The sequence below is a fragment of the Chelonia mydas genome, chromosome 2 (genome assembly GCF_015237465.2).
Source record: "Chelonia mydas isolate rCheMyd1 chromosome 2, rCheMyd1.pri.v2, whole genome shotgun sequence".
In the NCBI taxonomy this organism is placed as follows: domain Eukaryota; kingdom Metazoa; phylum Chordata; order Testudines; family Cheloniidae; genus Chelonia; species Chelonia mydas.
The window spans coordinates 159,783,290-159,855,378 of NC_057850.1; positions in this window are offsets into that span (position 1 = coordinate 159,783,290).

The following is a 72,089-nucleotide window of genomic DNA, read 5'->3' on the forward strand; positions in this document are numbered from 1 at the left end:
CATCAGTTTGGATTCTGGGGTGAAGGGAATAAAAATCCTTTACAAGGAGCAACTTGGATCTTCATGCTTTCTAGACTCTGAGGAGCAAAGGTTTCTAAACATCAGCAAGAGATGCAAATGCTGCTTGGCATGGCCAGACACAAAGGACATATAGAGCTGCTTATATTACCTTTTTAAATCCAAGACTGTCATGTGGGTTTTGTTTACCTGTTTTAACCTTATAAATAACTCATTTCTTTTTCTTAGTTAATATATCTTTTTTTTTTTTTTTTTTACAGAATTGGCTACAGGAGACACAATGGACCTGGGGTAAGTGACTGGTCCTTTGGGACTGGGAGTAACCTGAATATTGTTGTGATGTTCAGTATAAGTGACCATCTATCACATAGTCCAACTTGCCTGGGTAGTAAGATAGACTGAAGTGCCCAAGGGGACTGTCTGCAACTCCATGAAAAGATTGTTATAGGTCTTTATGAGTTCACACTTGTTACTGGGTTAGTGAAATCTAATGATAGAAGATAAGAACCAGGTCAAAACCCGCAAATTGTGACTATCTGCCTTGAGGTGGCACTGAAGGGCATGAGCCTACTCCAGACAGCTTGATAGGGGACTATGTGATCAGCCAGCTTTCTAATGACAAACAGCTAATGCTCTGTGAGGCACCCATGGTCCATGTGCTACAGTTTGGGAACTGCTGCTATTAAAATATAATTCTTTTATATTTTAGAGAGAAGCACCTTTTCAGGATAATCAACAGAAACTCAAACTTCAGCTGAACTCACACTATACACAATCTAAGGCCCCAGTTCAGGCAAGCATGTGCTTGGGACTTAAGAACATAATTTTAAATGTGTGGTTAAGCACCCTTCCAGGATATGGTGCTTTTCTGACTCAGGGCCTAATGAAGTAGAGATATCACATAAGACAGACCTTATAAATAATTGTCAGCATGCAACTGTAAATTTTAAAAATTGCTATCACTTTAATTTGTTCAGAGTTAGAAATAATTGTGTTGATGGTTCTTGAAGTGTATTTCAAGGCACATAAGCAATTATATTACACATGGTAATATTTCATTGCTGAATCTATCAGCTAGCAGCTGGATCTCTTACAAACATAAGAGTGTGAATATGAAAGTTACTAGAACTAACCATCTGCTGAAAAAGATTATTTCAAATAAAATAAACAGATTTTAAAATGTAATTTGTCACCATATTAAACTGTTGACACGAGTGAGGGTATAAACTTTACCAAAAAGTTATATAACTTGCATGATTATGTCTGAAAAAGTTTGGACTTGTGATTGGTTTTAACTTAAAACCCTCACTTTTTCAGCCTGATATACCACTCTAGTCTCATTTAACCCTTTAGATAGATACTGTTGCCAATTTTTGAGCTGAATGGCTAGTCAAAGTTCAGGGCCACAGAGATATTCTAGTTGGAAGTCAACAATGATGGAGTCTGGTGTTTTCTTTGCAATCTTGTTTATTTACAAGGAATATACAAAGTCGTGCTTCTCCTAACACAGGAGGAACCAACAACAAAAAGGACACAGCCCCAAGCTTCTTTAGTCAACAGACCCCAAAACTCTGTCTAGCTTTTCCAAAGTCATATAGTGTTCACAGGCTGCTGCTTAGCTCACTTGATTTTTACCTGTATCTCTCTTCTTAGTTTGTGTGTTTGCCCTTCTCTTGTCCCTCTGCCCCCAAAACACATTTACCCAAAGTAATACTCAGCAAAAGCTCTTCCTTCCATACAATCCCAAACTCCTGGGCATCCTCTATTACAGTGTTTCTCAAACTTTTGTACTGGTGACCCCTTTCACACAGCAAACCTATGAGTGTGACCCCCCCTTATAAATTAAAAACACTTTTTTTTGTATTTAACACTGTTATAAATTCTGGAGGCAAAGCGAGGTTTGGGAGTGGAGGCTGACAGCTCACGACCCCCCATGTAATAACCTTGTGACCGCCTGAGGGGTCAAGACCCCCAGTTTGAGAACCCCTGCTCTATTAGATCTTGTTTTAGGTGGGGCCCCTTAAGTGTCTCACAACCATCTTAACTGAAGAGTGTGTTCACACATCAATTTCAATGAGGTTTTTATTCAACCCAGAACAAGGTTTAATCCAGCTCATAATAATACATTTCCATGGGTAGTTCCCATTGGCCTCAATGGGAGGTGGGGGGATCCATTCATATCTGAAGGCAGACTTTGCCACTGTAGTTGTTCCCCAAGTTTATACTGAAGAACAAAAAAATATGGTGTTTTCTCCTTAAAAACCACGGTTGTCTCCGGAGGTGGAATGCAGAACCCATAAGGTTCCTTAGAGGTAAGGAATCCCAAGTCTCGTTTTGGATTCAATCAGTCATTCTGAATGGTCCAATGGGCTTGGTAATATAAAAATAAATTATACTTATGTAAAAATAGCCCTTGTTCTTTAGAATTCTATGTAATTTAAGATTGTGAGATGAGATTTGATGTTTGCCTAAATGTGGCATGTTGACTCAGGAAGCTTTTATAGTGATAGCACTACCTCAGGCGCTCAGCATAGGGCTGAGTGTGGTAGAAATGCCTAGAAAGAGAAATATCTAGCTCAATGGAAAGACTTCGGATAACAGTATCTGCTTAAGAAAAAAATCATACATTTTTGATTGGCCGTTACGTAGTATTTAAGACATTGGCTAGCACTTTTGTTGGTAAAACTTATGTGATTCCACGGTGTGAAAAAAAAATCCACACCTGACAGACATAAGTTACACCAGTAGACGTGCGAGTGTGGAGAGTGCTATGTTGGTGGGAGAGCTCTCTCCTGTCGGCATAGAACAGCTCTATGGTATAGCTGTGCTGCTGGAAGGTCTCTAGCGTAGACATTTTAAAATGGCATGAACAAGTAACATCACAACCACTTCCATAAGTGGTTCCAAATGCCAAAAAGTAGACTACAATTAGTCATAGCAAACTGAAATCTATTTGCCAAACAAAAGTATATTATTGATACTCAGCCTGGGAGAAATTTTAACATTCCACCGAGAGCACTGGAGTAAGGAGAAACCCTGGCTTTTCCTTAGTCATGGTTGCATAAATATGCCAGGAGGTGTAGACAAAGAATCTGGATTCATGATATTAAAAATATCGTTCATATCTATAGCTGTCATTTTTGAGACTTATGCCTAGGACCCTACCAAATTCATGGCCATGAAAATCACATCATGGACCATGAAATCTGTGCATGCTTTTACCCTATACTATACAGATTTCACAGGGAAGATCAGCGTTTCTCAGATTCGGGGTCCTGACCCAAAAGGGAGTTGCAGCAGGATCGCAAGGTTATTTTAGGGTGGTCGTGGTATTGCCACCCTTACTTCTGCACTGTCTTCAGGGTTGGGCAGCTGGAGAACAGCGTCTGTTCGCCATGCACCCAGCTTTGAAGGCAGCACCCCGCCAGCGGCAGAGCAGAAGTAAGGGTGGCAATACCATATCATGACACCCTTACTGCTGCTGCTGCCTTCAGAGCGGGGCAGCCAGAGAGTGGCAGTTGTTGACTGAGGGCCTAGCTCTGCAGGAAACAGAGGAAAAGTAAGGGTGGCAATACCATACCATGCCATCCTTATTTCTGTGCTGCTGCTGGTGGCGGCTCTGCCTTCAGAGCTGGGCTCCCGGCCAGCAGCTGCCGCTCTCCAGCTGCCCAGCTCTAAAGGCAATACTGCCACCAGCCACAGTGCAGAAGGAAGGATAGCAGTACCGCAGCCCCCCAACACACACACACACACACACACACACAATGACCTTGCAAACCCCCACAACTCCCTTTTGGGTGAGGACTTCTTCAATTACATCACCGTGACATTTCAGTTTAAATAGGTTGAAATCATGAAATTTATTATTTTTAAATTGACCAAAATGGACCATGAATTTGGTAGTGCCCTACTTATGCCCAATGGCTAAAGACATTTTCATAATTGTCTTATTCATTTGATTAAAAGTCCCTTCCATATATATAATCACGTAGACATTGCACATAATTTTTGCAAAGTCTTGAATTAAAAATCTCCCCTAAGTTCTACTCCTGGCTTTTACAGTTGAAGTTAAATTGTAGCTTTATACATACTGTGATAGACCCAGGCCAGTTGGGTACAGCAGAGTATCAGAAGGCAGATATACTGGCCACTGGATTAACAGTTTTCGGTTCCCTGACTGACCAGAGCAGGGGCTGCTCCAGGCTAATGAGAACACCTGACTCCAATTAACCTGCAAAGAGTCAGGGTGAGGCCATTAAGCTAATGTGACTACCTGACTCTAATTAAGGCCCCTCCGATACTATAAAAGGGCTGTCAAGGTTCCTTCCCCACTCTGAACTCTAGGGTACAGATGTGGGGACCTGCATGAAAGACCCCCTACGCTTATACTTACCAGCTTAGGTTAAAATTTCCCCAAGGTACAAACTTTTACCTTTTGTCCTTGGACCTTATGCTGCCACCACCAAAGTGTTACACAAAGAACAGGGAAAGAGCCCACTTGGAAACGTCTTTCCTCCCAAAATCCCCCCAAGCACTACACCCCCTTTCCTGGGGAAGGCTTGATAAAAATCCTCACCGATTTGCATAGGTGAACACAGACCCAAACCCTTGGATCTTAAGAACAATGAAAAATCAATCAGGTTCTTAGAATAATTTTAATTAAAAAAAAAAAAGTAAAAGAATCACCTCTGTAAAATCAGGATGGTAAATACCTTACAGGGTAATCAGATTCAAAACATAGAGAATCCCTCAAGGCAAAACCTTAAGTTACAAAAACAGGAATATACATTCCATTCAGCACAACTTATTTTATCAGCCATTTAAACAAAACAGAATCTAATGCATATCTAACTAGATTGCTTACTAACTGGTCCCGGCAAAAGCATCACACAGCTAGACAGACCCTTTGTTTCCCCCGCCCCTCCAGATTTTAAAGTATCTTGTCTCCTCATTGGTCATTTTGGTCAGGTGCCAGCGAGGTTATCTTAGCTTCTTAACCCTTTATAGGTAAAAGGACTTTGTCTCTGGCCAGGAGGGATTTTATAGCACTGTATGCAGAAAGGTGATTATCCTTCCCTTTATATTTATGACAAGGGCTCGCTCCAGTCAGGCAGAGAGGAGCCAGGGAGCCAGAGGAGAGGAAGTGCAGCTGAAGGGCTGGTTAATGAAGACACCCTCAAGTCATTAGTAAGGGAGCCCTAAGGTAAGGGAGAAGCAGGAGAGCTGTGGGAAAGTGGCCCAGGGAAATGTAGCAACTCTGGCAGTAAAAGGTTGGCTGCCAACAGCTGTTACCATTAGGGTCCCTGGGCCGGAACCCGGAGGAGAGGGCGGGCCCAGGTTCCCCCCAACCCACCACTACAGAAACACCTGCTGGGAGGGGAAAACAGGCCCCTGTCAGGACTGGAGGCTAAACTGTTTTGGCATGAGGCCATGGGAGCAACAGAGACTTTGGGAATTCTCTCACCAACCTCCATTGCTGGCTTATGATGAAAAGGGCTCAGTAGACTGTATCCCTGGCCCTAGAGAGAGAAGGGCTATGTGGAGGGTTGCAGTGAGCCTCGGAAGCTAGCATAAACCACCTGGAAGTGTGGGACCCACAGGGACAAGGTCGGAGCTCTGCCACAATTGGTGTCATTGGTGGGATACGTGATTGTTCACAGCGTGGCAGAACAAAGAGGTTTAAAAAAAAAGTGCACTAGGGTTTTTGGTGTTGGGTTTTTGTTTGTACCACAATGGAGGAGGTGGTGGGAGCGCTGATGCAAGCCATGGCAGCCCAGCAGGAGGCACCCCGGGCTCAGGCAATGGCACAACGGGAGTGCATGAGGCTACAGCAGGAAACCAACCAATTATTAATGAGACAGGTGACCCAAGATCGCGCCCTCCTGCATGAGGTAATGGACCAGCTGAAGATCCTCACCACCCAGGCCCGGGGGTCCAATGGGACCCGAACCCTGAGGGCAACTGGTTGTCTGCCAAAGATGACAGCAGAGGATGACGTAGAGGCATATCTCCTCTCATTGGAAAGGTCTGCTCAGCATGAGGCATGGCCCCAGGAGCAGTGGGCCAGCATTCTCACCCCTTTTTTGTGCGGAGAGGCCCAGAAGGCATACTTTGATCTGCCCACCGAGGACGCCACTGACTATTCCTGGCTGAGGGCAGAGATCCTAGCACGATCAGGGGTGATGGCAGTGGTACGGGCCCAGAGGTTCCAGGAGTGGAAATACAGGGAGAATAAACTTCCAAGGTCCCAACTATTCAACCTCATACACCTCACTCGGAAGTGGCTATGGCTCGAGTCATGCAGCCGAGAGGAGATTTTGGAGACTTTGGTAATGGACCATTACATGAGGGGACCTCCGCCAGATCTCCACAAATGGGTATGCCAGAATGATCCATCCACCTACGATGAAATGATCACATTGGTGAAAAGATGGATGACAGCCAGGGAATTGACCCAACTTCCCAAGGAAGGCCCCTCATGAAGCAAACACTCGACCCTGACCCTGGAGGGTTGGGCGGCCAAATCCCCAGGGAGTCCTAGGTGGAAGAAGAGGGGGACCGAAAACCAGCAGGCAACCCAGAAGGAAGCAAAGGCCTGAGTGCGGGGGACTCTGGGACTAAACCCCCTAACCCACGTGATAGGGGAGTGACTAGAAGTTATTATAAGTGTTACAGGTGCGGGGAGTTGGGGCACATAGCGGCCCAGTGCCCCAATGTCTTAGAGCCCATGCAGTGTAATCTGGGGGACAGGGCAGACCCATGCAGCCTACTCAATATTGTAGGGGTTGCAGTCACCCCACATAAATATACAATATACATGGCACTCATCGACTCGGGGTGTGCTATCACCTTAATTTCTGGTAAATCAGTGAAGCGTAGCCAGTTAATGCAGGCTAAGCATACGGGGGTAACCTGTGTCCATGGGACTGTTAGGTACTACCCCATCATACCAGTGAAAATTGAAATTCAGGGAAATGTCACCGGGGTGAAAGCAGGGGTAGTCCCAAACCTCCCGCACCCTGTGCTCATAGGTAGAGATTTCCCTGGGTTTGGGAACTAGCTCCCACCAGAGGAATTGGAGGGAGAGGAGCTCCCCAAACGTCAGGAGGCTTCCGCTGCAGAATGTCACCACCCTTTTTTGCGGAAATGTCCCAGGAGCTATTCCCTGTCCCAGGGAAAGGCAGGAAGGCCAAGAGAGAAAGAAGGGCATCCAAGGCCTTGGGTACCCGAATCCTGATACAAGGACAGAGGGCCGCCTGTGTAGGCAGACGTACACGGGCAACCGAAGGGGACGGCCCCGAGATGGAGGAGGGGTCAGAGACTGCTTCCAACCCCAACCTCATGAAGCCAGCTGAGAGGGCAGAGACAGATTCATCAGAGTTCGGACTGATAAGCCCCAGGAGAGAGACTTTTGGATGGGACCAGGTGGAAGACCCAAGGTACGAGAATACGAGGAAGGAGGTGGCTGAGATAGATGGGGTATCTATAGTAGGAAAGGCCCGGGAGCCAGGGCCTTATTTTGTGATCAAGAGGAATCTCCTATAACGGGTTGTGCAAATGCAGGAGCAAGAGGTACACCAACTCCTAGTACCCCGGAAACACCAGAAGGCAATATAAAGCCTCGCTCACAGTAACCTTTTTGGAGGGCACCTGGGAGTGGAAAAAACCCAGGTGCGAATCTTACGCAGGTTCTTCTGGCCAGGGGTACATGAAGACATCTGGCGGTACTGTCCTTCTTGCCCCGATTGCCAACTGCACAGGCCTCATCCACATCTAAGAGCTCCTCTGGTACCCCTGCCAATCATCGAAGTTCCGTTTGAGTGGATCACCATGGATCTTGTGAGGTCACTAGAGAAAACATCCCGAGGACACCAGTTTGTGCTTGTCATCCTAGACTATGCAACCAGGTACCCAGAAGCTGTCCCCTTATGAAACATAGTTTCCAAGAGCATTGCCAAAGAATTAGTGGCAATCTTTGCCCGGGTAAGGCTACCAAAAGAAATCCTCACAGACCAGGGAACATCATTCATGTCCAAGTTGATGAAGGACCCGTGTTCCCTGCTCTGTCTAGACCCTGCAGACCTCGGTTTATCATCCACAAACCGATGGTTTGGGGGAAAGATTTAACTGGACCCTCAAGGCCATGATAAGAAAGGTGGTAAGCAAGGATGGGAAAGATTGGGACAACCTACTCCCTTACCTCATGTTCACCATCCGTGAGGTCCCCCAAGCTTCCACCGGATTCTCCCCCTTTGAGCTGTTGTATGGATGCAACCCCCGAGGCATCCTGGACATAGCCAAGGAAATTAGGGAGGAGGAACCCAGTGAGGGGAAGAATGTAATAGATCATGTGCTATGGATGAGGGACCGGATAGCCTGGGTCACTTCCATAGTGAGGGAGCACCTAGAGAAGGCCCAAGAGGCCCAGAGAACCTACTACAACCATCAAGCCAAGGTCCATCAGTTTCAACCCAGTGACCGAGTAATGGTACTGGTACCCACGGCGGAAAGTAAGCTGTTGGCCCAGTGGCAAGGGCCCTATGAAATAGTTGAACCCATAGGGGAAGTAAATTACAAGGTGCGACAACCGGGACGTCGAAAACTAGAGCAGATATACCACATCAACCTTCTGAAACCCTGGCATGCGTGAGAGACATGCACAGTGGTTCGAGAAGAGCTGCACCAAGGGAACAAAAATCCTGAACAGATGAGGGTGTCTCCTGATCTAACGACAGCCCAGAAGAAAGAGGTAACTGAGATGATCGCCCAATATCAAGACATATTCTTGACAAAGCCAGGTCACACAACCGCGACATATCACCACATCATCACAAACCCTGGGGCCAGAGTAACTATGAGGCCCTACCAGGTGCCAGCAGCCAAAGGGAGGAAATAAAAGCAGAAGTCAGGAAAATGCTGGAGATGGGGATCATCGAAGAATCGCACAGCAATGGTCCAGCCCAATAGTGTTGATGCCAAAACCTGATGGCACCACGAGGTTCTGCAACGACTTCCGTCGACTAAACGAGATATCCCAGTTTGATGCCTACCCTATACCCTGCATAGATGAACTAATGGACCGTCTGGGGAATGCCCAAAACTTGACAACCCTAGACTTGACAAAGGGGTACTGGCAGAGCCCCCTAGCCGAAGATGCAAAGAAAAAGACGACATTTTCTATAGCAGAGGGTCTCTCCCAATATACGGTCCTCCCTTTTGGACTACATGGGGCCCCAAGTTACCTTTCAGTGCCTCATGGACAAGTTATTACGCCACCATGCCAGTTATGCTGCGGCCTACTTGGATGACGTGGTGATTCATACCCCAGACTGGGAGACCCACTTGGAAAAAGTAGGAGTGGTCCTTGATACCTTCAGGCGAGCTGGCCTTACAGCGAACCCTGTTAAGTGTGCTGTAGGGTTCACAGAGGCCAAATATCTTGGCTACGTGGTAGGGAAAGGTCTGATAAAACCCCAACTGAGTAAGTTAGAGGCCATCCAAAATTGGCCATGGCTGAGTCGTAAGAAGCCGGTCCAAGCATTCCTAGGGGTGGTGGGGTATTATCAGTGTTTCATCCCCCATTTTGCCACAAGGGCAAGTCCCATAATGGACTTAGTGAAGGTCCTGATCCAGTCAGATGGTCCCATGCAGCAGAGAGGGCATTTGCTGACCTACGGACTGCGCTCTGCAGTAACTCCATATTGATAGCCCTGGATCTCACCAAGAAATTCATCCTACAGACAGATGCATCCAAGGTGGGTTTGGGGCCGCCCTGTTGCAGATGGCTGGGGAAGAAGAAGGCCCAATTCTCTACCTCAGTAGGAAACTTCTTCCGAGGGAACAAAAATACGCAGTGGTAGAGAGAGAGAGTGCCTCACCGTAAAATGGGCCATGGAAACGTTGCGTTATTACCTGCTGGGGCACAGATTTATCCTTGTGACCGACCATGCCCCTCTTCAATGGATGCAACAGAACAAGGAAAAGAACACAAGGGTAACCAGGTGGTTCTTATCCCTCCAACCTTTCCAGATCTGGATACAGCACAGAGCAGGGAGTTGCCATGGCAATGCCGATGGCTTATCATGCATACACTGTCTGGCATCCCAAACTGCCCAAACCCTTGGTGTTGAACAGGGGGGAGGGATCTGTGATAGACCCAGGCCAGTTGGGTCAGCAGAGTTTCAGAAGGCAGATATACTGGCCACCGGATTAACAGTTTTCGGTTCCGTGGCTGACCAGAGCAGGGGCTGCTCCTGGCTAATGAGAACACCTGATTCCAATTAACCTGCAAAGAGTCAGGTGAGGCCATTAAGCTAATGTGACCACCTGACTCTAATTAAGGCCCCTCTGATAATATAAAAGGGCTCACTCCAGTCAGGCAGGGAGGAGCCAGGGAGCCAGAGGAGAGGAAGTGCAGCTGAAGGGCTGGTTAATGAAGGCACCCTCAAGTCATTGGTAAGGGAGCCCTAAGGTAAGGGTGAAGAATGGAGAAGCAGGAGAGCTGTGGGAAAGTGGCCCAGGGAAATGTAGCAACTCTGGCAGTAAAAGGTTGGCTGCCAACAGCTGCTACCATTAGGGTCCCTGGACCGGAACCCGGAGGAGAGGGCGGGCCCGGGTTCCCTCCAACCCACCACTACAGAAACACCTGCTGGGAGGGGAAAACAGGCCCCTGTCAGGACTGGAGGCTAAACTGTTTTGGCATGAGGCCATGGGAGCAACAGAGACTGTGGGAATTCTCTCACCAACCTCCATTGCTGGCTTATGATGAAAAGGGCTCAGTAGACTGTATCCCTGGCCCTAGAGAGAGAAGGGCTACGTGGAGGGTTGCAGTGAGCCTCTGAAGCTAGCATAAACTGCCTGGAAGCGCGGGACCCACAGGGACAAGGTCGGAGCTCTGCCATAATACTTAGAAAAGAAGCCTGACATTTATGCTAAATAGAGCTCCTCCATCTTTCCCTAGGTCAATTTGTAGAGAGAGTTCATGAAAATGAATCATGGTTAAACAACATTTTAAAAGTCTGACTGAACACAAAAGTTCATCTTCCAAGGTCACTGCATTTGTATAGTACATGATAGAACACTTTCCTCCCTCTTACCAAGTAAATCACATTTAAATGATTTATAGAATACTAGGCTTTAAATCCATAGCAAAGTGGCTTTTATGTATTATATCAAAAATTCCTCTGGTTTGTTAAACTGTTTTGATTGTCTTTTAACCAAATTTCAAAATGATGGCAAGCAAGATCAGAGCTTTCTTTATGATACATTCATAGTGAGCATAAGACTCATTCTACCAGTAGGAGATTCCTGTGAGGGGATTCGGGGAATGGGCCTTATTAAAGTACAGGGCCGAATTTTCAAGTGTCCACTAATTTTGGTTCCTTGATATTTGGATTCCAATCTTGATATACCTGGATCTAATCAAGGAAATCCCCCTTGTTTTTTCCTAACCTCCCCACCTCCCCCCCTCCTCAGACGTTCTTGTTAAACCCTGGATTTGGGCTGGAAATGGCCCAACTTGATTATCATACACATTGTAAGGAGAGTGATCACTTTAGATAAGCTATTACCAGCAGGAGAGTGGGGTGGGGGGAGAGAAAACCTTTTGTAGTGGTAAACACCCATTTTTTCATGCTTTGTGTGTATAAAAAGATCTTCTATACTTTCCACAGTATGCATCCGATGAAGTGAGCTGTAGCTCACGAAAGCTTATGCTCAGATAAATTGGTTAGTCTCTAAGGTGCCATAAGTACTCCTTTTCTTTTTGCGAATACAGACTAACATGGCTGTTACTCTGAAACCAAAGTGAGTAGCCATTCAAAATGTTAACTACTGTGCCTACCTAGAGTATAAGAGATGAAAGATAATTGTGAAAAACATTGTCATTGTCCAACTTTGACTAAAGCTTTCTCAGAATTATTCCTTGCTATCTGGATATCAGCTAACATTTCTCTGCAGATTCAGAGTGCATTTCAAGATTAAGCAGCTTTGGGGTATACCTCATGGGTGAATCATAGAAACAGAAAAAATGTTGGGCTAGAAGGGACCCTCTGAGGTCTCCTAGTCCATTCCCCTTTGCTAAGTCAGGAGCAAGTATGCCTAGACCACCCCGACAGGTGTTTGTCCAACCTGTCCTTAACCTCCAGTGATGGGGATTCTACAACCTCCCTTGGTAACCTATGCCAGTAGGAACTCTTATAGTTCGAAAGTTTTTCCTAATATCTAACTTTACTACCAATTAAGATAATTGCTTCTTGCCCTATCTCCAGTGGACATGGAAAACCATGATCACCATCTCCTTTATAAAACAGCCATTAACATATTTGAAGACTTATCAGGTCCCCCCTCGGTCTTTGTTTGTCAAGACTAAATATGCCCATTTTTTTTAGCATTTCCTCATAGGTCAGGTTTTCTAAACCTTTTATCATTTGTTACTCTCCTTTGCACTCTCTCTAATTTGTCCACATCTTTCCTAAAGTGTGGCACCCAAAACTAGACAGTACTCCAAATGAGGCCTCACGCATGCAAAGCCGAGTCGGACAGTTACCTGCTCTATCTTGCATACAACACTCCTGTTAATACCCAGAATGATATTCGGCTTTTTTACAACTGCATCACATTGTTGGCTCATAATCAATTTGCAGTCCACTATAACCCTGAGATTCTTTCCTGCAATATTCCTGCCTGGTCAGTTATACCCCATTTTGTATTTGGGAATTTGATATATATTTTTTTCTTTCTTAAGCTTAGTCTTTTGCACTTGTCTTTATTAAAATTCTTTTTGTTGATTTCAGACCGATTCTCCAATATCAAGGTCATTTTGAATTCTAATCCTGTCCTCCAAAGTGTTCGCAACCCCTCCCAGATGGGCACATGTGTGGATGACATCAAACAAAGTTTAACATTTGAGAGGGGTGCAGGAATAGATGGCTTCCCTGTGTTTCCACCAACTGATCCCAGGAGTAGGTTGTGACTAGTTCAGCCCCCAGGAAGATTTACTGTACTGTAGCATCAGGGCTACTCGAACATGCTTCACTTGGAAATGTTACTATTATTTTAGAAAGTACATTAGATGCTACAATGCAATATTACTTCTATGAAAGGCAAGTGATTTAATTTTCAGAGTGTCAGAGACATTCACAAAGTTGTTCTGGCATACATGGCTATCTCCACCCCATATTCTGCAATCCACATAAAATATCTTCAGAGCACAGTCTACCTATCAGTCCACTATTCAGTGGCCCCAGCAGGATGTAAAGCCTTTCATTATTGCACAGCCACGATCACTGTCTGAAGCCAAACATTTGGCTACTTAGCCAAACCTTAATGGAAAGATATTCAAACCTCTTGAGTTGCAAAGCTGAATGAGTTATTTGGTGCTTTCCTCTTCTGGTTGAATTCTTTGTAGAATTTTAGCATTTTGATGGCCAAGGGTGGTTGCAACTCAAAATGCAGAAGTACCAGAAAAAGAAAACTGATTGGGGGTGGAGGGTGAAAAAGTAAAATAGACAGTTTTAAAGAGGAAAATACAGCTGGAGATGACCTACAAATGTTTGTACCAGCAGAGATACTCAACCTTCAAAAGGATTATTTAAAAAATCCTGATCTGAATAATTAAAGAAAAATAAATAGTTGCACAAAAAGCACACACTAAAAAATAAGCCAGGACAGGGCGAAGGAAAAAAAAAAAGACTCGGTAAGGGCTTGCCTGCTTAAAGTCTCTACTGTAAAGTGCTAGCACTTCTATTAATCAGAAACCAAGAGAGAGCGATGATAAGGGTATTCAGGCCTGTCTGACATTTTATGACAATGTATTTCCTTTTTTGAACGACAAATCTTACTCCTTTTCTTAGGGCTTGCTATCCAATAAATATACAGATGTTGATAGAGGCAAAGCAAGTTTAATGAACCTATCATGTCTTATAATTAAATTGTGTAACAAATGCACTTGGAATTCTGCCCAGGGTGATCCCTGGTATATCTTGCAATGGGAGAGCAGAAAAATGAAAATATGAAATGCCCTTTCTTGCTGACAGCTCTATTCTAGCATAGCCAAATATGGCCTGGAGCTCCCCCTTCTGGCTGCACCAACTTTCTGCCAATTTTTCTGCTGTTCCCACTCCTGACCACAGTCCGCCCACCAGCTGAAGAGTCCCCCAGCCCCTAAAAAGGCTCTCTGAATGGCTAGGGCCAGTGAGGCTTGTGATTTGAAGGCAGCTGACTCCCTGTTTTCTATGGGAAGATCTGCATAGAGAGTTCTGTACTGCTATAATTGCAAGAACAAACTGTGTCCAATATAAGGATCACACTGATGGGATAAAAATTTTATATTGATTAATCAGGTAAGTTGGTTATCTAGGTATGTATGCTGCACTTACATTGGAGTATCTATCATTCTTCAGCAAGAAAAGTGTAAAGTATATTAGGCAATCAATATTTCATTTAGTGACAAAATCTGGTCTGATCTCAGGGAAAAAAAGATTATAAGATACAGACACTATTAAGAAATTAGGATACAAATGTAAGATAACTATGTAAGATCTTTTTTCAGCCAGCTGTGACCATTGTGATGATATATCCTGGCTTTGGGTGTAACACAGCCCATAGAACTTCTGAAAGCACTTTTGTTGATCATTTGAAGGCTCAAGGAACCTTACCCTCATCATGGACAGCCAATTTGTGACCCCCTTACATTTTTTTTTATTTTGGGCTGAGGTAACCTTAGAGAGATGTAGGGAAACATGGATTCTTTGATTTGTATATATCTGTGGTTCCTAAACTTGTTCCGCCGCTTGTGCAGGGAAAGCCCCTGGCGGGCCGGGCCGGTTTGTTTACTTGCTGCGTCTGCCGGTTCGGCCGATCGTGGCTCCCAGTGGCCACAATTTGCTGCTCCAGGCCAATGGGAGCTGCTGGAAGCGGCGGCCAGCATGTCCCTCGGCCCGCACCGCTTCCCACAGCCCTCATAGGCCTGCTGCGGTGAACCACGGCCACTGGGAGCCGCGATTGGTTGAACCTGCGGACACGGCAGATAAACAAACCGGCCCGGCCCGCCAGGGGCTTGCCGGGCACAAGCGGTGGAACAAGTTTGGGAACCACTGGTATATATGTTTTCCCCTTGCTCCATACTTTCAGGCTAGAGGTGATACAAAAAAAATGAAGCTAAGTTTATTAACATGACAGAGACAGAACCTTTATCCTGAAACCTTTCCTATCCAGAGGAGAATCCAAATGCTCAAAAGGATTTTAAAAAGACAAATAAAATTAAACATTTCCCCCCCTCTGGACATCTCAGGAAAGCCTAATATTCAAATACTGGAGGCTTTACTTAAGTTTCCAAAAATCTCAATTTCCCTATGCAGAAAAGAGTTCTTTTTGACAATCAGACAACTTAGTTATTTTGTATTAAGCTGTTCTGCATGAAGATAGGTAACTTTTTTTGCACAACCTCTAGCACTAGCAATACTAATTAAGTTTTAAATTCTAGTTAAGAAATTTTAACAGAAAATACATCTAATTTAGCATTTGAAGGTACCAAACTTACATTGTAGGCCAGTGATACTCAGACCTCAGTGGTTAGGAGTGAAATTAGCGATCAACATTACCCAAGAGAGCCACAGTCGTGTGAATTCATAGTTTCATTTACTATAGTATTAGAGATTCATATTTAAACAATATGACAGGTGAAATATTTCATTTTATATGTATTATTCTTACAGCAAAATGACTGACCAGGTATTATTTTTACCAACTACAATTGTTTAACAACGGAGTAAATGTATCCTGATTGGTTAATAATTAAATCACAGTGTTTTAATATCATATGTTGCAAAAGCCACAGGAGACACATTAAAGAGCCACTTGTGGCTCATGAGCTCAGTCCAAGTATCACTATTCTAGACCCTGAACTGCAGATGAAATAGTTTGGAAGTTTGTTTTGTAAGAGTCATTTACTTACACTACATTATGACACTAGCCATATGATCAGGCAGAGGAGTACGGTTGATTCAAAACCTGCTAATGTATTGTAACTAAAACTGGGTGAAGTTTTCTGGCTGAAACATTTTTTGGTAAAAATGCTTGTTTGGTGGCACAAATCGTTCATGAATTCATGTTGGTTTCAGCAAATTATTTTGGTTTAAAAACAAACAAAAAAAAATTTTGTTGACATTTTCTAAGTGAAACTTTTTGATTTGAAACAACTTTTCCTTTCCAAATGACTTAGTTTTCTTCTAAAAAAATCAAAACTGTACAAACAGGGTCACAATCAAAATGACCCATGAAACAAAACCAAAATGTTTCCTTTTAACAAAGTGTTTCATTCAACCAGAATTTTTTCTTCAAATTCAATTCACAGAAAACTCTGGCAGATTTTGTTTTCGGTTTGAGGTTTTTTTGTTTTTGTTTTTTGGAATTGTCAGTGAAACAACATCACTTATTCACCCTCATCTACATATTATCAGGCTGTGTACCTACGTGTTCCTGTCATTGTTGCCCTCAGATCCTTTCCACCAGTTCTGTCTGTTTCTTTGGTACACTCACTTGTTGTGGCTTGTCTTATATTCAACAGCAAGGACTCTGGGAAAGAGTCTTTCACTATGTGTTTGTACAGTGCAGAGCTCAAGCAGCCCCTGATATAGATTGATTTCAAAGTAACAGCCGTGTTAGTCTGTATTCGCAAAAAGAAAAGGAGTACTTGTGGCACCTTAGAGACTAACCAATTTATTTGAGCATAAGCTTTCGTGAGCTACAGCTCACTTCATCGGATGCATTCTGTGGAAACTGCAGAAGACATTATATACACAGAGACCATGAAACAATACCTCCTCCCACCCCACTCTCCTGCTGGTAATAGCTTATCTAAAGTGATCACTCTCCTTACAATGTGTATGATATAGATTGAGGTGGTCTTTGACTCTACTGTAACATTATTTACTAATAAGGGTACAGACTAATTATATTTGGATGCAGCAATCTGACTGGGAACATGGAGGATTACAAAAATGTCAAACTATCTTGTAAAGAATTTGATAAACAGTTTCTACAGACATCCATCACTAAAAAAATTAGATTCCTTTAAAAGAGATAACATTAAGTTGGACTAATTATGTTCAATATTTACGTTACTGCTTTCATGACCACATCCCCAATGATCACAAATTTTTTTGGTCCCACTTAGACATAGTTGGTTTTTTTTAATACTTATTAATTTTATACTGGAAGTGCAGCTGCATGCCTATGTAGATTATTTTTGCAAGCAGCATGGCGGGCTAGATTTCAAAAAGACAGACCTAACTAAAAGATTTTAAAAATCTCCCATAAAAGGCATATCTTTAGGATATGTTTAAGATAAAACTCAAAAGATTGAGTGACCAAAAAACCCAACAAAAGAAATGATGTTCAGAGCCCGATCCTGGTGTAAATTAGCATAGCTTTACTGACTTCAGGGGAGCTGTGCTGATTTACAGCAGCTCAGGATCTGGCCTGCAGTTTCTATACCAAGCAAGTATCTGGACTGTACAAGCCAGACATATTTGTTTTCTGAATTGACTGTTAAGCTGTTCGTCAACAGCAGATAATTGTTTTTACATAACTACTCGGATGGCTACAAATGCTGAACCTCAATAAGAAATCTAAAACATTGACAGTATCTGACTTTACGCGAGAGCTGGTATTTCAAATACAAAAAGCAGGGGTAACGTCCGCCTTTGTGATGATACTAGATATATAATGTAATAAACAGCACAAGACAGAGTGAGCAGCTGACTTAATCATCTTTAGAATGATCTCTACCCATTCCTACGGAAATGGCCACATTGCTTCCCCTGCAATCCATCCCATTGAGAAATGTGAAAACAAAGGTTAAAAGAAGAAGTTTAACTTTTGAAATCTTCCTGAAAACATTTTAATTCGTGAAACCCACATGAAAGAAAGAATGTTTCTCTTCCAAATTAAATTGTCCTGAGCTCATGATTACACACAGAGAATGTCAAGAGAAATGACAGTTAAGTTAGAAATAGAAGATGGACCAGGAACACCTAATGAAAATATAGCAGACATCAGAGGCCTCAAACATGTGAAAACTCAGAGTTCAAGCAGACGTACTAAAGGTGGAAGGTGAAATTCTGACTAAGCAACTAACAAAACTCTGTAAGAAAATATTGGAGAAAGAACAAGTTCCACAAGACTAGAAAGATGGTATTGTGCCATTGCCTAGAAAGGGTGATATTACTCAATGCATGAACTGGAGAGATATTGTACTGCTGTCAATCCTGGGTAAAGTATTGGCTACCATTACACTGAATAGGAGGAAGAAGGAAGTGTATGAAATATTATGAGAACCTGAGACTTGGTTTCATCCAGGTAGACAATGTTGTCAACAGATATTCATTCTTCAGCAGATCATTGAAAAGAGTTACTTCTTGGCAAAAACCTATCTTAATCAACTTTGACTTTACGAAAATGCTATGAAATAGTGGACAAGATGATCAACATAAAGGAGTTTATATGATGGCAGTAGATGCACAATAAGATCAGATCAGGGTGAGTAATTTGATATTATGACTAGTGTTAGCCAAGGGTGTGTCTCATCACCAATCTTCTCTGCATTAGAAAAAGACTGGATGATGAAACAGACAATAAAAAAGCATCATTGATGGTGTAATGTTCGTGAAGATGAGTTACCCAACCCTGAGTTTGTCAACAATATTGTTTTACTAAGTGTGACATGGAATGGAATGATGCCCTGAAATCAGAGGTTTAACAGGAAGCAGCAAAAATTGGACTGAAAGTAGAAGCAGAGAAAGCCAAGTTTACGAAGTTAGAAAACTCACTACAGATGCAAATGTGTATGTGGATGGAGAAGAAAACAAACAGATAGAGGAGTACTGGTATCTGGGGAGTATGAGGACATTTGAAGGTGGCTGCAATCAAGATATTCATGTGAGATAAGGAAAAGCAAACACCATATTTGGAAGGCTGAACAACATCTGGTAAAAAGATCTCCCCACCAACCATAATCTGTTATATCATCTGATTGTACTGAGAATGTTATTGTATGGAGTAGAGACTTGGCGGATGACGGTAGCTAACAACACTTCCCCCCACCCCGTCCCGGGAGTCTGTCCATCACAGATGGCTGAAGATGGTCTTACACATTTCATAGAAAGACAAAACAAATGCAACGGTAAGGGAGCTGTCAAAGCAGGACCTGTTAGTAAATATCAAAATATACTTAGGTGGGAGGGGAGGGCATTTACACCATATGAAAGATCGGAGACCTACAAAGCAAGCATAGAATTGGGTACCTGATGGGTGAAAGAAAAAGGTAGGAAGGCCAAGGAAAAAGTGGCAGAAGACAGCGACAGATGACGCTGAATACACTGACATGGCCTGAAAAGAAGTACGAGTCAATGACCATAATCAATTGAAGAACTGGACTGACCAATTTGTCACTGGCACAGGAGCAACTAAGGTCTTGAAAGAGTAGGAGAAAAATGCCCTGACTGATAAGGTCAATACCAAATTTGCTCCTTTAACTGAAGTGTAGAGAACTCAAGTCTTGCGCTGACGTCCCACCACTTTGCTCTGAAATTTGAATTATTGCAGACATTTCTCTCTACTCTGCCATGCCACATACACTTACTTAGATATTTAATTTCTGTTTAGAGCACTTGGGGCAAAATGCTTGGTGTAGATACTTCCTTAGACAATTAGACAATATCCAGCCAATCCCATGATAGAGGGGTTCCTCTACCTTATGTTCAAAAGCAAATAACCTGAAACTTTGGGGAGTAAGCCTGTGACACATTGTACTTATAAACCCCCTTTTTCTCTTCAGTCTCAGGCCAGATAATAGACTTGTGAATTACAAGAAATCAATGATTTCCAAATTTGGGGTAAATTTCCATGCAGGGAAAGGGGGTGCATGTTATCTTCCATTTAAATTACTTATGGCTCAGTTTTGTTACCCATACTTAGTGTGATGAGTGGTACTAGAGAAAGGTGGTCAGTTTTCAGGAGGAACCTAGTCTGGTATGATAGCAGGAATTCACCAATGCAGACTGGCGCCTGGCACCTGACAAACTCAAAATCCTAAACACATAGCACTGGCTGCTCAGTTTGTTTAATAAACGTCTCTTTCCTACCATTCTGCCTGACTGCTGCATTACATTTTGCAAATGCAACTCAGTTCTCACATGGATTACACCCTTAGTCCATGATTAGAGACATTGATTTCAGTAGGGTTATTTGTAGGGTAAGCGTAAGTGTGAGCAAGGGTGGCAGAATCTGGCCCTATTTGATTTTGTATGAGATGTGTGTTACAATGTTCATGAAGAGGAAGGACCCAAACTATTAAGGACTCACTTCTAACACCCTTACTAGTGCTGAGTATGCCCACACCCATTTTGCCTGGGTGTAAGTGACTACAAAAGGTGCAAGGAAGTGGAGAATCAGGCCCATAGTCTTTGCTAGCTGTCAAAATCTAAGCACAGTTTAGCTACTGCCCAGCATCCCTCACTCTCCCATTCATGTCAGCTGAAATGTCACTCACAAGCAGGACTGCAGAAAATGACCAAGGTTTCCCCTTTAGTTCCTCCTTCCCCAGCAACTAGAGGCTACTTTTGCCACTTCTGAACAGGCATCCAAGACTTTTCTCCTTCTCATCTTTTCCCGGCTGGTGTTCTCACTCCCACGGTGGCTCACACTGCCACATAATGGTAGGACGGAAGATGTGCTAGCACTGTTCCTTCCTGGCCCTGAGCAGCAGCAGAGTCAACCTTCTGTAAGTGGCCATGTTGTAAGAAAGATGGAGCCAAAAGGGATACAGTGACATTTAGGGATAGCAAGGACTAAGGGGAAGGCACGTTCATGACAGGAACAGGTTTGGTGGAAAGGCCAGGGAATGGACAAAATGAGAGAAAGAGATTGAGACAGAGAAAGAAAGGGTGATAAAGAAAACTCAGCAGAGTCAAATAGGGGCTGGTGGCCTTCTGGCAGGTGCGCTAGACTGGGAAGTAGGATTTCTGAATTCCAGTCCTGCCACTGATTTCCCGACTGTGTAACCTTGGGAAAGTCATATCACTTCTCTCTCTCCCTTGGTTACCCAAGTGGAAATGGGGATAATACTGAACCACCTCCCAGATAAATTAAAGTATCTTAAGATTCCTAGGATGGAAATATTGCCATGAATACATTACTCTTAGGTTGGGGAAGACCTGCTGGATCAGAAGGTTTGTTCACATCACATGAATATAGTGGCAAAAATGTCACTCAAAAAGTTATGCAGAACTTGGCAGCATGAGGTTAGACTTTGAGGTCCTGCCTTAGTCATCCCCCAAGTAATTTTGTTATGACAAAAATGGTAATGAAATGTACCTTATGAAGTATTGATATGAGTAGTATGAAAAGCTCCATAGAATGGGCAAATGTTTTATACATTTAAACCTAAGGATCTGCCCACATCAAACACATTCAGTCATTAAAAGGGGACTGTATGGGTTAGACATTGGACTGGTCTACACTACACAGTTAGGCTGACATAATTAGGTTGACAAGCTTTTCATTTGAATTGCAGAAACTTAGAATAGCAACCCTAAAAATTGATCCTTTCTGTCTAAACCATGAATTCATAGATAGTAACTTCAGCCATAGGGTGGTTTTGATCGACACCTAAATCAGGTACCAGTCCTGGTGATTTTGAATGATAGCACCAAACATCTGTCTGTAACAAAGATTTAATGGCCTGGTGGTGTCACACGCATACAGTGACGGAGTGGTTGGCACAGTGTTCGAGAGAAAGCCCAGCTGAGAGCCAGTGGCTAAAGTAAATCAAAACAGGAGGGGAAGCTTTCAACACCCCAGTCAAGGCAGAGTTCCTGCTTGCTGTAGGCAGAGGAGAGGCAGCTGCCCACTCTTCTAGAGCAGGTTCTTGCAAGGTTAATGACCCAGCTCTTTTCCCTGGTGACTGCTCTCTTGAGAGCCACCCTCTAAGCTTTCATTTCAAAAAAATGAATTTATTCTGTATCTCTTTAGATTTGCAAAGCTAGACATCATATTGCAAATCAAAGGTAAACCCGTCACTGATATCTGGTTAAGTTTGCAGGCATGCTGAAAGAATAGCTCAGAGGTGTGAGATGTCCCATTAATTTCAACAGGTGGTAATTCTAAAGCCCAACAATGGTAACTTAAAATGTCATTTTTTTAAAGTTATGCTGAGAAAAGCATGCTGGAAAGATTAGGAATATCCATTTAATTAAGACTGGTCATGTCTACTGTGACTGGCCTCTCATATTGGCTTCAGCAGGGAGTGGAACTTGGTTGTGAGGGAAGTTTGAGTGTATTGAAACTTTGTTTATCCAGACTGATGCCTGGATAGATCTATGAGTAAAAAGCTGCTCTTTGCTTTTGCTAGCTAGGGTCTCTGTTCAGCTGAGCTCCAGCTCCGGTTTATTTACATTCTTGTTACTGAAAAGCCTGTGCCTGTAACTCCTTTATCTCCCAACAAGAAAAGAACCCACTCCTGGATTTCAAACTGCCTTAGATGCTCCATGCCAGACTCTTATTAATAAATGGCATTATCCACAGCTATAAATCAGGAAGAACCTGATGGAGTTTGACAGTCTTATTAAATTATTAACAATCACAAACAGAAGCTGACTAACATTTTTAGTCCCACACCATGAAACAACCTCTTGGCACGTTACAGGAAGTAAGGAAAAAAGATTTTTTAAAAATAAATAGATAATGTGTTCGAGTTGGACATGCAAAAAGTAGCCATGGAATATGAAAGGACACAATGCCTGTTTCACAGCTATTTTTCTCATGAAAATAACTGAGCATGAACAGCTGCAAGAAAAGCATTTTAAAGATAAATGGATTAGCATGCAAATGTTATGATTTTATTCCATGTTTGAGCCTAAAAGTTTATCTGTAAAAATAGTGTCTTTCATAGACTGCATCTGTAAAGATTTTTACAGTTGTTTTAATAGACCTTTTAATTAGACTGCATAGATTTAAAATGTTCGTTTTGATTATGTGTTGAGGACTGTTTCTGCCTATGTAGAAATAGCAGAATTGGCCTTTGCTTTCCTATCTCCTTTAGAGCATTCAAATAAGGATAATTTCATTAGCTCCTGTCTAAATGATGTTTCAGACTGAAGCCCTAGAGCCAAAGTACTGGATCTTAATTGGCTACACCATGCACTCTATTCATGTAGACAAATTAAATTAGTTACAATATTTTGAAAATGCGTCACCAACAATTTTCAATCAGAAAACAAGGAACATTCCTCCACAGTTCCATAGGTACAAACAGAAATATGGGCCTTGGTTTTAGATTTGGTAGGTGATATTTTGCATAATTCAGCTATTAAAACTGGAGCAGAGAGGAAAAACAAAAAGAAAACCTGACACAGATCTTAATTATTCCTGGATGAGTTTGCTGTCAGAAATACCAGTTTCATTCCATCCTGATTGTCAGATTTTTGCATCATCATCAGCATAATCCGTTATATATTCTACAGCCTTGCTAATTAGCCCATTCACTAGACAAATGTCTTGCAGTTATGATCATCTCCACCTGCACACTTGACCATCTCAGCCAAATCAGATGTAAGGGTGAGGATCCTGATATTATTTTACAGAAATCGAACTAACATTCACATTCCCTATCTGTTTTGCCATGGTAAGGTCTGAACAATTGGTGGAATGGTCACAAAATTTGTGTGGCAAATTGTGTAGAATATAGCAGTCATCCTTGTTATAATAAAGGTATTAACTTGGATGTCTAAGAAATGTGTTCAAATGCTTTGTAAAACTGTGTGTCATGCATGGAAATTTGTTTATTTAGGGTTGTTTCTGCAACTATGTGATAGGGGATACATGGTACTAAGGGACAAGGTATTAAGCCAGGCAAGGGAGAGATTAACTTCCTTAAAATAGAACCACCAGGAAGAAGGCTTCCCATAGCCTTAGAGAAGCTGGAAATGAAGGATTCTCATCCAGGTGCATACATAAACAGAAAGGGAAAGTAGCTTAGGAGCTCTCAGAAGGAAGGCTAATTATAAAAACAGTAGTTATGGGAATCCTGGGAAACTGACTGCTTTGTCACATTAGGAAAATGTACTTCTCCCTATACTCCTAATCCAGGGAGATGATGAAGCTAGTAGACTTCCAGATCAAGTCTTGGCCAAGAGGCATGGAGAACCTGGAACACTAATTCATTTTTATCTTAACTAGAAGACTGTGCTTCCCATCAGTTTGTTTTCATTTCCCCTGGAAAATACAAACCTACCTGAGTCAGGCAGTGGGCTTGGCCCTTTGGGCCAAGCCAAGGCAAACTTTGGTCCTAACTGTCTAACCTGGCTAGATCAGAGAGGCTTCCACTCTGAAAGATGTGCATTAAAAGGACATATTTCCTTCACTTTCTTTTGTCCTTTATTTCGGGGTGCCTGATATTGCAACCTCAGACAAACAGTAACAAGTATACTCTTCTATATACATAGATCAAAAATTAGAGTCGTCCCCTTTATCCCTACCTGCTCACTACACAAGAGGGAAGATTTAGGACAGCAAAGTAGTTCATATTTTACCGAAAGACACAAAGCTAACTTAATGCTTATTGCTTTTACTTCAAACACTAACTGTGTTGGGCAATTCCCACTGCCATCTCCCAGCAGCCTGTAACTTAGTTTTATAAACACTGCAATGTATTCTTAATAGCAGTAAGTGGAAGCTTTTGCATTCTGCCATTGTTGTGGAGAGCTGGGATCAAGCTACCTCAGCCTGTAAAACATATGCATTCCATTTGTTCCAGCAATAACTGGCCCCTCGTAAGCAGTCTCAGGAGAGAATCCAGCCAAGGACTGAACAGGATTACACAGTTACCCTGTCATCCTTGAAGCTGGTCTCTTTAAGATGTGGTTGAAGCACATCTGTAGGGCAGCAATGGGACACTGGCACTGGTAATGCCTGAACTGTACATTTTCTGTGAATATGTTGCTTAGTCTGCAGACAACTAATCCAGCTGGAATAGCTCCCAGTGACTTTCATGGGTGCTTAACTGAGCCCTGGGTGGTTAGATATTACTAATAAAACGTTTTCTTTTAATGGGCCTTGATTAATGTTGTTAACTAGCATGTATTAGAAGGTCAGTTTATATATTCAACTCTGACTTCAATCCCTTCTTAATATTTCTCTGCACCATAGGCTAAAGTGAGACCAGTTGTAAATTGGTGAAACTCCATTGACTTCCATAGAGTCACAACCAGTTATACCAGGCCTGCATTACCTTCCTGGGCTCTTATTACATATAGAAAATAAATGGTACCTAAGCACAGAAAAGAAGAGGAAATTCAATGGCCAGAACCCCTCTTCCATCTCAAAAGTGCTATCCTGTGGAGTATCAATGGTCAAGTGTGGAGGATATGTCTCTTGAGCAGTACAGTATATTCAATACTGTTGCCCCTTTTTACCTGAGCAGCTAGGCAAAGTTCAGGGCTCTGGGGATGTTCCAGTTAAGAGGAGAAATTAGTGATAGTCATATATTTGATTCAATATTGTGTATTTACAAAGAATAGACAAAGTCTTATGTCTCTGAACACAAAAGGACTCAAATAGCAGGAAACACCATTTTTTGCTCTCATCACCCAGAACACTCTTTTCAGCCTATACTCCTGATCCAGAAACCTCTCCCCTGGTTTCTTCCAGGGTCAGACACCGTTCTCTCCTTGAGTCTGTCTGTGTGTGTCTCTCTCTCTTCCCTGTCTTTTGTTGTGTCTTCCTGCACAAATAATCCCTACGAAAACAATGCTCAAGAATAGGTTCTGGGTAGGTTCAAATATTCCCCTTGTCTTAGGTGGGGGTTTATCCTTACAGTCATGTTACCTGAAGGGTGAGTTCACACATTTCAGTTTCCTGAGGTTTTAACTCCACCCATAACAAAATTTCACCCAACTCATAAGACATTTGACCCAAGAATTGGCTCAAGCTCAACATTAGGATTTATGGGCTTTGAAAGGAACTTTAAGTGGACCTATAACTTGTAGAAGGACACAAGAGCTACAATTAGACTAAATATGGTCAGACAGAAGCTTTACTGTAGAGTGGGGGCTACTCAAGATTGTTCCTTTCCACCATTAAAAATGGTTGTGTTATTTCTATTTATGGTGCCATCCAAAGCCTGTCAGTTCAATGGTTCATGAAAATAAACAACAAATATATATATATAGGAGAAGTTCAGTTGAGGTCATTGCTTGGAAGAGGTGCCACTTCCCAACTCAAACCTGCTGCTCTCCAAAGTGAATGGGCCAGGCTTTCAGGCTGAATAGGCTTTCAGGCTGAATGGGCCGTGGATTGCACCTCTTACCAGCCAGAGGCACTTGATGCTATTGCTTCCTCTGTTCTCTGCAACTATCCCTCTGCCTCCTACCTTGACGGCTCCTTCTTGGTGCACTCCCAGTGTTCCATTACAGAAGGGAGAAGGAAGCTGCTGAATCACCACAACATATGTCGCTAACTGTAGTAGAAGAAACATACGCCATAAACATATATCTTGGCAGCTAAGTAACAGAAGAACCTTCATGAACCCTGCAAATGGGCTCCTTCTGGGCAGGAATCTCTGCTTCAGCCTGCCTCAGTTTCCCCCTCAATGAGGTAACAATGCGTTCACTTTACCAGCTCACCAAAAACACTAAAATTGGTGTGTCTCTTTGTAATGAGCCTTTTCCAAGATCATTTGAACAATAGATTGAAGACACTTACCTCAGAGCCCAGGTTTGGATTACTCAGAATTTAAAGTGTCCCAAAACAAAAGTCTCTGGGTCTAGTCAGACAACTCTTTGGGAGCTGGGCCAGGATAAATATCTCTCGCCACTTGTGCAACTTCTTTAGCAGCTAGTTTCAGCAGCTTCTTCCTAGCCTACCCTGGCTGTCTTACTGGCTCTCAGTTTCCTCTCACAGCAGCAGCTCCTGCTGCTACAAGGCCCTCAGCCTCTCTACTATCTGGCAATATTTGCAGTCCTTCCCTCATCTTACAGCCTCCCACTGTTTTGATAAGGAATCAGTCCCTCTTTAGTCAGCTAATTAAGTCCTATATCCCCTCCCAAGTGTGGCAAACAGGCCTAATTAGACAGGCTAGCCACCCCTATGCAAGTCCAGTTGTTATAAAATTATACCTTTAAGGACTCCCATGGAAAGCTATTTCTTCAAATGAGGTTGCACAGGTGAATGGAACATACTGAGCAAATTAGTTGGTGATGATGCACACGTTGGAGGAACAGAACCTAGCTCTCTTTCTGCTTTCTAGGTCTAAAGAGTGAAGAGCAGTAAAAATTGTTTTTGTCACTTAAGGGGGAGATTTTCAAAGGCACAAAGGTTAGTTAGACACCTCATTCTCATTTCAAAGGGAGTGAGGTGCCTAACTGACCTTTGTGCCTTTGAAATTCTCCTCCTAAGTCAGTGCTGGCCAACCTGAGCCTGAGAAGGAGCCCGAATTTACCAATGTACATTGCCAAAGAGCCACGGTAATACATCAGCAGCCCCTCATCAGCTCCCCCCAACCCCCAGTGCCTCTTGCCCACCGGCAGCCCCGCCAATCAGCGCCTCCCCCTCCCTCCCTGCACCTCCCCATCAGCTGTTTCGTGGCATGCAGGAGGCTTGGAGGCAGAGGAGCCAGGGGTTGAGCAGTGAGCACCCCCAGCACACGGGAAAGTTAGTGCCTGTAGCTGCAGCCCCAGAGTCGGTGCCTATACAAGGAGTTGCATATTAACGTCTGAAGAGCCGCATGTGACTCTGGAGCCACAGGTTGACCACCCCATCCTAAGTGATAAGATATGACTTTGAATACACATAAGGTACAGAGAAAGAAGGTGCCATTTTTTTTGCTCACCTTAGAGAAGAAACACACATTAGCCTTTAGCAGCAACTAATTATGTTGTACTCTATGTTCTTCTCTTCATCATCATAGTAGTTGTTATTATATTATTATAACTTCAAACTGGCAGGTATTTAAATTTCAAAGCAATGAACAAATTTACAAGTGAAAGGTGGATATGCTTTTAATACCTATCTCTCAATCTTGCATTTCAAGACAAGATAGTATCAGTTTTAAACTGAGTTCAAAGTTAAGGTGTGTTGCTTATGGAACAGCCTTGCAGATATGAATGATTGAGCATCAACTTTTTCAGTCTCAAATTAAGCAGAATTAGATAGAGAGATACCCTTTCTATGTGTCGATTGACTCTGTACAGTAGTAAAGAAGTAACAAACAAAAGAGCCAAGTATCTGACATCAATACAGTTGTATGTAGTGTTGTTGTAGCCATGTTGGTCCCCTGATATTAGAGAGACAAGGTGGGTGAGGTAATATTTTTTACCAGACAAACTTCTGTGGGTAAGAGAGACAAGTTTTCGAGCTTACACAGAGACCTGAAGAAGAGCTCTGTGTGACCTTGAAAGCTTGTCTTTCACCCCCAGAAGTTAGTCCAGTAAAAAATATTATTACCTTACCCACCATGTCTCATTAATACAGTTGATAAGGAGGAGGATGAATGATGACTGTAACCTTTGGAATAACAACATACAGAACAGTAGTGAAGAATGCCACGCTGATTACACTGTGATATTTCCCAAACCTGCATAGCAAATATAACCCCCAACAAGCAGAATGGAAAGACCAAAAAAGAGCCAAACTGTCTGAATTGAAGCCAAATTTAAAAGCATTAATTCTGGCAAAAGTGCTTTTGCCTTTTCCCAGTTGTCTCCATAAACAATGTCTTCAGAGTGTTCCCTGTCATCAAGTTTGTGTCTTCAGAGTGTTCCCTGTCAGCGAATTCTACATTCAACATCAGTGCTTAGGGGTTATTTTCAGTCGGGTCCTGACACGTTCACTGCAATCTTTTAAAAGTCAAGAAAAAAAATGAGAAATTTGGACATTGCACGTATGATGAGACATCTATCAGTGTTAAGATTCTGCTGCTCAAATGCTAGTGTGACAGTCACTTGAGAGAAAAATAAAAGAGAAACAGAGATCTGTGATACATGCTGCTGAATGTCAGCATATCATGTATAGAAAGTGAAAGAACTAGACGTTAAGAATTCTTCAGCTTTGGATCATCATCATTCAACATCATTTCCTTCTATGTCATTTTGCATAAGCTACTGCAGTATCACTCATGCTACCATTACTACATGAATCTCAGAATAAACCAAAGGGGATGTGAAAAGACAATTTAGTTTACATGATATTTTCCAGTTGAAGCCTTCCAAAAATCATCCAACCACATTATCTATGAACTGGAAATCACTGGAAATAATTGTTCTTTGTCTGCAGCTATACTCCCTATTAGGGCATACTTCTTTTCAAAGGATGTATTCTGAAGAGTCCCGTTCCTTCCCAAACAGAAAATTAATCGCTCTCATCCTATGCCCCATATTTATATTTTAGTAATCACAGGCATGTTCTCAGAGGATGAATACCTGGGCATTTTACCACACATAAGCGGAATAACAGCCAAACAACTTCATCTTTCTCTCATAGATTGGTTTTGTTTGAGCCAGCAAGAAAGGAATACTTATTTCTGGTGAATCTTCTGGAGATAGAATCAGCATAGGAAACAGAGAACAAGACGCAGCAGCACATGTTAAATGAATATATTCCAATTTGCACATGTCCCTCAACCACCACCTCTAGAACATTGAAACCCAGCTGGAAGGTCTAGTTAATGCTTGTCATAACTCACAGGCACTCACATGTGGGTTTTTTTTCCACTTCATGTGATAGCAATATAATAAAAGTAATCATGGGATTTCTGAGCTTCATCAAAGCTATTGCTTCCTCAGTTGCTTTAGTTCAGGGATGGGCAAACTCCGGCCCGCGTGCCATTTTAAGCTGGCCCATGAGATGCACCATGCGGCTCGGCCCTGCTCCGGCCGGGGTGCTGGGTCAGGGCTGCATCACGCGGCTTGGCCCCACTCTGGCGCTCCAGCCGGGGCGCTGGGTTGGGGGCGCTGCACCATGCAGCTTGGGCCCGCTCCAGCACTCCGGGCAGGCACTGGGTCGGGGGCCATGCCAGGCGGCTCGGGCCCGCTCTGGCTGGGGCAATGGGTTGGGGGCAGCACCACACGGCTCGGCCCCGCTCCAGCCGGGGCACTGTGTCAGGGACCAGACCATGCGGCTCAGCCCTGCTCCGGCACTCCAGACAGGGCGCTGGGTCAGGGGTGCACCATGCTTGAGGTAAGCGCTGCTCAGAGCCTGCACCCCTGAGCCTCTCCCCATGCCCCAACCCCTGCCCCAGCCCTGATCCCCCTCCTGCCCCCCAAACCTCTCGGTCCCAGACTGGAGCACCCTCCTACACCCCAAATTCCTCAGCCCCAGCCACACCCCTGAGTTTCCCCCCGCCAGCCCCGAACCCCCTCCTGCACCCCAACCCCAATTTTGTGAGCATTAATGGCCCGCCATACAATTTCTATTCCCCGATGTGGCCATCGGGCCAAAAAGTTTGCCCACCCCTGACTTATAATCTGAATAGCAATCACACTAGACTATAATGTGCTGGTACCCAGTACAGTACCTTCAGGTCATTTTGCCCTATTGTATAAATATCAGTTATGTGGCAGTGGGGGAGCAGGGTGTTATTGCTGCATATTCTAACTGCTGCCACTGCTTCTGTTATGGTGCTTTGTACCTTCAATTTTCCTGGTTCCCTTTTATTTATTTATTTATTTATTTATTTATTTATTGAACCACACAATACCCTGAGGTCATTATCTGCCACTGCAGCTCTTTTTATATCCAAGAAAAGTACAAAGAATGTTGATTGCACCTTTCTCTTCCTCCCATAGAGACAATGGTCTCAAAAGTACCTGCTAATAAGGTCCCCAGAATTTCACAGTCATTACCAGCTCAACTTATAAAGAACAAAATAGGACCTTCTTGGAAATCGCAACAGCTAGAACAGAAAATAAACATGTTAAATATTAAATCATATTAAATTATATCAAGCCTAAGGAAAGTTCATTTTAGGTACCCCTATACTTTAGTTACAGAATATTGACATATACTTGTTTCCCAAAATGTTAGTAACCCATTCACACTCTAGGATGTATCTCTGACAAGAAACAAGGCTGACTCCATCAAAAACATTTGTCATCTGCACATTATCTGCACAATTTAGACATATTCTGCTTTTTCTTGATTCACAGAGACAACATTATTGTACGAGTAGATTCAAGATACTTTGTTGTGTGACAGTTTAACAAACCTCCTATATAAGAGAGAAGCACAAAATTGCAGTTTTCTTCCTCGTCCAAAAGCACATATTAATTTCTGATTAGAATGGCTCTTCCTTAAGCTAAGACTCTGATACCACTACTCAAGCTGAGTAGTACTTTAGTATGCAAATTGTTCGGTTCACCACAATGGGATAAGTTGTATAATAATTTTCTACTCATTGTGAGTAAACGTAGTAGATTCTAACCCTTAATAAATAATTGCAGCATTTATAATCATTCTGCCCATTTAAAATATGTCTTCGTCTTTGATCTATAAAACTTTCCACAAACTTATTCTTATCCCTCAAGGTGATATCTTTCTTTCTCTTGCATTTCTTGCCACCTGGATGAAAAGGATTCTGGGCATATTTCTCAATTAATTTCTATTTTCATTGCTAAGCCGACCCATGCAACACTTCCCTAAACAAAGAACTTCGTTAACATGTCAATTACAAGTTCATAGGGATCCAGCTTTTCATTTGTACAATGAGCAGGATACAATAGCTTACTTGTAAAATGAAGATCATAGTGCTAAATTTAAAATAGGTAGAGAATACAAAATTAAAATTATAACTATAGATAACTACGGATTAATGATGGTCCAGAATGGTTTTTTTGTTCCTGTTTAGCACATATGTTTAGCAGATATGTTTAGCAGTTCCTCCTTCTTCTTCTTTATAATTTGTATTCCTTGCACATTATGATTGCCAAAGCTTTCTTCCATTTTTCCAAGTAGTATACAACACTGAAGAAGACAGAAACTTAAAAAAACAAATATATAAATATTTTAGTCAGTGATAAAAATTGTTTATTATATTCCTATTTGCATTCTGTATCTTCATGTGAATCACTTTTAGCTTTCATGTAGAGCTGGTAAAAAAAAAAAGAGGAAAACAATTTAGAAAAATTAAAGAAGCAACATTTTTCTCCATTTTGCAGTATGAAAAAATAATCACTTTTTTGGTTTTTCATTAATTTTTTCAAATATTTTAACTGATTTTTTTTTAATCAAACTTTCACCAATTTTTTATTGAAATCATTTTTGAAATTATTGGTTTGGGGTTTGGCTTTTTTTTTTTTTTTTTTTTACAAAAAAGACTGTCTCACTGAAACTTTGTTATAACATTTTCAATAATGTTTCCAACAAAAGCTTTGAAATATGTATGCAACTCCCGGGCCAGCAGACAATGGCTCTTGGGCTGCAGTTTGCCCACCCCCGCTGTAAGTGTACTTTTACTGTCACTATATGCTTTTAATGACTGTAAGAGTATATATTTCATAAAGTTGTTTCCCTGATTATATTTTAAAATTAAATTCTGCTACCGCTTTGCCTCTTGAGTAGCACTTCATTCTTTAAATACTCTCATTGCTCTACTGGGACTACCAATGTGAGTAAGTGTGGTAGAATTCAGTCTTACTACTTTTCCTATAGTTCAAATGTCATGGTGATAACTACAAGGAGGATGACCCGTACTAACTCTCCCACTTATAAAAGTCAGAAGGACACACTGTACGCTGTTAGCGGCTGCTCAGAACTTTAACTGTGCTCTTCACTCCTACCCATAATGTGCAATAAGTCTATAATGAAGTATGATCTATTCAAGGTCCTTATTGGATATCAGAAATCCCAAAGCCTCATTAATTGAAGTGAACAGAGTAGCTGGTTGCTTGGGATCTTATAGTTTCAGTGTTTAACAGATTTAATTAAAATGAATCCTCCCCCCTCCCTCTCTCTGGGGAATTAGGTCATTAAAAAGTTTTACAAGTGAGGTGCAGGCATTAACATTTGGCAAGGAGAAGGAGATTGTGGGGTGGGTAAGGCAGCTCATATTCTCTGTGCAGCTCTTTGTTGTAGGTGCATTCCTGAGTGTGTGGGTGATTCTTACCTAGCTTGTCCATCCATCTTAACCTTCTGGCAGATCTCCTGGCCTTTCTCTTTGAAACTGTTCTGCAAACTTTTGTTTATTCTAAAACTTCTTCTCAGGTTTTCATCTGATTTATTCCAGGTAGCTGAGCAGCTGCCTCCTGTTAGCTGTTGTTTGAAACACTGGAAACATACACGTCTGACCTGTCATACTTTCCTCTTCCATTTCACGGAGCCATATGTTAAACACCTACGCACAAAACCAGTATGTCTTCACTGAAGCCTAATAAGCCTGAAAATGAAGTTCAGATAGAAGAGCTCTAATATGATATAAAGTTCAACAGTGTCAAAGGTTTTGCTTCCTTTTGATTGCACTGGTATGAACATGCCGGGAAGTCTATAATTTTCTTCAGGATTTGATAGGGTAGGGAAAGTGCAGTGTGGTTACCTGCCTTTTTCTGGGGCCATGCTGAAATGCTAAGTAGGGCTTGAATGATTTGGACAAAAATCAGTGCCTGCTCAAACACTCTGTAATGTGAGTGATCTCAGTGAACCTCAACATTATGATGCCCTTTTACACATTTAGCAATACCTTTCTCTGCAAGCAGTGCCTTTGAAATCAGTGGGACTACTCACTACTTCACATGAGAAAAAGTGGCAGAATTGGGCCTTATGTGTTTAGTCTAGCAGAGCAAATATGCATCCTCTTGTAGAACTTTTATTCAATATTGCTTTTCTCTTTACACGCTGGGGGAAAAGCACCTCATACCAGGCAGTTTTGTGATTGGTTTTTAATTCTAGGACCTAACTGCTGATGGTCTTTGTGACTGGCGGTTGAGTTAGATCAGGAGTGGTCAACCTGAGCCTGAGAAGGAGCCAGAATTTACCAATGTACATTGCCAAAGAGCCACAGTAATACGTCAGCAGCCCCCCATCAGCTCCCCAGCCCCAGTGCCTCCTGCCTGCCGGCAGCCCCCACCAATCAGCACCTACTCCCCCATACCCCCGCCCACCACAATCAGGTGTTTCATGTGTGCAGGAGGCTATCGGGGGGAGGAGGGAAGAGGAGGGCATGCAAGGCTCAGGGGAAGGGACAGGGCCTTGGGGGAAGGGGTGGAGTGGGGGCAGGGCTTGGGGCAGAGCAGGGGGGTTGAGCAGGGAGCACCCCCCAGCACATTGGAAAGTTAGCATTTATAGCTCCAGCCCCGGAATCAGTGCCTAGGTAAGGAGCTGTGTATTAACCTCTGAAGAGCCGCATGCTGCTCTGGAGCCACAGCTTGGCCACCCCTGAGTTAGATTATAGGGCAAGTGGGAAAGTACAAAGAGCAGCTACACAGGCCGTCATTGTGGAGTCACATATGCACTGATAGGAGCAGGGGTGGCAGGTTTGTATAATTTTTGGTGGTGCCCAGAACAGGTCCAAGTCCCCCCCCCCCCCACATCTGCCTTGTAAACCGATATATATTTTTTAAAATAATGTAAAAATGTGAGGGCTCTGGAGTGGGGCTGGTGATGAGGGGTTTGGGGTGTGGGAGAGGCTCAGGCAGAGGGTTGGGGGGTAGGGGTGAGGGCTGTGGGGTTCAAGATGCAGGAGGGGGCTCAGGGCTGGGACAGAGGGTTGGGGTGTGGGGCTCTGGCTGGGGGTGCAGGATCTGGGGTGGGGCATGGCTGGAGATGAGGAGTTTGGGGTGCAGGCAGGCTGCCCCAGGGCTGGAGCGAGAGAGGAGGACTCTGCCCCAGCCCTCTCCCCGCTGGCAGCAGCAAGCTCCAGGGGGAGGGGCCCCCCTCTCCCTCCCAGCAGCACACTCACCTTGCACCACTGTCACTGCACGTGCTCCTAGGGCCCCTCTCAGATCCAGGAAGCCCCCTCGCCTCCCCTATGGTTGGTGCCAGAGGGGGCTGCCATCATATGTGCACCTCCTCCCCTGCTGCTGCTGCTGCTTCTCACTGTAGCCTCACTGGGGGTGGGGCTGCCCCTTGCTCAGCATGGGGCAGAAGTGATGACTGCAGACGGGGGGGTGCCCTCTGTGTTGATGGAGGGTGCTGCTGGAAAAGGGAAGGGTCTGAGGCAGAAGGGCAGGGTCAGGGTCAGCCTGCCCTGGCACTAGTGGGGGTGGGCACTAGGACCCTGCGGCGGCAGTTGATGCCGGGAGCCAGCGGAGCGGAGCGCCGCGTGGAGCTGCAGGGGGGCAGCCGCGGGCTTGAGGCAGGAACGCTCCGGGGGAGATGCATGGGGGCAGCAAGTGGGCGCTCGGGGACACTCGGGGGAGGCACATGGGGGCAGCGGGTGGGGCCAGGGGAGAGACCCGGCCCCAAACATTGGTGGAGCGGGGCCCCCAGGCCCTGAATACTGCTGGAGCCCGGACACCATAGGCCCATAAAACTCACCGCCCCTGGATGGGAGCTGGTGGGAGAGGTGGGCCCAGACAGAAGACAGAGGTGCTACAACGTGATGGTTGTTAGTCGAGATGGAATGAGATGAACCAATTGATATAAAACAAGAAAATCGTGAACTTTCACTCAAAACATGATCTATGCCATTTTGGAGGTTCACAATAGCTTGATTAAGGAGTGTGTTTGCTTGTTTTGTTCTTTTTTTTTCCGCACTCCCTGGTAATGCTAGTCAGGATTGGACGCAGAAGTGCTGCCAGAGTGTGAAACGCTATTCACACAGCATTTTCAACCTGGCCAGAACAAAAATGAACTGTAAGTCATGTGAGATTTCCTACCCTTTTCTAGATCAAAGAAATCTGGAGAACCTTCTCAGAATATTTTGAGCATTGCCAATCACCAAGCTGAAAGAGCTGGAGTTTTGGAGCTAATTTTATAAAATTGCATAATTGACGCTATTAACAACATAAGAAATATTGTGTGCTTTGCAAGCTACAGCATACATGCTGGTTGTAATAGGTATAACCACCACTTATTTCACCCTAAGTGATAGGAGCTAAAGTAAGAAGAAAGCACTGTATATCAGAATGAAAGTTGTCCCATGTGTATTTCCATCTCTATCATGAAGTGTTGCAATACACTTTGAACAGGATAGGATATTAGCTTTTAGAAAGGCTAGTGTTAGAAACTCCACAGGAGAGCTAACTAAAGATTTGCGGCATGACATAAAGACAACAAGAAAGTATTGTCAGAACTGTCTTTTCCCACAGATTTCAGAGTAGCAGCCCTGTTAGTCTGTATTCGCAAAAAGAAAAGGAGCACTTGTGGCACCTTAGAGACTAAGGTGTATTTAGCCGTATGGAGTGAAAATCTATCAACTTCATGAACACCCCCCCACTGTTCCTCAGACATTCTTGTTAACTGTTGGAAATGGCCCACCTTGATTATCACTACAGAAGGTTTTCTTCCCCCCGCTCTCCTGCTGGTAATAGCTCATCTTAAGTGATCACTCTCGTTACAGTGTGTATGGTAACACCCATTTTTTCATGTTCTGTGTGTATATAAATCTCCTCACTGTATTTTCCACTGAACGCATCCGATGAAGTGAGCTGTAGCTCACAAAAGCTTATGCTCAAATAAATTGGTTAGTCTCTAAGGTGCCACAAGTCCTCCTTTTCTTTTTCCCATTACAAACAAAGCTTTTCCAAAGTGTCAGTCATGTTGCTTTTATTGCATATTACATGTGTTCCTTCTAAATAACACAATTTGGAGAACTGAGTTCTGGAGAGAATTCAGCTCAGGTATTGGACCATGCAAATCAGAGCTGTAGCTTGTGGAAATGTAGTAAGAGTGCACAGGTAAGAATAAAAATGAGTTGGTTTAAATCAACGTTTCTCAGATGTCCCTGAGGTTTCCATCTTCTTCCAAGGGAGGGACAAACAATGCCAGTCCTCATGAAAGGAGAACCTTTTTCTTCTCTTTCTGCTATAATTGTTAAGACTCATTTAGGACTCAGCAGCAGCCTGTTGTGTATAGATCAGAGAAGCAGCATGGTCTAGTGGATTAGGTACAAGGAAGTCCTTTAAACTAGTCCTGGCTCTGCCATTGACTCACTGTGTGGCCTTACGCAAATCCGTTTCAAAAGTAGATGCCTAAAGACACGCATCTACATTTTTATTTAGATATCTGAACAAGTGGCCTGATTTTTAGAAGTGCTGAGCAGAAGCAGCTCCCATTAATACGCTAACTGTATTTTGATGTCTAAATATGTATTAGGCACCCAACTGTAGGGACCCAGGCTTAAAAATGTTGTGTCTGATTCTCATTTACACTAAAGGCCCCTTTGCACAACTCTGCCAATATAAAATTGTCTTAAAGTAGGTGGGTACAAGCTACATTTATGTCTATTTTAAGTTCACTTTGTACTGCCAGAGCAATGCGAAGGGGCCTTAATGTAAATGAGAATGAGGTCCACAATTGTAACCTCAAGGCCAGTGGTTCTTAACCTTTCCAGGCTACTATATCCCTTTCAGGAGTTGATTTGTCTTGAGTACCCCTAAGTTTCACCTCACTTAAAAACTAGTTGCTCACAAAATCAGACATAAAAATACAAAAGTGTCACAGCACACTATTATTGAAAAATTGCTTACTTTCTCCTTTTTACCTATAGTTATAAAATCAATCAACTGGAATATAAGTATTGTACTTACATTTCAGTGTATAGGATATAGAGCATTATAAACAAGTCACGGTCTGTATGAAATTTTAGTTTGTTTTGACTTTGCTAGTGCTTTTTTATGTAGCCTGTTGTGAAACTAGGCAAATATCTAGATGAGTTGATGTACCCCCTGTAAGACCTCTGCTTACCTCCAGGGGTATATGTACCTGTGGTTGAGAACCACTGCCCTCGTCTAAATCCTCCTGTGGTATAAAAGGGCATAATTACACTGACAACACTGCACTAATTTATACTAGCAGAGGATCTACCCCACATTGTCTCAGTTTCCCTGTCTGTCAAATAGGAGTAATAGTATTTATATACCAGCGTCACTATTATACATTGTTCAGTATCATCTTCATGCTTTGAATACATCAAGTGCTAAATAGAAATATTCTGATATTGAATAATATTTTCTGAGGTCTAAGTGGAAATAACCTCAAAATAAAGTTACTTAATCGATTGCCTTGACTGCATGTTTATCAAATTTCTACATTGTTTGAATTTTTTTTAAGAAATAGGTAGTGAGGATGATTTGCCCATGTCCTTCTTTACCTGGAAGATGAGTATTTTCCTATACGTTGGATGAGGCAGTCAACAACAAAGCCTGAGAACCTTCCTCTACTACCCATTGTCATTGCTAAATAAGTACTGTAGTGGGACACACACTATGAAGTCTGCTTTGAACAAAACACCTTGTTATTTTCAATAACAGCCAACAGAAAGTTGTTGCAAAGACCAAAAGAAGTCTGACTGGAGAAATAAAAATTTAGGGACCAATCCTACTTACATTAGCCATGTGAGTCATCTTACTGACAGCAATGGTTAGCAGGATATGGCTCCCAGTTATTTGCTCTCATGGCAAGAAACAAAATAGTCTAACATTACCTATTTAAGCCCCAAGTCAGGAACGCATCCTTAATAAGGAAAACATGTAAGCACATGTGTAAGTGCTTTCCTAACTAGGGGGATGGATTTTACCACATGAGCAAGTGCTTTCCTGAATCAGGGCCTTTCTACAACTACAAAAAAACAACATTGTAAAAAGATTCTCCATTAAGAGTCCTAACCACATTGCATATCCTGTGTGTAACATCAATTTTCTATTGACACTGATAGCATCTGAATTCAAATTGTGTATGTTAGAATTCAACATGCAAATCCTGTAGTTTCAATTTAATCCCATTTTGATACTACCAGTCACATTGCATTACAGGGTCAGAGACCATCAGAAATGCTTCTGAGACGGCGATTCCATTCGAGGGAGTTGAATGAAACAACAAATGCATCCAGACTCTAGGTAATTTTAGCCAGTTTGAGTAAACAGAACTTGTTTATGCAATGGAAAAAGTCAAGGACATAGACATAATGAGCAGTACTAATGGCTACCATCTGCTAATTTACCCAGGATATACAGACAATGATATTGAATTCTTCCTTTTCAGTTTTCTCCGTATGCAGTGGAAATATCGGACAGTATAATGTGGTGGAGCTATGGTGTAACATTGGAGATTAATCTGATGAGTTGCTACAATAACACAAATATATTCAGGTGATAAATGTCCTGAAAAGTGAAGTGCCTCCTTGCAAAAATATCCATTTTGTTTTAAACACCAAATGCACTTCTGATGCTGGGCCAGAAAGGGTTAAGCAACTAGCAGGGTAAATGACCCAGATTCAGCCTTTAGAAACATATTAGAAAAGTATGTAAATGGTAATTAGGGCCATTCCATGTTAGATAGGGTGAACTTTGAAATGCAAACCTGTATTGTTAGAAAATTAGAGGTGATACTAATTGTATGTGTTTACTTATATCTTGTTAGATTTTAGCCATGTAAGCAGACAGTTCCCATCTATTACTATAGCTATTGATGCAGAGATCAAAAGGGAATATTAACATTTAGATGAATCTTGGGTGAAATAATGTCATTGTCTATATATCTCTTTAAAGTTTGTGATAAACTGTTTAATGGATTAAATTACTTTATGTTAATCCACGCAGTTAATTATGGGTGATACTAACAAAATAGAAGGTTATTTCAAAAGCCTATTATTCACCCAGGATTGTATGGTCAAGAGGCTGATAGAAAACTGTATAAAAATGCTTGGGACCTGCTCTTTTTTATCTCAGATCTGCTTGATGCTTTATTTGGGGAAGCTTGAGTCATAAGGATGAGATCTCCAGTCCCATCTGGAGATCTCCAGTCCACCCTGGATGTGGACATTGGACTATAACTTATCGACTAATTCTGAAGGAACTCTTTGCAACTACAAAGCTCACCATTTCTACTATGAAACTGATCTCAGAACTGTACTCATGTCTATATGTATAGTGATCTTTTAACTAATACTCTCGGTCTTTTTTAAAAAATAAATTTTAATTTAGTTGATAAGAATTGGCTGTAAGTACGTATTTGGGTAAGATCTGAAATATTCATTAACCTGGGAGATAATGCGTCTGATCCTTTTGGATTGGTAGAACTTTCTAATGAAGATTTTCAGTAATCCTCATTTTATTTGACTTTGGTGTCAGAGTGGAAGCCTAGTCCTGAGTTGCTTTAAGGGAACTGTGTTTTGGCTTCTGGGTAACCAGTAAGGTACTATGGAAGCTGTTTATTTTGGCAAGCTGGATGGATCTAAGTATTAGAATAACCACCAGCTTTGGGGATTGTCTGCCCCACTCTTTGTGATTTGCCCTGATTTAAGTAATGTCAGTGTGGCGCCTCTGGGACCCCGGTCACAGCTCTGTAAATAATTGTTCTCTTTTACTCTGTTTCTTAATGAAATATCTTTAGTACATATTCATTTTATTCCATTTCAGGTTTGTTGATCTTTTCTAATTTGATCCCAGGAAGAAGGTTGGTGCAATATTTCAATTCACAGTACAGCCCAAAGAATGGTGTGATGTGTTATAAAACAAAGATTATTTGATCCAAGTATGTAAAATCCTAGACAATGTGAGATACCATTGACTTTGCTACCCACTGTGCTCTGTACAGTACAAGTGGTAAGGAAGCTAGTTGCATAAGTTCATTGGGAATTTTCCATTGAAAAATATGGACACATGCAGGGGTGAAAGTAAGTCGAGTGACTTACCAGTATGCTGGGGCCATCTCTGGCCCCTGGAAGGGGCGGGGCCTAGGGCAGAAGGGGCAGGGCTGAGGGGGTCAGAGCCAGCCCTCCCTACCCTGTAAGGTAAGTGCACCCCCACTCCTTCTCCTCCCTCCCTCCCCCCCTGGGGTAGTAGCAGCAGCCAGAGGCTCAGGGGGCTATTTAAAGGGCCCGGGGCTCCCCTGCTTCTGCTGCCCCGGTCCTTTAATTAGCCACCAGAGCCTTGGGGAAGCGGCGGGGCTCCAGCGACTATTTAAAGGACCGGGGCGGCAGAGGCAGCTGGAGCCCCGGCCCTTTAAATAGCCTCAGAGCCCCTGCTACTCCAGGGCTCTGGGGGGCCATTTAAAGGGCCTGCGGCTCCCCTGCTTCAACCACCCCGGTCCTTTAAATAGCGGCCGGAGCCCTGGAGTAGCGGCGGCGGGGCTCCGGCAGCTATTTAAAGGGCCGGGGCGATCGAAGCAGGGGAGCCCCGGGCCCTTTAAATAGCCACCGGAGCCCCGCAGCCACTACCCTGGGGCTCTGGAGGCAATTTAAAGGGCCTGGGGCTCCAGCCACTGCTGGGAGCCCCAGGACCTTTGAATTTCCCCCTGGGGAAGCCGGGCTGCCCCTGTACAGTGCATCGGATCTTGCCGGTATGCCATACTGGGGCGTACCAGCTTACTTTCACCTCTGGACACACGGTTCCTGTAAACCGAGGTTTATTTTGACACACTGAAGATCTCAGTCACCGTTAGGAGATGATGTGAACTTAAAACTACTCTGCTAATAAAAACATTTTATAGGTTCACAAAGCTAGAAGGGATCATTGTGATCATATAGTCTGACTTGCTGCATAACACAGGCCATAAAACTTGCTTGAATTAATTCCTGTTTTGAACTAATCAACCTGTGTCAGGCTGATCTTTGCCAACAAAACAGTCCTCAATTTTTCATCTCTTAAAAAGAAAAAAGAGAAAGAAATATGATTTTTTACTGTTCTAGCATGGTAAGCTAAGTAAAGCACCCACCTGACAAGGAACTATGAGAGAAAGACTTTAGAAATATAAAACTATTTTTAATTTGAGCAAAACAAGGAGAATATTTTTCTAAGAAAACTCCATTTAAGGCCAATATATACATACACTGAAAAGACTGCATGACTACTTACTATATACTGTGTAACAAAAATATATGGGAGTCAGGGATTACACTAAGAGCCAGAACATTTAAAACTTGAGAGTTTGTTTAAGTAATCACAGTAAAATGCAAAGAATGTGATCAGCTCTCCCATACTTTTTGAGATTAAGGAAATATGCAGGTTCTGTTGATTTTTGTCCATTCCTATTTTCTATTAGAGGCAGACACAGACAAAATCCAGTGTCTAAATACTTCCAGACCTTGATGGTTTTAATCTAGATTTGTATGTCACTGCTAACTGCTATGCCTACAGTGTGTCTAATCCCCCCGCCCCCCATAACCTTTTGAGCTGGCCCATCTCCACTATTTTTATCATTTTTTGGCCTCACACCTGTTAGGATGCATTGTCTTGTTCTCTTATTGGAAGTTGAGTCAGTGAAGCTGCTTTGAGAAGGAGGAACACAGCAGTGGTATCTGTGTCAGACACTAAATTAACAACCTGCTTTCCCCCTTTTACTTCAGTAAATTAATTTAGTGAGTCATCTGAAAAAAAAAAAAACCCACCCAACAGTGTCCAAAGGTGACAAACAATACATCTGTGGATTTGACTTGTGGTGATCTACCAGAAGAGAGTGTCAGAAGTAATGTGTTCTTCAGCTTCTGGGAAACACTTTATATATAGCATATATAGTAAACACAAAAAATCATCCATAAAATATTATAGGAGAGCCCTATCCTTGGATTATATTTCACACCTTTGTAAATCAAGGACTGTGTGCTTCATTTTAGATTGAGTTTCTTTGAAAGGCTGACTCACTGAGCCAAGTATTTCACTGAAGAAAGGACTGTGTCCGTGCCATGAAGCAATACTAGTTAAAAGTCAAAGTGGTAGAGTTGAGGCTCAAAATAAAGTGACTCCAAGGGCCTAGTCCTTCAATGAGCTCTGCACAGCTGTGGAACTCACACGTAGACTTCACTGCAGAACCAGTTCCCCACACAGTCTGCTTACTATAAGTAAACACTGTTAAGCTCATAAATCATTTATTACGAGCTCCAATTCTACTTAAGTACAGCAGTAAAAAGAATTATTGATTTCTGAGAAAATAAGAAGTAAAGAATTATTTGATTTATTACAGAGTGTGGAATCACTTAGGACTCGATTGTAACTTGAGCTACACCCCCTCTTCTCACACTTACATGGACTCCTTGGGCCTTGGAGCCAAGCATGTAATAATGGGTGTGTGTACCCTCTCACCAGAGCGGGTGGGCAGGGAGTGGAGAGAAAGAGGGGGAGGAATGGAGTCATAGATCCACTCGCCCCCATGATTCTCAATTTGCAAACCCTGAAGTGACATAGTCGAGCAGACAAGAGACCAAAAGGGTAGGGTGACTGCCTTTGGTGGATGAAAATAAAGGGGAAAAAAATCACTTGAAAAATACGGGACACCACTTTATTTTAAAGGATATATTAGGGAAACACTATTTCCTTTAGCACATCACGTATTTTTCTCTCTAGTGTACATTTCTATTGCCCTCAGGTATACAATGCAATTATCATAAGTTAAATTTAGTGTTTTAAATGGTACTTATTATCAGGTTTAATATGTTTCAATACATCTTAAAATACAGGATGATCAACTAAGAGACAAACCAATGACATGAGGGATAGTCCCTTGATAGTCACCCTACCAAGGAGAGAGAGTAGAAAGCATTTTAAAATGCTTTGATTTAGTTTTTAGTGTGGATACATTCTGCTGAAACTTTTCTACTTTATAGTGGAACCTATGTACAGTGGGGTCTGTTTTAAAAAGGCCAGAGGCCTATCCTCCCTTTTTCTGGATGCATATTACAGCCATACAATTGACTAAGCAGCTCCTATAGTAAGGAAGATGAAAGAAGTTAAAATGCTAAGAAGCTTTTTTAATAAGGCAGGCTTGACTAGGTAAGGTCTAACGGGCACGGAGAAACCTGAGAAGGGTATGGGTGGCAGGCGAAATCGGGATAGTGAGAGAGAAACAGCAATTCAAAAGTAGCTGAACCAATGCCATATAATCAAGGCAGTGTCATCCTCCTTAAATACCCAGAGGTACTGTTAGGCTTGGCAAGATGGAGACCTGTATTAGCATTATTATGTTTTATTAAAGCGCTTGGGGATGAAAGGTGTGACATAGGCATTAATAGTCATGATTATTAACCTTTCAAAGATAAGTTTGGAATGTGTTTTCATTTTCCAATATATACATTTTTTTTGCCAGTTTCAGGGCTTAAAATGTCCTTTTCAAATAGTGTGAATAGATTTCTCAGGTCACAGAACCAAGCCAGGCAATCTGAGGCCATGTGTCCTCTCAGAAGACAAGGGAGAGTAATGCTTTATGTTGTATGCTTTATGTTATAGGACACCATTTCTACAGTATCACCTACAGCAGGTTATAAGCAGCAGGTTGTAAGTTAACGTTATGATCAATTAAGTGAAAATGAATTCAAATGATGTGACATATGGCTCTAGCAGCCATCTGATAAGAATGGATAAATGATTGCAGTGTGACAGAGAGTTAACTAGAGCATTAATTCCAGTTAGTTATATTCTTATAACTCTTCTAGATCCTCAATTCAAGATCTCACAGCTTGTACAGGACTTATCAGACACACAGCAGTAATTACCAAGGCATGATGAGGGAGTAAAGTGAAGTGCGCGTGCTATGGCAGATCTGCTGTAACAGTGGGGGTCTACATCTTTCATGAAGAATGGCTAGCACAGCAGGTGCTTCTTCAGCTGTGGGCACAACAGATGATTCTGCACCACAATGAGCCTGATACTACATCTTATTAGGAGCAGTTCAGATAATGCAACATTCAGATCACAGGTCTCGGTGTCAGAGTCATCTGGGAGAAAACATCCATGAATCAGCAGTGCTGGTCATACAGCTATGGAGAATTATTGCCACTGCTCAGGGAAGCCCTGAGCCCTTCTCTTCACGTCACACATTTTCCAATACAATTGCTTCAGCCCTTTGTGCCATTCCACAACAGGCTTTATAAAACTACTTGAAATGAGTCATGCTGTCTCCTAACTCAGAACCTGATGCTGTGCCAAAGAAAAATCAATGAGAAAACTTGCAATGAAATCAATGGCTGTAGCATAAGGCACTAGTGGCTTGATCCTGGAAAGGGCTGAACACCTTACATGATGAAGCCTTATATGCCTCTTCTCAGTAGGAACCATGCAGCATTTCCACTGTCCAATTATATGTATTATGCCCTGATCCTTCACATTAAGCCGCCTGGATAGATCACAGAGCCCCACCGACATCAATAGGGCCATGCAAAGGTGCCCACATCCACTTGCATTGAGTAACTTGCATGGGAGAGGCTTTATTTAGTATATTTTCTGCTCTAGCAATTTAAAAAACACTTTATTTCATTCCCCTTGGCCCAGCCCCATCTCCTTGATACCCATCCCAATGATACCACAATGGGAGTAGGCTACACCTTCAGCAGTTGTGATTGTGTATGGAAGACATAATCTCAAATAGCTTTAGCTTTATCACATTCCAGAACCCACCATTCTCCCCCCGAGGTTAACAGCCAGACTCCAATCTACAGAAATGGGAGCACACTCAGACCCGCCATGTATTTGACTAGTACCCTAATTTCTACACTGATTAGACTATGTATTTGTAATGTAATGTACACGGCATGGTAAGGAAACTTTGTGACATTTGAAAGTTAATCAATTTAAATTGTGCTTTCTTTGAGTCTATAAATGCCTATCCCATCCCCCGCATTTCATGTTTCTTCTAAATTCACCCTTTAGTTGTCTTCCTCGTAAGTTTGATTTTCAGTAGAACAATTCTAATGGACTTCTTGTCCCTGATTCTGATACCAATGTCCTGTTCTGCCACCAGTATCGCTCCTCTGCTGAGCAGAAGACGACGTTTGGGGCCCTGCAGCTTTGCTTTCCAGTGGGGAAGAAATCAATGATTTAGAACCTTGAACATTCTAATTGTCCCTTGCTTTATTTACATAGATACACCAGTTCTGGAGTAGAGGCAGTCAAACAGCATGCAGGGCAATCCTTTCTTCCAGGAATCTCAGTCCAACACCAGTTCCTGGCTTTCTGGAAGCAACTCTGCCTCAAGAACTTACTCTAGTCAGTGATGAAAACTCTCCTGCTCCTTACGCAGTGCCCTCTACCCAGAACCTTGTATAACCAAATATTAACACCACAAGCATTCTTCAAAGACTAAAAACTTGCTCTCACACTACAAAACTTGGAAGACTATATATAATATCAACTGATGATACCTGCCATATGAGGTTTAAGTCCTCTTTTAGCTCAGGAATAACTGCCACTAAACTGGGGTTCTGAATCATCTGCTTGTTTTTACAAAATCATCCATCTCCCTCCTAAATGCTTCAATTCTGTCACACTAAGAATTTTCTTGTGGTCAAAGTTGATATTTTTCCAGCTGTGTGATGCTGAAGTTCATTTTGTGTTATTTTTTTATTCTCCACTGTTGGTTTTCCAGCATGACATCCAATGTTTTTTACAGCAGTTCTATGCAAAGAGTTATCTTTAGTCCAGTCAACAGTGCTAGTGAGCAGTATACTGAAGTTGAGTATTGCTGTGCTGAGCTGAGAGGAGAATTTTGCTTTAAGCTAGTAAACAAAGGAGGAGGTCAACAAAAGAATGTAACCAAGGGCTTGCTTCTAACCATAAGTCAATCCTTGGTGCACTCTTGGGACCCAATTTGCCTGTGCAGTAAGCTTATCAAGAATTCTGACAGCAAATAGATATTTGTCAAGCTGATTACTTCCCACGTTAAAACTGAGCTGTTGCCTATAACATGTGTTGATGTGCAGGTAACTCCCACCCTCAACTGAAATCCTCCCCTGACAGCCCCAACTCCTGAACCGAGCACAAAGAAAAAATGGATCTGGATGTTCTGGGCGCACCCAGCTGGACATATCTCCTCCCTGCAACTTCATCTCTATGTGAATGCACCATCACTTGAGTCATTTTAAACTACACTGGATAAATGACTAACAGAGATACTCTGCAGAACAATCCCTCACAGGCAGAGGGATGGATTAGTTGGCAGGAATATGGACTTCTCTAATTTCTGCTATTATTGCAGTGATAGCACACATTAGATGCTCAGTCAAATCAGAGATCCCCCTCACAACTCAGGTCAATGCATTCAATGCATTCCGGGGGAGTGCTGAGGTACCTCACGCAGGTATGTCCCCTCAGACAGATATAATGTTTCCCAAGCTCCCAGGAGCACAGGAGTAGCGTGTGCACTGCACCATCCCTCAGGAGATTACTCTCTGATGAGGCCAAGCCTTTGCCTCTATGTGATACCTCCCTGCCCATTATGCAGGGAATACAACTACACCCAAGCCCTTCAATAAATGCTCTCAGTGCCCTCCACTCACCTGTTCACCTACGTAGAGTCCAGCTGCAGTGTGCCCCCTAACAGGAATAAAGAACCCTTTTATTTTGGAGCATGTACTGCAACTTTCTTCTTTAGAAGAGACCACTTTGCCACATGAGAGATGCCTGAAGAAACAGATCAATTTTTAAGAAAACAATCCATTTTCAGACATTCTTTTCATCAAATGTTAATGTATAAAGCAGATATAAAGCTGCCACTACTGCTCCCCGCCCCCACCCCCCCCAGACATTAATACAGTGTGTGGGCTTGTGGAAATGTATAAAGTGTAAAAGAAAATCTTTATAAAGTTCATTGGGATGCAGTTCCTTGGAGACTATATGTAATGGAGCAGAGAAGATTAAATATCAGGAGTGTCATAACTATGCTTACAACTAAAAGGTAATCAAATAGTCCGGTCCCTGTCCAGGCAACATTTCAGGTTTCATCTCCCCCTCAGTCCTTTTTTGACTTTCAAAAATCTGTTGGTATTTAGTTGCCATACAGAACCATTTTATTAAATTTAATTTAAAAGCTCAGCTGGGAATTTTGCATTCTGCTGTCTTATCAATTTTGTTTGTTGGCTTGCCTTACCTTGGAATGCAATCAATGTCCTGTTGTTCCATTTGCCTTCTCTCATATGGTTGTCTTTATAAGACCCTGTTTTGAGCTGCTTATAAACTTTGCCAAAAAATGTTTAGGCTGAAATCTGCCATGCCGGTTGTCTGCCTCAGGCTGAACTTTTTTAGAATGTTTTAGCGAAAAAAGTTTGGCCATTTCCAAGACCAAAATTAAGGGGACAAAACCATTGTTGTGCCCATGTTAAAAAACTTCTTAAAACCATTTAATTAAAAAGTTTTGGTGCAGGGATTTTAAATTTTCCCAGGGAGTTGCCGAAGTATCAGAGATATGTCTTTGGCTGTCTCTGTGTTGTGCGTAAAGAGGCAGTTAGCTGCTTGAGTACCTTTGTGTGTCTAGACCTGAGTGCCTACTTACCTACGTACATGGTCCTCATCACCTACTATCTGATTATCTATCAAATTATAACTCCCACCTTCAAGTTCCAATTCCCTTTCTTTTACCTCCTGAATAGGTTGCCATATCAACTCCTCCAAAAACCTACCCATCTCTCAGAGCCTCCCAAACCACTGAAATAATCTGCTGGTCCCATCACCAGCACATTCTGATCTTCCTTAGCACCCACCAATCCTCCCTGCACTTCATAGTCATTGATGGCCCCTACACATGCCATGTCCTATTTGCCGATTGTCCATCTGTACCTCTGAAGCCCATCCCAGCTACTCCTGATTCTTCCTTTAGCACTACCAGAAATTCCAAAAGGCAAAGAAAGTATTAATAATTTCTGGTACTAGAGTGGTGCCTGGAGATCCCGACCTGTATTCAGGGCCCTACAGTGCTACCTGCACTACTGTCCTAAGGGGAGAGGTGGAAGTCCTATGGTCTGGAACAGTAAGCTAGCAAATGCACAAAGCACTTGGGAATACCATATGCTAAGGAATAAATCTGCACTGGCAAGAAGACTGCTAGATGGCAGTCACCGCAACTCAGTAATAAAGCATTTCCCACTGACTTCAGTGGGACTTAAGTATGTGCTTCAGGTTATGCATGCATCTAAATGCTCTTCTGCACTGGGGTCTACATAGGTAATGTATATCTCTAATTTCCAGACAAACCTCTGAACCATTTTCCTCCCCAGAATACAGGTTGTCTTTGTATTTAAATATTCACCTGTGTTCCTCCCTTTGCCACCCCTTGCACCCTGTAAAACAGCATTCACTCATGTGGCACTATGTTAAAAAAGAGAAATAAATAATTGAGCAAATAATGCAGCTAACAATAAAGCAGAGCAACTCAAACACAATGGCATTGCTCTCTCGCATGTGAGAGGATACTAGAGAAGGATGTGAAAACCTGGGAAGATGTAGCCAAATGAAAATGTATATGGCTAATATAACCATTAGAAATAACTCTAAATTACCCTAGTAATTAAAATTGTAAAATTGTCCGAGCCAACTGCATTGTTTCTAGTTTATGTCAACAGGAAAGCTGCAATAAAAGAAGACTTTATTAGTTTTTTTCTCTTATCTAAGCATCCATAATTCATTAATAAAAGGAAGAAAGGGAACAGTGAAAAATGTTAAAGAACTGAGCCTGCAATTGCTGTTCTTACTTTTTCCCATTGAAGTCATATGAAAGGCTAATTGATCTGTGCACCTCAAAATACTCCAACTTGGAGGGCTCTCTGCATTTCTTGATACACAGACATATCTACCTCTAATGGCAGTTTTCCTCCTACTAACAAACACCCACCCACAAGCAGAACAGAACTTTGAGATATTTACACAGCCTATATGATGAGAACAAAACTTTCATGTGTAAGTCAAACTGTTGCAGTGTCCCCTGTCTTTGCAGGGTCAATTTCCTTTTTTCAGCAGCAATTGATGACACAGAGTCCTGTATTTTCTTACTGCAATGTGTTCACTTACAAAATGTACACAAGTCCTGCTTTTCGAAGCAGGGATCATCACAAACAAGACATAGGCAACCCTCTTTGGTAGAAACCTCAGGCCAGGCACCTCTGCCCTGTCCCAAGAAACAGTCTGTTGCCTCTCTCTCTCTGTCTCTCCAGGGACAAACAGACTCCTTGCCAAAAACTTACAGATCAACACAGTCTCCTCCCTGGGTGCATCTTATTTCTGAATAGAGAGAGTTTGTTCTGGGCCAGTGCATCAAATTTATCCTAATTGTGAGTCCAACTGTGAAAAGCAAGTAAAAGTTCAGTGTCACCATAAGTTGTAACAGTCCAAGTTGATGGAAAAAGTGCAAATGGGAGAGAAAAAGACTGAATTAGTCTAAACAAAAAGTCTGATATACTGATATATAGTTACCTGAGTTACTGATATAACTCAAGGACTGTGCTAAGATCATGCCTGACAAACAAGACAGGACGGGGCGGGGGGGCGGGGGAGGGCAGAAATCATGAACCAAAATTGGTGTGTCAGATATTAGGCCTAGTTAGAGGACAAAATAATGATGGGGATGGGCTATTTCACCAATCAATCCTTTTGGGGGTCCTTAAAGAAAGAGACTTTGGGGAAAAAATTGGCTCCTGGTGTGAGCTTCATCATCATGGCTGCCAGCCTCCCAATTGCCTGGGGCCCTGGACCTCCATCTTAGTCTTGAGAGATGTGCTGACTAGATCAGGTCAAAGAAGAGAGGGAGCCAGATGACATCACCAGCTCAACTGACAACAGTTGAATCCCAAACACCAAGTGGGATGTTGTATTTCTTTCTCTCTCACACACACCTTTTCCTTTCCCATCTTATTTCTCATCTTTCCTGTCCTTCTCTTTTTGCCTTCTATCTAATAAGGGTGTGGCTTAGCCACCCAAGACTGTATAATTTACAGTATTGCTCTAAGTCTGTGACCAGAAAGAGGCAGCTAAAAGCAATGCACTAAAGAGCCTGACACTGGTACCAGTTTGCCAGGTGCTAGCGTGGCTGACAGCATGCAGTGCCAGTTTTTACAGCACTGCAGGGCCAGATTAACTCTCCTGTGGGCCCGGGGCTATTAGATTTTGTGTACCCCCGGGGGTTTGAAGTGGGGGAGTGGGCTCAGGGCTGGGGCAGGGGAAGGTATGTGGTGCAGGCTCCGGCCAGGAGGTGCTTACCTTGGGTGGCTCCTGCCTGCCCTGGCTCCGCGCTGCTCTGCTCCCCGAGGTGGCCGGCATGTCCGGCCTCTAGGCAGAGCGGCCAAGCCTCTCTGTGTGGTACCCGCAGGCGCCACCCCAGCAGATTCCATTGGCTGCGGTACCCACTGGCAGCATGCAGAGATTCCCTTAACGCCCCTTACCTAGGGGCTGCAGGGGCACATCGGCGAGCCGGCGCTCATGGCTCCAGCCTTGTGGGGGTGCCAAGGCTCAGGGACAGGTGTCCAGCCTGTGGTGTGGAGACTTGCTGCGGGCCGGATGAAAAGAAGCAGCGGGCTGCATCTGGCCCGCGGGCCTGTGGGGCCCCACTTACCCTGAGGCCCTGGGCTGCAGCCCCTAAAACCCCTGCATTAATCCAGCCCTGCAGCAGTGAGGTTGCAAGTGAAAGTCTACACCAGAGACAGAAGCTGCATTTTCTATCTTTGCTGTTCTCTTCTTTCCCCTTTTGTGTGTGTTTGTCTTATTTTCTAGGAAATGGGATCAGACTTTAAGAACAGCAGCAGCAATAACAGCTTGAGCCCATTTCAACGAACTTCTTTCTCCAGAAGGGACAGTTATTAATTTCTTTGATACCATTTAAGAGACTGTTTAATGTGGACCATGCATTACAAAGGTGAACCTGAACCCAAAACCTGTATCCAAAAATGCTTGACCTTTAAGTGCCAAACCTAGATCCAATCTAAATTTTGCAAAAATTTGAAAAATTCCAGTTAACTAAGACGGTGGGAGTTTGGGTGCGGGAGGGGGTGCAGAGCTTGGGGTTGGGGCGTGGGGGTGTGTGGGGGGTGTGAGCTCTAGGAGAGAGTTTGGGTGTGAGAGGGGGCTTGGGGCAGGGGGTTGGGGCATGGGAGGGGTTTTGGGGTGCCGGATCCGGGGGACGCTCACCTCGGGCGGCTCCCCACAAGTGGTGACCTGTCATCCCTGCTGCTTCTATGCGGAGTTGCAGCAGGCGGCTCTGTGAGCTTCCCCCGCCCCAAGCGCTGGCTCTGCAGCTCCCATTGGCCAGGAATCTAGTGGGTACCTAGGAGCATCAGGGACATTTCACCAGTTCTGGGGAGCCAGGAGGAGCCAGATAGATAGCCTGCCAGCCCCACGCCAACCAGACTTTCCATTTGGTACAGGGCCGGATAACACAGCTTTTACTGTAATGAAGCAAGAACTCCAGTCAAAACACTGTGAATTTTGAGAAGTTCAAAATCTGAATTTATATACATGTTTTGCAGCTTGAAACTTTTTTTTTTAAATAAAGGCAGAAATATATCTAGAAATTGAACTCTTTGGGGCAGAGAACGAGTGCAGTTACAACACCCAAATCCAGAGTGCAGCCTGTAAGTGCAACCAATCCACACAAAACACCAAACCAGTAAAAACGAGCAATAGTTATTAACAACAATTGGAATTGTTGAAAAGCTGAAACTAGTATCAAATTATTCAGTAGAGGTGAGATTTTATAATGTAGGCCTCCAATTCCAACAACCCGTAGGCATGATTTCAGTGGGACTATTTATGTGTGCCAAGTTAAGCACATGTTTGCAGAGCTCAAATATGCTATGCTAAACTTTGCTTTGAATTTCTCTGTGTGTCTTTTAGTCGGTTGTTGGTTCTGTTACACTGCTTTCTCTCTTTTGAAAACCAGACAGTTAATTAGCACTGTATTCCTTTAGACACATGATGGTGCAGAAGCTTCACAGATGTCAGAAAAAGTGTCATTACAAATACATATTGTCCATCTCTAATGGCAATACCCTCTTATTCTATTGCTGACAAACAGCAATGTTGTCTGCTCCAGTATGTCCTCAGAAATCCCTTAAAAATCCCATTGGGGCTCAAGTAGCTTTATTTCTTCACAGATCAATTTGCTGAGATTCAGTACACCTTCCTGTGGGTGCATCTGCCCCGTAACAGTGGCTTCCTATTGTGAAGCAGAACTAAAAGACTATAATTGGTCTGTGTGCAGTTAAGGCCTTGAACACATCCTGCTACCACTCTTACTGCCTATAACTATTTGTGAGCAAAAGCCCTGCTTTATGAACTGTTACTCCTCTTTTTACAGTGTAATTTAGGAGGGGGGAAACTTGGCAAGTGGTTTCTCAATGTAATGGACTTATTCTATTCCATCACAGCTGGCAAATAATTTGTAGAGAGGCATTATCTTTTTTGTGAATGTGCCCTATGAGAGACACAAAAGTAGAAGGGTTGTTTGCTAAGTGTATGGCAAAGAAAAATAAACATTGTCTTCTGGAAAGAAATTAAAGCAGATCATCTCTCCTGGGTATGGATTAATTAGCAGAGAAATACAAGTCACATTTTTATTTAACTTGCAAAAGATCATTAATTAATACAATAAGTAACAGTTCAACTGAATGTTTAATCACAAGAGTTCAGCATAGTTCAATGCAAAGATTGGCTCAATCATCGATGTTGGGCTGCTCATCCAGGTTTGCCTTTCGAACACCCTTTAAGACTAAGCTCCTTTGGTTTTGGTTTAGGCCAATCTAGTTCAGTTATTACTTGTATAACAGTAATAACTAGAGAAACTGACTGAGATTAGATGGCCATTGTGGTAGGCACTGTATAAATATATGCTAACAGACAGTCACCAAGTCCGAGAGTTTACAATCTGACTAGCCAGATTGACAAAGGATAGTAGTGGAAACAGAAGCACAGCGTGGCAAAGTGACTTGCTCACATAGCAGGTCAGTGGCAGTGCTAGTAACAGAAGCCAGGTCTCTCAGTTCAGTGCCCTAATACATGGACAGTGCATCTGAGGATCATAAGTAATGATGAATTTGTTTTTCACAAAATTCCTCTGTCCAGTTTTGGAAAGTTAAATAAAAAGAAATCTTGTATGAAAACTATTTACGTTTTGCACTTTGGGAGAGGCAGTGTGATAGTTTGCACTCATGGGGAGCATTGCCTCGGCCCTTTAACATGCGGGGGGAAGGGAAGGTTGGTAGGGGAGTCCGGGACCTCCCACTACACCAGGCTCTGGCCCAGGACCCTGCAAGGGGTATTAAAGGTCTAACATCCAGGAACATCTTCAGGATGGCCTCCTTGGGCCACTTCTACCACCCCACAACTGCCCAAAGTTCACAGTCTGTGGCAAGGAGGTGTGAAGGGGGTCATCACACCACTGGGCACCTCCCCATGACTTTGCTTGGTATGGCAGATGTCTCTCTTTCTTGGGGAAGCAGCTGCCTCCCGTTGTGACTTGGCCCTCTGGTCAGGTCAGTTCCCAGTCTCTCTCCTATTGGGTAATCCATACACTACACAAGGGGAATGAACACAAAAACTGAGTTCATATAAGAGAGAGAGAAGGAAATCCCTCCCTTGAAGGGTGTACTTGAAGCAGGGTGTACTTGAAGCAGGTCCTCCCTTCCCTCAGGGTGGGATCTTGTGGCAGTTGTTGAAGGGAGACATCCTGCCTTCCCTCAGCCCTTTCCTCAACAGCTGCAAGTGGCAGGTCTGCTCTCTTCCGTGGTCTGCCTCCAAGTGAGCTGTTCTTCTCCCTTTTAACTCCTTCTTCAGTCTATTAATCTCTTGCAGATGTGGCAGGGAGGAGCTGGCTGAGCCCAGAGCAGTTCCTTAACCCCATTTTTCCCAGTGTGGTCATATTTTAAATTTAGCAAATTAGTTTATACAAGAGGAGGTCAGTCTTTTAAAGTCAATAGCCTACATCATTCCATCAGTTTTTAGTAGATTTCATTACTGGTTTCAATGGCACGTTTTGCTTAAAAACTGGTAGCACAACTACCTTGTTAGATGCTTTCTTTTGCATCTAGTTAATGCAAAAACTAAATTCTAAACATGAAATTCAAAAAATTCAAATTCTAAACATGAAACTGGGAATACATCTGTGGGCTCTCTTGCACCAGACTCACCATGACGCCCACCCACAGCTCCTGATGGGGTATCTGCCTCTTGTCTTCATCAGTAGTGGGCTCAGCATCTGGACATGCTACAGTCCTGCTTGATGTAGTTTTGCATAGATATAGTGCCCATCCATTGGATAACAACATCATTTTATCATTAAACATACATTGTTGGAGGTGGGGGAATGCCGTGAAAAAATTGCCCAGAATATTCACTCAGTTATTTTAACTGAATTCCTGTCAGCCATGCTGTAGACAGTTTTGGGGTGTGCTCACTAAGACCATTCAAGCAATGCGTATTTGCCAGCATGAAAGTTCACAAACAGAAAATTTGATAGTCACATTCCTGTTTATTTAAACCAATTTTGAACTGATGGAATAAATCCAAGGAAATTGCAATCTGATTGTGGATACTCCACACACCAAACGAAATGGCTGAATAAAGTATTCATTGCAATTGTTCACTCTTTTCTAATTATTATATCATTTTAAAAACTCTGACCCAGACATCTGGTACATTTTTTTTTTAAGTTTAAATTCCTGCCGTTTAATAAAATGCCATACAGCATGGGAATGAGACAGTGAGGTTAAAGGTCTGTGTATTTCCATTACACCCTCCATTTCCATGTATCCTGTTTTCAGAGATCCAGAAGTTGGTTTAAACAACCAAAAAAACCAGCAAAAACAAAAACGTGCTCTGGATTGAAACCCACTACATTATACTTCACATTAGGGGCAAGTAATTTTTAATCAAATGTTGTGTGATTTCAAGAAATACAGGAGTATATTGAACTTGGCTTGTTTCTCACAACTGTCCTCATCTGTACTGAACCCAGCATGAAGTACATGAATATAATGAGTACTGTCAGTTGTGAGGATACTATGCTGTCTCTTATGCTTTTAATCATCTGGCAACTGGACAGAGTACACAACAGGCTGAATGTTTTTGAGTGCAAATTTGACAAACTCATACCTCAAATAAATATAATCAGTTAGAAGGGAGAATGAATGTGAATGAGAAACAAATGAAATCACTGAGTCTTACGGCCCAGAAAAGTGAAATAATGCTTACAGAAGGCTCACCAGCAGGACTACTAAAAAGAATAAAGTTTTTCAGAATCTAATTGAGAATTATATTTCCATATAGAATCACCCCATTGTAGGTCTACTTGAAAAACAGGGTCTGATCCTTAATGCATATTTGAAGAAGTTTATGCTTAACATTTCAAATTCACATGCAGTGAATGATCTAATCCTTGTGTAAGATCATTAATACACAAGGAATCTAATCCTTGTGTAAGAGGATGAAAGCGGGAGGTGAAGAGGGAACAACTATCAATACTTTTAGATTATGGCTGGGTGAATGAATAATCTAACCAGGAGTCCAAATCCCTCAGAAGCAGATATAATTTCGCCTGCGGTACCACACCCAAACTTTAGCATCAATAGGTTTACTAGACGATAAAAGTATATGCAATGTCTATAATGCAAGGCCCTGAAAAATCCAGTTCTCAGGACTTTATCCTATCAGCATCAGTTCTACAAAACCTTTAAGGCCAAATTTTCAAAAGTAGGTCAGTGTCTTACTTGAAGAACCCATAAAAGGATGTGAATTTTTAAAAAAGTACTGAATACCTACCTTTTTGGGCACCCAAAAACTGCGGCCCCCAAAATCACTAGACACGTTACAAAATTAGTGTCTTAATTAGTACCTAGATCCATGTCCAACCCTCTCCAGGGTCACTCAGCTGCCCCTAATTCAGAAGCCAATTCCTTAGCTGGCATAAATTGGCAGAGCTCCATTGACTTCTATGGAACTACACCATTTTACGCCAGCTGAAGATCTAGCCCTAGATGTCTAGCATAAAAATTCAGGGCCAGCCCCTGAGATGGTATAAGTCAGCATACATCTGCTAACTTCAATGGAGTTACACCAGCTGAGGACCTGCTCGTAAGGCCTAATTCTCCACAGACTTGCACCACTTGTAGTCATTCATACCTGTGTTATGTAACTAGAAAGTGTGTGTAAAATGTTACCAAATGAGAGTGAACTCACTTAGCATAGATGTAAATGACTACATAAACTGGACAGCAGAAGAAGTCAGACCCATGTCATCTAAGCGTGGAAAGGACATTACATAAATGATGATTTAAAAAAAAAAGAAATGAAAGTTGTTTCCATGTCTCTTCATACCAGCAAAAGATTCAGTGACCTACTTTAGATAAAAAAATTAAAGTTGCTATTAAATATACTTTCTATATGGGAAAAAGCCCATCCAGTTTGTTAGATACAAGCTGTAATGTTAACATCTTTATAAGGAAACTCTGCAATTACTGCAATCTGAGAAAAGGAGTACATGCTCAAATACATTTGTTAGTCTCTAAGGTGCCACAAGTACTCTTTTTCTTTTTGTGGATACAGACTAACACAGCTGCTACTCTGAAACCTGTAATCTGAGACATTTTCATTGGATTTTCTTACAGCTCTTTCCTTAGACAATTAAAAATTATTTTAAAGATTCTGATGGAAAAAAATGTCATTCTTTTTGGAACATTGATCTTCCATTTTACTGAAACTGCCACTATATATATATACACACACAGAGTTAATATCATTTGACAAGGAGAGGCTAAGGGAACTGGGATTGTTTAGTCTGCGGAAGAGAAGAATGAGGGGGGATTTGATAGCTGCTTTCAGCTACCTGAAAGGGGGTTCCAAAGAGGATGGTTCTAGACTATTCTCAGTGGTAGAAGATGACAGGACAAGGAGTAATGGTCTCAAGTTGCAGAGGGGGAGGTTTAGGTTGGATATTAGGAAAAACTTTTTCACTAGGAGGGTGGTGAAACACTGGAATGCGTTACCTAGGGAGGTGGTAGAATCTCCTTCCTTAGGTATTTTTAAGGTCAGGCTTGACAAAGCCCTGGCTGGGATGATTTAGTTGGGGATTGGTCCTGCTTTGAGCAGGGGGTTGGACTAGATGACCTCCTGAGGTTCCTTCCAACCCTGATATTCTATGATTCTATGATAATCAATATGCATTTTTCTCTCCTCTTCAGACCTGTCTATAGCTAAGTATAGATGATGGAAAAGTGACTGGTTCCTTTGTAAACTTTTGAGTTTATGATTATTATATTTACTGGTATAGTGCTGTTTGACCTTAACCTGATCTCTTTATTTAGGCAAAATTTCCATTGACTTCAATGATACTTTTGCCTGTTTAGGAACTGCAGAATTGGACTCCGTATTATTAAGCTTGTACTTTCCTGTGCAAAATTCAATTCACAGAAAGTAAAATATAAACAACTGAAGTTCATTTGGCTTTCTCATGCATGATGCCTTACAAATATGTATAGTACCTTTAAAAAATTGCTGAAAAGGGCATATTTATGTACAAAAGCATGGAGCATTATTAATCAATGATATCTAAATAACCTTGGTGTGACACTTAAATCTCATTAATTCGCTCTTGTAAGCAGCTATGGTACTTTTGTTGTCTCACAGCTGTAATAATGCATTTATTATTTGCAAGGATGCTTGCTTTGCTGGGAAATATGACCTACGTAAGTATGAAAAGTATTGCATTATACTGAAGCCTTTCAAAATCTAATTAGTAAGTTAAAACTAGATTATAGCAACTACATTACAATGTGTCTCTTTTAATTAACAGATTTTTTCTCCTTAGGTTCCACCTTCGAGGAACCCAATATTATGAGGGTGGCAGGAAGGCTTATTGTTTTTAACATCCCAGAAATTAATTATCATAACTTTGTTAGTGATAATTTGGAAGCCATCTGTGACGGTACACCCCATATTCTTCATAGAGATATTGTTATGATATAAATATGGCACAACTAAGATGTGGTTTATACAAGATGGGTCTTGTGAGATCATTGGAAAGATTATGATTTGCTGAATATGATTATCCTATTCGTATGCATGTATCATTTCTGTACCTGAAGTTAGGAATATTCACTATGTAACAATTACAAGTGGGTTTACACAGGGGGAGCGCCCACCAGGCAGAATGCAATCAGTCTGGATGGGACATTAGGGAGAACAATAGGACTTTGAAGATGTGAATCTCCCACCTTCCTGGGATGCTACAAACAACTCATGACTCATGGCTGTTTTGACACTGCAGGGTCATGTGATTAAGGCACCTGGTACTGGATTCCATGATAGAATACCAGTATTTTTCCAGTGTGTGTGTGGGGGGGGGGACCACACTGGAAAACAAAAGGTTCCCGCTATATGTAAAACCTATTTAAGACAGGGGAGTGACTTAATCAGGGTTCTTTCCTCACTGAATCCCCACCCAGGATGACAGCTGGAAACATCTAAGAAACAAGGCCCAGGTGGGGAGGGGCAGAAGAACCGAGCCCAGGCTGGAAAAGGTGTCTGGCCTGTGAAAGAAATGCCTAAAGCAACATTTAGGGTGAGAAATTACTGTTTGTAACCAGTTTCTTAAGTTTACATTGCAGTTTTTGTTTTATTTGCTGGGTAATCTGCTTTAATCTGTTTGCTCTCCCCTTATAATCACTTAAAATCTATTTTTTGGAAGTTAATAAACTTGATTTTGTTTTCTCTAAAACCAGTTTGTGGAATTCATAACTGGGGGGCAAAAAGCTGTGCATATCTTCCTCCACACTGAGTGGGGAGATGACTTTCAATTAGTTTACACGGTACAGTTCTCTGTGCACCGCAAGACAATACAATTGTGGGTTTGCACTCCAGAGCGGGTATGCACTTGAGGGCCTGGCTCAGCAGGACAGTGTAAGGAAGCCAATACTGGTGGAAGAGGTGGGCTCAGTGGTACCCCAGTACATCAGGTGGCACTGCGGAGTGGGAGGTAACCCGACACATCATCTCATTGTTTTCAATCAGAAATATAATTAGATTTAGTTTGATTCCTGGCAGAATCTAAACCACAGGCTCTAGAAATCTTAAGTTTCTTTTACTTTGTTTTGTTCTGTTTTAAAAGTAAAGCTGGGTCAAACACTGGAGATTTAGGTCCCAATCCTGCCTACACAGTATTCCATTGAAGTCCATTGAAGGCTGCTGCTTCATACTGTAGACAAGTTAGATTAGTGTAGATATTAAATAAATAAATAAATAAATAAATAAAAACATTCCAAAGACATTCCACATTCCACGCTTTTCTACTAAGAAAAGAGACTATTGTATACACACAGCAATCACTTTTCAGGAAAAGCCTCAGCAGGATTGTAAGTATGATACACGACCCTTTATCCATCCCTGCAATTCCCCTTGACATTAATGGAAGTTCTGCTGTGTAGTCACATCAGTATATAGCACTTGGAATGGACTCTCTCTGCCTGAGAGTCATGGATTATGGTTTCATTGAGGGAACAATTCTGCTGTTGAGAAGATGACACTGGAGCTTCCAGTTATTTGTGGATATCTATAAGAAGTAGAGTAGAGAAAATCAATCTAATTGCTGCCCTAGGTACTGTGTGTATATCAGTATGAACATATGATGGAGGACTGAAAATTAGTTACACAATTTAATTGAGGATATGTTAATCTGAAGAGCTTTGGTTGGTGTGAAGTGCTTGGTATGTATAAAACAGTGTATTTCTAGAGACTTCAATGGGGCTACAAACATTTACATTAGCTGGGGATCTGGCCCTGTAGGCTGGATCCCCTAATTAATCTCTATCCTGAGCTTCCAGAGATTATTGTCCTATTTCAGATTAATTTTAGCTGAATCACAGGTGTGCTTGTCATGGAAGACCCAATTCTTTACTATGATGGATCATTCTGGACAATGTTTCTTAAAAAATTCACATATATCACAACCCCCCACACCCCACCAACACATTGGATTGTGCAATCTCTGTGATGTTGGGTTTACAGTAACAAAGAGCTAGGCTTCAAAACAATGCAATAAAGTATGCTGCTTTCTCTGGCATGTCACATGCACCATAGTGAAGTGGAAGAGAAACCATGCAGCTGCTCTTTAGACATAGCCCTTGAGCTGTGGCATGTGAATTAATGCTGCAACATTTGTCTCATATTTCATATGGACTATTGTGTTTGATTGTACTCTCTCACTCACGGGGCTCTGAAACAGTTTAAAAATACTACTTGTTTAGCTTATCCTTAAACTTCAATTGTCAAAATGTGATTTCAAATTTGGCCCTTTCTATGCAATCGCAGATAACTACATCACTAAAGGAACCATTATGTCTACACTGCATTAGTGAATGACCGATAAAAGCCTGTATTCATATGCACGGATCCAATAAATCACAGTAGCTACAAAGGATCATCCCTCATGCCAGTGGTCTGTGGATAACAGATTCCCACTATGGTCACTTTCGACTCAAAGAAACTGGCAAAAATTTGTGGCAAGATTTTGCTATTAAGTCACTATCTGGCATTGAGAAGGTGGTGTGGAGATGTAACACCAGCAGGAGGAGCCAACAGGAAGCACTGAACCTAAATGACTGCCCAAGTTCCTCAAAGTGCAGGTAGAATGTGCATGCTGCTCCATCCTTTAGGAGAGTGCACTTTGTGAGCCCCTCCTCAGCTTGCATTTTTTCCCTATCTTCACTCCCACTTTGGACGTCTAAAGGGCAGCGGTGGGGAGCAACCTATGATCAGGAGAGTGTAGGGACTTCAGCATGGCTGTTTCCTGCACATGGAAGTCAGAAGAGAAAAGGCTTCTTCTGCCCTCCTCCTTTCCCCTTTTAAGTCTGCCCAGTTCGACACAACCTGGCCCTTAATGGACATTCTTCTCATATGCTTCTATACACAGAAGACGTGTTCTCAATGGAATTATCAGAGTGATGTCAATAATTTCCCCCCTTAAACCACAATTAAATTAACAAAAAAGAGAAGATCTGCACACATTTAAACACACTACAATAACCAGGCCTTAATGTAAAGCACTGTAAGTCTGGAATTCATATAAATCTCTCCCCCCATTCCTCCTTTCTCACTTGTTGTAATCCTCCTTTACGGCTCACCTCAGGCACAGAACCTACAAACCTACCAGAGTTACAACCACCCTAAGGTTATATTAATTCTAGAACTGGTGCATCAGGGGAGGTAGGACAAGGACAAAGGGTCTCAACAAATATTACACGGTGATCCCACTCCCAGTGGTCTGGATATGAGAGATCTTTATCCCAATTGCTAGTCTTCAATCTCAGGTGACTTCTGTATTTCAAAGCAGGCAAGCAGGAAATAGTGTAGTAGAGATGTGCTACTCTTTGGAGGTTCCCTTTGTGAAGTTACCACAGGATACAATCTGGACTGTTGAATAGCTGTGAACCCTCATTTATCTAACCTAGGAGTGCCCTTTACACTGCTTTGCTGGGAGAGAAACCACGCCTGGTCTGCTCACACACAGCCTCTAGCATCTAAATTACTCCCAGCTGAATCATGAGTGTTATAGCCAGCCACTCCTGTACACCAGCAAATTCCCAGTCCCAGACTTGTCCCCAGAAATGTGCATTTTGTACTGCCCATCTCTCTCCTTCTGGACAAAACAAGCTCATAGAAAGTCTGCTAGGTCCTCAGTAGAAAATGATATGCACAAACCCTGTTACCTCAACTGGCATTTACCAAAACTTCAACCCAAACACACTGGCTTAGATAAAACAATAAAACAAGTCTATTGATGACAGAAAGGAAGACTTCAAGTGGTTACAAGTAATAAGGCATAAAAGTCAGAATTGGTTATAAAAATGTAAAAGATAAAATACAACTAATATCTAATTTAACAAGTGAATTCAATGCAAAATGTCTCTCTCACAACATTCTTTAGCAGTCTTGCTGGCAAGAATTCTTTCAGCCAGGACCCCTCCCTCATTTCAGTGTTCTTTCAGGTGTTGTTGATGCTGTGAGTGGAGAGAAAGGGAGGAGTATTTTGGGGCATCTCTTCCTCTTTCTTTATGTTCTCCTTTCCCTTTGAAAATCATCTCCTGCTGAGGTTCAGGAGACAGCACCTCTGTAGGATGGGAACCTCCAGCTGTTTCTTTGCCCATATGGAAATTTCTCATTCACACCCTTCTTCCTGCCAAAGAATGGCAGTTTAACCAGATGACTGGCCATTTGATTTTGTTGGCACCTGGCTGAGGTGTCAGTTTGCCTTTTGTCTCTGAGGAACTGGTTGGTGCCTGCTTTTCTAAACTGGGAACATGTTTTAGTAATGTTATACAGTATAATCTTATAAAGTTTACATACCACTTTGCCACACACATTTTACCAGGATAATAATGATCAGAAAATTGTGAGTTTTCAAATGATACCTTACAAAGGCATACTTTGTACAAAATTTATCATAGCCTTGTAAAAAGGGGTGAACATAGAAATACAGCCTGTCACACCCTTACCACACGCAATACTGAAGATGAAATCTTAACTTCTTCCTCATCTAATGTATCTTCAATGTCACCTCCCGGGGCCCAGCTTGGGAATTGTTATGGACTCCAAACCTTGGAAGAGAAAGGCAGTGTCTTACTGTTAGAAGGTAATTTATCACCACCTAGATTAGGTCTCCGTGCTTCACAGTGGCCCATCTATGGACAAAATCCATACCACTGACTGTAGCCTTCTGTTTCTGGTCCTGGCCAAATGCATGGAGAAAGAAATTATACATTTAATGGGTTATTTTTAACCTCAGACAGGTGGAACCTTGGTTCAGGTGCTGCTTATTTTATCTGAATGAGTTCACACAGCCATAAGTTATACATGTTTGTGTGTTTAATATTATCTGCTCTATGGTGTTCAGGAACAGGGTACTTTAAATAGCTTATTTGATCTCTTGTGGTGCTCGCCATGGTCTATGTTTTGGAGGCCACCAGAAACCAGTCAAGGATGTATACATACAGCAAATCCTTGTGTGATTTTATATTGTTAATAAACATTTGGAACACAACCATGCCCATGTTGTTTCTTGATATGTTGTTGATTACTATGTGAAGACCAAAAGACACAACATGCTATCTTGGTTCTTTACTGAGTTCTCAATTCTGCTGCTACGGAGGGGTCATTCATGAGGGGTAAAATTCTGGCCCCACTGAAGTAAATGGCAAAAGTACCATTCGCTTCAAAAGGCCAGATTTCACCCTAAGAATTTTGCCATTGACTGTAATGGAAGCAGGATCAACACTAGAAGAGCCTTTATTTCTGTTTGGTTTTATACTAAAATAATAAAGAAAGTATTTTAAAAAGGAGATATATTGTGCTCTCTCCTTGTTTCTTTTTGATAGTCACCACTTCATCCCTCCCCCACATTTTGTCCCTTACTATCCCTTCACAACCTGGTTACTGCAGAGCAATATACAATAAGATACAAACCATGGGTATAATATCCACCAGAAATGAGTAACTACGCCATCCAAAGGTTAGATTATAATACGGTGTTTCCTTGGCAGGAAACATTATTATTAAGTTGTATAATGCTTTCCAATATAATATGATAAGCCCAAATTTGCTCGGACATCAGTGTAAATCAGGACTAACTCTAAGGCCTTGGAACAGCATATGGGTAAAACTAGCATAAAAACAGGAGTCAGACTTTCTGCTTTCACTTGAAAATTTCCCTTGCAATTTTTCTTGTTTGGTCTCTGCTCAAATGTGAATCTTTTGGCAAATCTGCCAAACCCCTTCAGCCATTCTGGAGTTTGGCAGAAGTAAAACAAAACAAAAAACAAAACCCCACTTTTCCTGATTAAAAAGTTCTAACCACACATTCTAGTCATAGTTGCAGTAAAAGGGGCTGAAGTATGAAGTGAGGCAAAAGACATCCCTCATTGACTGTAATAATAATCATAGCCATTGGATGATTCTATCTTTAACTATACTGCTTGTAGAGTGGATTTTTCACACCCCTGAGCGATGTAGTTAAGTCGACTTAAGTTTCTACTGTAGAGCACTATGTGTAGGTTGACATAAGCTGCCTTGCATTGACCTAGCTATGGAAGTGTCTTCACTTAAATTTGGCTCCTGTGACCATAAGTGCCGATTTAGTAACTCCACCTCACTGAGCAGCATAGAGTCATGGTCGATGTAATTAGTTCAACATAGTGTCAGTGTAGACACTGTGTTGCTTACATCAACTGCTACTGGCTTTCAGGAGCCATTGCACAATCCCCACATTAACAATATAATCAATACAAGCGCTCCAAGTGAAGATGCACACTGCCGATACAAACAGACAAGTGTGCACATGCACTAGTGATTTAATAACTGCAGTGGCTGTATGCTGACATAGATTAGGTCGACATGATTTTGGACTTTAGACGTGGCCTTAGTGTACCTCAAGAGAAGATTGTTAAAGTCTTAACACAACAAAATATCTGTAGCACAAGAGTAGTTTCAGCACTAAAAGTGTTAAACAGTCCCCTAAGTAGTCTTTGACTAAAGACCAAATGGCACCTGCACTTTATTGTATCACTAATCTAATAAGGAGAGAAACAGAGCCATTATATGCCATTGTTTCAGTAGTGCATGTATTAGTGTCCCTATGTGTGAATTTATGGGAATAGATCCTAATGACTCCAGAGGCACACTAACTGTCTTTTAAGTCAATGAGGCATGTATTAAGGAGTCCCTAAGTACTCACTGCCAGTGTCTTATTACACAGTTCCATTGTGATGGTAACAGATCTGAGGGAGTTAATGTGGTCTCAATGGGAGTTGGAAACCAAGCTGTAACTGTATCTTGTTAAAAGAACCTTCAATGAGTTTCTCTTTTCAATATTAATATAAAATAAGAATTTTGGCCAGGAAAAGAAGCCCTGAGTACTGAATATCTAGTTCAATGCCATATCAAGGGAGTTTAAGAGTTACTGCTACAATTATGATTGTTTCATGGTAAATAGCTTTTTTTTAAAAAAACGCATTTATATTTTACATACATGTCTTTATTAATTTATTTGGTGGATTTAAAAAATGGATAGAAGACTTAAAATTATACTGTATCAGATTGTAATAAACCTCTAATTAAAAAAAAAGCAAAGAAAAAAAGCCATTGAAAAGGGGGTAGAGAAAATAAAACGCTGCTGACATTTTTTTCTTTTTTTAAGAGAAAAGCAGACCTAATTATAGATAAATAAGGTATCATAATTACACAAGGGACTACTAGGTCTCTAGAAATACAAGAGGGAAACCAATAATCAACCCTATATATATATATATATGCATACAAACACATGCACATCCACACCCCTACCAATTAATTATAATATTAACCTATACTCAAACATATTTAAAAAATATTAGAGGCTATTATTACCAATATTGGTAGGAGTGAGAAAATGTGCATGCCAGACCTCAGGGCAGGGGCCTTGCATGGATGTAGTGTGACAGATATGTCTGTATCAAACTATGAACTCCATTTTGGATTATGTGTTGAACATGTCTAACCTTGCCTGAAAACAGCCTATTGTCCTCCATTCCAGACAGCTGCCCTGCTCAGGAAAGGTGCTTCCCATCTCATTGAAAGACTATCATTGAGAAGCCACCTAGACTGCCAGCTAGGGTCATCAACTTTGATTGTCTACTCTATCTAGCAATGAAGGACTTGGAAACTGAGTCCCTAGCATTTTAGGTAGAAGGACAAATAAAGAGGCCAGGCTTCTTGTGGATTCTGTTCTCTTGAAATAGATTTTCAACACACTTTTGACATGTAAGACGTGTCATGTCTTTTCAGCTGAATGTTGTGGTTTTGAACAGAATGAAGGAAGCACAATCTCTTGGGATTTGTTGAAGAAGGAATTTACCTTAGGAACAAAAGATGCTGGTATCCTCAGCACTAGTTTGTCCTGGTGGAACACACAGTAAGTTTCCTATATAGACAAGGCTGCCAGCTCCGACATTCACACAGCAGACATGATAACTACCAAGAAACAAGTCTTAAATGGATAAATAAAAGGTTGATACTGAAGTCAAAGATTTGAAGGGATGGCTTGTTATGACCCTCAAAACTAGTGGTACATCCTACTTTGAGAAGAGTGTCCTGGCCTCCAGTTTGTATAATAGGACTGTACAAAGGAATCTGGCTATCTATGGACTGTCTGCCAGATAGCCCAAAGATCCTACCAATAGCACACTACTAATAGTGGACACTTGATGTTCAATAGTACTGGGCCGATGGCCTCTGTCTATGCCTTCTGGGAGGAAGTCATATTTTGGGATTTCTAGGATTTGCATTGTGCTCTGGGCACCAATTGTTGAATCTGGAGCAGATGGAGGTGTGCACTTTTAGTGTCACTGCTCTCCTAGATGAAAGCAATTCCTTAATGAGTCTGGCTGATAGACTTAGAACTGAAATTGGAGCCCCCATTCCATTATCTTTGGAGACTGGACATCCTCTCTTAAAGCAGTCATCTTCATCCAAAACCAACAGCCTAGATATTGAAAGGGTAGCTCTTGAAGGTCTATCAGGTCTGATAACCAAGGGCTTCTTAGGTAATGAGATGTTATTACCATTGCCTATTCTCATTTAATTATCTAGACCATATTCCTCAGTGGTGGAAATGAATGAAGTACATTCTGCAGCCAAATGTGTAAGAAGGCATCTGTTCCCATGGATCTGAGGTCTGCCTGTGAAGTATTTTAGCCTCTTTCCATTTGTACAATTTGAAAATAGGTCAGTTGAAGACAGGCCAAATATCCGAATGACAGATCAAAAACTTCTTATTCAGGCACCACTTGGAGTTGTTGACCTTGCGCCTGCTGAGTCAGTCTAATTTTTGGTTCAGGTCCCCTCTGATGTGGAATACCCTGAGGGAAAGGAGGAAATATTCTGCCCACATCATTATTTCCATTGTTTCTGAATATAGTGCCAGACTTCTTGTTTCCTCTGGGTTTTTAAGTATGTAACCATAGTCATATTATTTGACTGAACCAGAACTTGGTTCCCCTTTAGGGTGGGCTGGAATCTCCACAGAACTAGCTTGACCACTTTCCGTTCTCAGAGATGTACATTGTGAGTCTTTCCCTCATGGCTCCAGCGGCACTGGGCTGTTTGGGTTTCCAACTGAGCTCCCCAACCCTCCAGGCCAGCACTGGTTGTGAGGACTGGAGGATCTGGAAGGCAGATCAGCATGCATTTGTCAACATTCTTGCAAGCTTACCACCATTGTAATAAGTTAAATACCTGTGTTGAAACTCATATTTGATCTTTCATATGTTCTGGGGAGCGGTCCCACATCTTAGAATGAAGGTCTGAAGACTTCTGATCTAGGATTGTGCCGATTGAGTCACCCTGTGCATGACACCAGGAGTCCTAGCAGTAGGAGGCAGAGTGAAACAGAAGTCCTTCTTGTGCTCTGGAGGAAGAAACTACTGGATTCTCTGAAGCCTTTTTAATGATGGGTAGATCTTTTCTATCAAGATGTCTATTCCAACCCCCTAGTGGGTTATTTTGGTGGGTTGAACCAAAATAAACTTTTATTGGCATTGATAATGAAGCCATGCACCTGGAAAAGAGTCAATATATGAAGGGGGGCCCTGTGTGTGGCAGACTGGGATGGAGCTCTGTTCAGAATATTGTCTAGGGAGAGTTTCAGGTGAGTTTGGCTATTATCATCACCAACATCTTTGTAGAATCCCTGGGGCTGAGAACAGACCAAAAAGAAGTATTCTGTACAGATAATGTTTCCTGGCACAGGCAAGTCTCAGAAGTCTGCAGTAGCACAATTTGATGAGGATCTGATGATATGCATTCACTAGATCTACTGAAATGAAGAAGAGCCCCAGGGACAGTGATGACACCATAAAGGCCAGGGTCTCCATCCAAACCATCATTTTCTTCATCCATTTGTTGAGCCTTTTGAGGTCAAGAATGGCTCTGATACCTCCTTCCCCCCACCCAGCGCTTCTGTACTATGAAAAAGATGGAATAAATCCTTTTCTTCTGAGGAACATTCTCCATCACTCACATATCCAAAAGATGAATGATTTTGTTTTGGATGAGATTGTGTTTTATGGGGTTGTTGGAGCTGGATGACTGCAGCCCAAGGGAGTATCCATGGCTCACTATTTTCCTGACCCACTTGTCTGTGGTCAGGGAAAATGATTCCTTTAAGAAAAGGGAATCCTGTCCTCAGCATTAGTTCTGGGAGGAGTCATAAAGTGGAGTTATGGGGAGAGTTGGATTTCCCCCTTCCCCGAAGGCACCTTAGAGACTTCCCCCTTCCTCTAAGGCACCTTAGAGACTAACAAATTGATTTGAGCATAAGCTTTCGTGAACTACAGCTCACTTCATCGGATGCATTCAGTGGAAGTGAGCTGCAGCTCACGAAAGCTTATGCTCAAATCAATTTGTTAGTCTCTAAGGTGCCACAAGTACTTCTTTTCTTTTTGCGAATAGTCTAAGAAGAATCACAAATTCCCTTTCCTTTCTTTGATTCAGCCCAATGCACTAACATTACAGATTTTTAGACTGGTTTTGTTTTAAGAACTTAATTAAGGACAATGTCTACTTCACAAGGAAAATGAAGGCAGCTGAGACAGCTCTATGGCTTTCAATTTTGGAATGAAGAGTATTAGTAATGTCAAAAAAATTGTTTAACATGACATGATATAGTCAAAATATTTTATTTTAAAAATCATTAAGGACAGCTGTTACTCAATATATATTGAATCATCCTGTCTTATTTTCTAGATCCCAGTGTCTTCTGTTTGTGTTGTAATGAAACAGTTTGTCATTTTGCCACTATTAACAAGAAAATATGATAATGCTCAGTGTACTGATTAGAGGAACAGTTGTTTTCAATATCCATGTATTAGCCTGGAATCATATTTCTAGTATATTGAAAACAGGAGAGATTTTGGTCTAGAAAAATCAAATGAATGGCATAAAAAGAGAATCTGAATAGTGTGGTAAACCCAGGACAAACAGCTACAAAAGGGGGGTAGTAATTAGTCCAAGGGGATTAAAAGGCCCCTCCCTATCCACTGAGGAGAGAGAACCAAGGGGCAATAAGGTTCAGCTGGAAAAGGGGTTGCCAGGAAACCAATTAGGTTCAGCTGACTCCAACTACTTGGGACCTTTTTAAACCCTCCCCCGGTGGTAGGAGGGAAAGAGTGAGGGGATCAGGGAAGTTGCCAGTAGGCTGTTTGCAGCAAGACACCAGACCTTCCCAGTAGGGAGGCTGCACTTGCTCCCCAGAAGGGAAGGAAAACAAGCACAAGGGACTGACTGAGGAGAGGAGTAGCAGGACCCTGTGCCACCTATAAGGATTCGCCTTGCTCCAAACCTGAGTCTCCAAGGCTAAAAAGGACTGAGCCTACTGAGGCGAACAAGATATTTTGCCACAATAGATTAAAGAGATGAGGGGGAAACAGGCAAACCAAAGTGAAGTGATTTGCCCAAGGTCACAGTAGGTCAGTGGCAGAGTTGGGAATAGAGCTCAGGTCACCCCCAGTTCCAATCCAGGTTGCTTCTCTGTATTAATCATTGTGTGCATGTCTCAAAAAGGTAGCTTGAAAGCCTGAACCTCGCTGCAACATCCTTAGATAAAACAGGGTGGTGTAATAACAGAGAGGCAGAGTTGCAGCCTCAACTCTGAATTTCCTTGCTTTTGTAAATGAAGTAAATTCACTGTTACCCTCACATAATTGTGGTTAGTTTGTAAAGCTGTCAGACTGAAACATGTTAGAAGAGGAAAACTGTAAAATCATTGTGGTTGTTACACATAATGCTTATACAGTGTTATTTTAAACAAACAAACATACAATCCATAGGTTTAAAGAACCATCACATATTGCCTTGGCAACTGAGGAGTGCTTGAGATTACTTACTTTAGCAGAAGGTTCATAACGTATGGAATATTCAGAAAGAACTATTGATAACAGTTGTATGAACTCAGACGGCAGCAAACCTTCATTTGATCTTTCGATACAAGCTGCTACTCTCTTCAGGTGAGGCTGGATGAATGAATGTACACTCATGCAAAACACACAGGAGGTTTGTTCATTTATCTCATGGCAACAGAGAGTTTGATAGACTTGGTACACTCTGAGATCCCCCCCAGACAAAGTAATGATCAGCGAGTATCTGGAAGGCCTGCATAAAGATAAGTTTAATTTGAAATATATTTTTGGCAAGCTGGCCATGCAAACCACCCTTTGTAAAAAGTGAGAAATTAATTCATGTCTGAAAGACTTGCATCCTCTTCCTCCCATCCCACAAATTCTATATAGCACGTTGGCTGACACCAGAGCACACCCTGCCTCTTTGTGACCAGCAGTGCCTCTGCAGCGTCCTTCCCCTGGTCTCCTCTTCTTTATTCCACACAGCCTTAAGCTAGACACAGCCCCTCCTTCCTGTCCCTTCCCCAGGAGCCACTGTAAGTGACCCTCCTTCCCTGCAGTTTAACTCTGTCATTCCCCTTCTAGCTCTGTTTCCTTTGAGCTCTCTTTACTCTCACTCAGCCTTCATGTGGCTAGGGCTCTGCAGGAGCCAAAGTTGTTCCTTGTAGCTGCTTCTGCCACTAGTCTCAGCTCCACATAGTCTCCTGTTTTCTGAGCTTTCCCCAGCATACTGACAGATTTCCTGCTTCTGGCAGTCTCAGTTACTCTCTCTGAGCCCTCCCTCCACTAAGCTTTCTGCAGCCTCTGAAACAGGGCTCATCCTGAAATCAGGACTGGCTTAGCCCTAGGCAAGCCACCCTGTTACATTCCCATTTCTGAGTGAGATTTTCAAAAGTGCTTATTGGAGTTAAGTGCCCAACTCCCATAAACTCACCCTTTATCTGTGAATCTCATTTATGCCACTCCCAGAAATTCTGTCTCCGTGTTGAGATTCTTCCACTACTGACATGATATGAGATTGTGATGGAATAGCACTGCTGCTGATTTGGGTAGCATGTTGTCAAGTTTACTTTGTTAAACCAAATGATACAGGATCCCAGAAAAGAAGACTGCTCAGTGATTGTAGCAAAGTGATTAAATGAAATCTCTGACTTTTCACAAGTATACTGCAGCTCTGTCCATAATATGGAATAGATCATAATATTAGTATGCTAGAGAGATTCAATTTGCCACTAAAGCACATATAACTTCCTCAGTACTGTTTTATGAA